Genomic DNA, 72089 nt, shown 5'->3' with positions numbered 1-72089 from the left:
ATAATTAATTTGATTGATTTATGAAATAAATATTAAATAATTAAGTTGAGAATTAGGAGAAAGACGTTTCAATTTTAGTGTAATAAATGTTTATATAAGGATTCAAACTAACAAATCACAATTTGAGTGATATTGAATTTTGTCCCCCTAAATAAAGTATCATGTGATTAATCAAATTTTGCAACATATATTAATCATTAGTGAAGTCAACCATACCAATAATAAAATTATAAAAACAATATAAAAGTTTATATTTATCATTTCTTATTTAAGACACATAAAAGTTCATAAAAATTTAAAAAATATCTAAACCTTAAAAAAATAACCTTAATACTACAAGACTTTTAATAATAAAAATTGAAATCTCAAATCAATACACTCTCTAAAAATCTCAATAAGGATATGCAAAAAAAAAAAAAAAAACTTAATTTACATTAAATTGTTATTAATAATTTTTGCATATTAGTAAAAGAATTAAAATCATTAAAACGTGGTATCTAATATAACAAACAAAAAACTTTAATCATAACATTTGTAACAATTCCAAATAAAATCTAAATTTGTATGTATATATATGGTTAAAAAGCTTTGAGAGAGAGGTAGTGAGTGAGAAGAAGGTTGGTGGCGGTGCTGAGCCAAATACTCGTTTTTATCTGTCTTTATTTAATAATGAAAATGATTCCAATTATTTGTCGTTATGTCCAACGCCAATTTATTTTCTAATTAACCTATGTTGTCATTGTACCAATTAATATATCTCTTTGTCACTATTTTCTTTCAAAATGCCAAGTGTAGTCACGTGTTTGAAATTGACACCTTGCTGGTCCCCACACCACCACACGTATCTAAATTATCACAATCAATTATGTCCACAAGGTTTCGTGTGTTTTCAAGACATAAACGTTTTAAATCCACAATATATAGCTGTTAATTAAAAATTCAACATATATGATTTATAGCTTTATTAATTTTTAACTCTAAAACTTTTACTCTTTTAATTGCTTCTTTATGTTGACTAAAATCTCCATTTTAACATGTTATTATCATATGTAATAAACTCAATTCTTATTTTAAAATTAATAATTATGTTAATTTTAACTTATTATACATAAAATAATCAAGATAAAAATTAACTAGTCATGTAATTTCTTGAATAATGTCACATATTTATTTTTTAATTTTCATTGTTTAAATAAATTTAATGATATATATATATATTCATTATTATTATTTTTCATAATAATATCAAATTTTTATCTGAGTAGTTTGTTCTATACACACATTCTTTATCCATAAAAAAACACAAAACAACAACACTAGTCTTTACATGGGAAGTGCTCTCCAAGCATGAGACCAAAGAACCAAATTAAGATATGAGGACATGGATCATCAAAATATCATTAGTAGAAGTGCCAGACTTAGCCAGCAAATCAGCACAAATGTTTTTCCCTCTTTGTAAACGTGTTGGATGCTGAAGTACCAGATTTTAGCAGCCAAATTTTTGATATGTTTCACAAAAGGGGAGTAATATAATTAGAAGTGAAATATATTAACGATATCTTATGAAATATAATTAAATTAAGTTAAAATAGGTAGGAATAATTAACATTATAAATTATAAAATTAATAACCAAGCAAAAACAATTGTACACCATACTTTAAAGAAATTTTACTAACAGCTAAGCCTCTTGACCCATTTATCGTAAGGCCTGGGACATGTAGAAACTACGATAAAATAATTTTTTAGTAGGATTTAATATGATTTTTAGTGATAATAAAAATTGTTACAAAATTTTTTACCAACATTTTTACATTAATCATTGTATATATGCGGCATTGCTAAAACATTTAGCAGTAATTATTCTGCATGAAAAATGTACAAGTTTTTGTGGCATTTTTTTACTGGCATTTAATATTTTTTTTCTATTGACATTAAAAGTTTAAAAAATGATTCATAATACTCTTTAATTACCTTATCTCTAGTCGATGTTGGACTTGTAAGATGATAGTTGTTCTCTACTTATATATTCTCTAATATCCTTATTTTTTTAATTGTCTTATTTTCTAATTAATTATTTTAGTTATAGTCGATATGGAACTTGCGTTTTTTTTCTTATTTTTTTAATTGTCTTATCTTATCTCCTAAGAGATGTAGGACTAGGGGTGACAAAATGAGCTAGCCCGACCCATTTTGGCCTGGCCTGCTAATGGCCCACCAAAAACGGGCCGGGTCGGCCAGCCCGTCAATGAAAAACGGGTTGAGAATACTGGCCTGCCCCACCTAAGGACGGGTTGGTGGGCCAGCCCGCATACCACAAAAAAAATTGCAAAAAAATTATTTTATGTTCAAATAAAAAACTGCTACAAATAAATAAATATAACTATATAAAATTAAAAATGCATACATATTATACATAATATATGTTCAACAAAAGCAAATTACAAACTTAGATCAAAATCAAATAGAAATTAGTCCACTTACACCAAAATCAAAACCAAATTATAAACTTACAAATTACTAATAATATAAATTTTTTGATAGTCCACAAAACAAGTCCATTACTTATGCAAGCAATTGAAGCCCAATTACATATGCAGGTTGGCGGGTTGTGACGGGTCAGCCTGCTATTTGGCCCGACGGGTTGGCGGGTTGAAATGATGGGCTCAACCCACCAATTTTTGGCAGGTCAACGGGCCGGCCCGCAGGTCACAACTCACTTTGCCATCCCTATGTAGGACATGTAAGGTAAGAATTGTTATCTACTTATATACTCTTTAATTATTTTATCTATAGTTGATGTGAGACTTGAGTTGCTTCTTCATTTTTTTAATTGTCTTATCTCCTAAGAGATGTACGACTTGTAAGATGAGAGTTGTTTTCTATTTACATACTCTTTAATTATTTTATCTATAGTCGATGTGAGACTTAAGTTTTTCCTAATAAATAATTATCGTTCATATTAAATTTTGGTGTGATGTAAATATATTTTTAATGACTATTATATATTAGTCATTAATATTTTTATTAGATAATAAAGTAGAGATAATTAATTTATTATCATTAAATAATTATCAATAATAATACATTTTGTTATAGTAGGATCAACTTGATGTTTCTAATTTTGATTTTCGACTGTGTTAAAATAATGCTTTGTCAGTAGAAGTTATGTTCCATGAACATTTAGTCCTTGATTGTGTCAGCTTTGGGACACTATGAACCATATTCATGAGAAAAAAATACTAACATATATTTAACCTTTTCTATTTAAGATTAACATGTATAATAAAATATTTATAATTTTTTGACTATTATTGCGCTTTATTTGTAATTTTATAATAGAAAATTATAAATAAAAAATGAATGGTTCAAATATTTGAAAAGTCAAGAAATTTTGAAGAAAAAAATCAAAAATAATAAAATAAAGATTATATAAATAAACTTAAGAATATTTTTTAAAGTTAATATTAGTATGTTCTAGTGTAAATCATAGTAACTTTAGCCTGAAATACATTTCCCTATTCTTAGGTACATTATAGTGTTCTTGTGCCTGAGTGGTGAGATAGATCAACATATGGTGTTTTTCTCTCTTGAGTTGAAGTTCCCTATTTAGCAAAGCAAGTCTCAAACCCAATGTGGAATAGTTGGCCCCAGCTTGGCATGTTCCTTATGTGAGCTTGTTACGTTTGTGGCTTGATTTTGAGGTCTTTGCACCTATTTGAAGGGGAAAGGACATATTGGTCAAATAACATTGTAATATTAAGAGGTTTAGCTTAATTAGTTTAGCCGAATGTATGGGTTGGTAAATTAATTTCTTTAATACTGAGTTCAATTTTTATGGATAAAAAATACATTATAATCATTTCTCTTTCTCTTTGTCCATGTTATATCACTCGTATATGACATTTTTTTAATAAGAGATCAATCTTTAAACTAGTTATGATAATTGTGATAATGTTTAATACAACAATCATGACAATTTAAACTCAAGACGATCGAAGATTTGATGGCTCATGGTTTCATTTTGTTTTGATGATTAGTTTTACACTTGATGTGATGACAATTTTGTATTGCATGTTTGTGTGTTTATGACAAAGTGTGGCACATGTCTTAGATATCTCTAAGGCTTAGCTTTGTCTAATTGAGATTAATCTAGTGAGCCATGAAAATTTAATAAAATGAATCTCGCACGTAATAGTTTAACTTAAAATACTTAATTTCAAGGAACGTATTTTTATAGCACGATCTCATTACTATAATTAGTGGCAAATAGAGCACGTTGCTGTGTCTAGAAAAGCAAACCTGTAAATCCTGACCCAAACATATATTATTTTTCTTGTTTTGTGATTGTTCTGTCTTTCTTGATCACCTAAGCTTTACCTTTTGATTTGATACCACGTAGGTACGTCTTTTATTAGCAAAAGTTGGAGTTTTAAATGTTAGGGAAATCTGTAAGATAAGAGAGTTAAGTTGGGAAGTATATTCGTATTTTTTTCCTTCAAAGTAAAATCATATTTTTAATTTGACTCCGTATTTAAATATGAATTTGATAAAGTTCAATATTATCGTAAATATGCAAGTACATTGTCTCTAAATATATGGTATTTTTTTTTTAATTTCTTAAAAGTAATAGTAAGTTTACGAATCAGTTAAGACAAGATGAAAGTTTCAGTAAAAAGAAAAAAAAAACATGAAGTTAGACTTTTTTATATTTTATTTTTAAAATAATATTAAAGAGGAGGGCTCTGTTTACTTCAGGAGTAAGTCTACCTAGATTTATTCTATTCAATAATTCATGTTCTACATCAAATTTCAACAATTCAATCGTTGAATTTAAAGTTCTTAATGTAACGTAGAAGAAAAAAAAATCAGTAGTCAGAACGGGCCGTTCCCAAATTGGAACGGGCCGTTCCAAACTACTGAAGGAGAACGGGTCGTTCCGGAAGGAGAACGGGCCGTTCTCGAGGGAGAACAGGCCGTTCCGGATGAGTCCCGGAATGGGCCGTTCTGATTTCAGAACGGGCCGTTCTGGGCGTGGATTTTGTGCGTGATTTGGGAGTTCGGAACGGGCTGTTCTGAACTCGGTACGGGCCGTTCTGGGGCAATCCAAAAGTCTATAAATAGGGGTTGGGGGCCTTCAGGAAAATGTGAGTTTTTAGAGAGAAGTTTTAGAGAGAAGGTCTCTAGGTCAGTGAGCTCCTTTCTCTCCCAAATTTCTCTGTTTGACTCCTTTTCTCCTCTAGATCACTAATTCCTTCTGACTTTTCTTGAAATTCAGATTAGAAAGCTTGCTTTGGAAGGTTTGGCGTGCCAGGCATGGAAGAGCTTAGGGCTCTCGGGTTGGATGTTGGGCCAGGCATGATTTGGCTGTGTCAGGCGTGGAAACTCTTAGGAGTCTCTGTCTCAAGGACGCCGAGCTTGAGTTGAACGTGCCGGGTGTGGATGAGTTTTAGGACTCTCAGGTTGGGATTAGGCTGGGTGAGCTCAGGCTACGCCAAGCGTGAATATGTTTATAAATAATTGATGCTTATGCATGTTTAAAGTTGAAGATTTGGATCATGTATGTATGATATATGATGTATGGTGAGGTGTGATTCATATGTACGCATAGTGATGATATATATATGAATGTTTGAATATGATATGACATGTGTATATGTTCATATGGTATGTTTATTGATCATGATGGTGGGTAGACCATGTATGATGTATGATGCATTATTGCATGTGATGTCATAAAGTATGATTGTTGATCATTATGGTGGGCAGACCATATATGATGTATGATGCATGATTGCATGTGATGCCTTATGGCATGAGTCTAGCCTAGGACTTGAGGAGAGGAAAAATATTTTTGAACTGGAAGAGCTCACATAGAGTCTCTTGAGAGTGGTGCTTGGATAGGCCACTGATATATGAGAGTGGTGCTCTGGGAGGCCACTAGTTTTGGGAGAGTGGTGCTCAGATAGGCCACTGGGTTGGGTGAGTCTCCTCTAAGTCCTTAGCTAGTATTGGAGCAGGGTATGAGGTCGAGGGTTATTCACTTAACCAAGTACTCGGGAAGGTGCGTGGATCCTTGCGGATAGTCGGTGGGCGAACTCCACAATTGACTTTGTTAATGCATGCCAAGGTCGTGGTAAGCCCGTACCCAGCTGTGCTATACCTGACGGTGGATCTGGACTTCCAATTGTGTAAGTGACATCATCCGAGTAAACCCGAGTGAGGATTATATATCCTGTTTAGCTGTGACCGAGCGGGCGCATTAGGCGTGAAAACGGTTGGGGTGGTTTCGGTAGGATGGAATGTCACTTATACAACTCTATTATTGAGGAGATCTCCTAGGTGTATGCGTGACGACGCATTAGATGATTGATATGCATTGATATCTGTCATGAGATGCATTTATTGCATGATTATTAATACGATGAAGTGTGGTGTTTGACTTCATGATTGGTGAATTGTATTTTATGCATGAGTAGTATTGGATAGAGTGTATTGGTGTGACTCTATGAATATGACTGATGGTTGGATGATTGTGTAGTATAGATTATTGTTCTATACTTGTATGACTGATTTGTGAATTCTAGCTTACCCTTCTATTTTCCATGTGGTGGAATTGCGATGATCATACTTGGTATGGGAGCAGGTCAGGGCTAGCTTGGAGTTGAGGTGTCCGCTGCGAGACGGGGAGTTTTGATCCTCGTGTTAGGGTTACCATTTTAGGTAACGGTTTTGTCTGTGCTTGACCGGCACTAGAAAATATTATTTTTGGGATGACTGTACATATATGGCATTTTATTTTGTATTTAAGAAATTTAGTCATTTTTATTCTTATATATATACTTGTATGTATGAGTTATCCAACTTAATATTTTCTTAGTTCACTAGTAGTAGTGTAATTCCATTAAGTGTAAAAATCATGGCGGGTCGTTACACTTAATGCATAAATCAAATCTACAAATTTTTAAAAATTTTAAAAATCATTTAATTCTTCGTTTCATTAGTTCAAATCAATGTATAAAATGATTTTATGATTATCCGTTAATTTAAATTAATGAAATGAAGTATCAAATGATTTTTAATTTTTTTTAAAAAAATTATATATTCGAATTATGCATTAAGAACTTTAAATTTAACGCTTGGATCATTAAAAATTTGATATAAAACATAAGTTAATAAGTAAAGTAAGTCCAGGTAAATTTATTCTTGAAATAAACGGATCCCTCTCGATATATATTAAATGAGTAATGACGTATACGCTGATACAGCTGAGACATTAACCACACGTAAATGTGCGTCTTATATGGGATTTTGTTGGATTGTAGTGGATCGCAGTTGTTTTCTCCATAACTAGGCACCCTCGTATGCATTGGACCAACTTATATTAATCCTTACATAAATGAACCAACCAACAGTGTCAGACACAACTAAATAAATGGCTTCTTTGTGCGTTACCAAATTTCTATTATTGGTTGTATCAAGAGAAAATATTATTAGAAAGACAAATTTGTTTTAATAATTTTATATTTTGAAAACACTTTTCTTTTTTTTTACTAAATTTGATCTAGGAAGATCAAATCACTTTAATCATGCATATTTATGTTTTAAAGAACTTAATTCTGATTTTCGTTTGAGATATAAAACAAGTAACGGACATAACATAAACCCTTTATATTTATGCATGAAATTTAGGAGGGTATATTGTCCCAATCCAAGGCAAAAAAGTCTATGGACTAAAAATATTCTTATGGAAGTATTTATATTTGCCTCACGTCAAAATGATAAATGCTTCTTGCTATCTAAATAAAATAAAATAAACTTGCGATATATTATATTTTTAATTTTCAATCACATATATGTTCTCTATATTATTCAAAATTTGGATAATCTCTCTCTCTCTGTCTCGAGTGTTAGTTGCATGAATAAATTATCTTCACTATGATGATAAATCAGTGCATCTCCATTTCCACGTAAACAAATATTTTATCTTGGAAGGGAAACAATTATTTTTGTATTTGTTACTATATATTATTATGGTTACCTAATACAGTTTACAAGATATCTCACCTTTCAACAAAAATCATAAAAAACACCTGTGTCAACTATTTTTGGGGCATGAATTAACAGATAATTTTTATTTTATTTTAACTTTGTGTTAATGGAACGAGAAAGAGATTAGCACAAACGACAAGGAAACGAATAGAATAAGAACACATAAAAGTAGACGTCATATTGAGTGTGATCGATACCATAAGAAGCATATAAAACAAACAACTCATCACTCACTCTTATCTGATACCCTAATACACTTTAGCATATAGTGCATTGTGCCCCTTCTCATTACTTGAATCTGCAACACACACAAACACTACAAAAATAAGTAGAAAAATGAAGAAAAAATTATATATAATATGATAGAGAAAGGGAAAATAAAAATAAAAATAGAGAAAGATAATGGGAAAAGGGGGTGAGGAAAGAGTTTGAGCACATGTTCTACGTTCAACAGGGTTATGTAAAAAATTTGTACATATACCATTGATTTTAATAAAATCGATGTTAGTCTTTGATTTATAATTTTTTAAGTACAGGTTCATTAATTAAGAACGGATATTTACTATCATAAAAAATTAAAATTAAAATTGAAACTATCACTTTTATTATCTTAAAATATGTTTAACTTAGTAAGGAAGTTATATCGTCGTAGTTGTAAAAAATAAATATACAACATTTAATTTTATTTCCCTTAAAATTATTTGGGTTTCTATTCTTTTAGTTTTTTTTATTATTAATTTTAATTATTGACATACGCAATCCATTTAGTTTGTTACTTTGTTGCATGTTTTTAGTCATTATAAAATTGAAATTTTTTATATAAGTATTTTTTTTTAGAGAAATTCTATGGTACCCATCTTATTTGAGAGGTGTACCTGCAAAAGGGCACACTCGTAATCTTCAGGTGGGTAGAAGGCCGAACGGGAGCTTCTGGTGGATCTTCCGAAAAAGGGGAAGATACCTGCAAAAGACACTCCGACGCTCAAGTCAGGACAAACACGAATCTCTAGGGTAATAATTGAACAGTGACATACCTCATTACATGTGACTTATTTATAATACCTGACATGGGCCTGAGCATGGTGGGCCTTCTCTGACACTTACCAAATTAGGTAATACGATGTTAATCGGCGGGTTATGCCTTAATCATGCTTTGTCCCTTGTTAATCGTGATCGTCATTCTAATCATTCTGTCTCTGTTGACCTTCAGCCGAGCCGATACGGAACGGTCGAGACGTCGTTCTCGGTGTCTGGCCGGGCCGATAAGGGACGGATGTGGTTCTCGGTCCCTTACCGAGCTGAAGTGATATCTGAACTGCGTCAATATCTGATAGGACATGACGTGCCGGTCCACGTGGCCGATCCACGTGGCCGATAGGACCCTTCCGGTACACAAGCCCCCCAGCCTTAAGGAGTGTAACGACGTAAAGGGTACAAATGACTTTGCGATTGTGACGGTTGGGTTTGAGTGTGGAATTGTAACCGTTACGTATTAATCATGGGGACATGAGGGGTTATAACCGTCGAGTAATGAACGTGGGAACGTGAAGAGTTGTAACCGCTGAGCATTTAAACGTGGAAACGCGAAGAGTTGTAACCGCTGAGCATTTAAACGTGGGAACGCGAAGAGTTGTAACCGCTGAGCATTTAAACATAGGAACGCGAAGGGTTGTAACCGTTTGGGTTCGTAACCGTTGGACATTAATGATGGGGAATCTGAAAAGTTGTGGCTTGTGAGTCATTGGATCAAACTGATCCAACGGTTCGTAGGGGTACGACGGTTGGTTAGCGGCTCCTAAGAGTGCTATAAATAGGGGTGGTGGGGACCCATTCGATGTGTTCACTTGTTCTTGTCTTCATCTGCTCCGAGCCGATACAAGTTGATCCTGGGCATTATCTACTGACCGAAATCGACTCCATTTTAAGGTACGTTTCTATGGCTAATTTAGAAAGAGATGTTGATGATAGGGTTTCCCATACTGGCGCTTCTGGGAGTGGTAGGATTGGATCTGCCGATACGGGTTCGCGTGAGCCTTTGGATCGGCCTGATGGTTCTAGGTCGGCATCGAGTAAATCAGTGAGTGTTGAGGTTGTCAAAGGGTTTGAACGAACGGGCTCGGAGGACGAGGCTTCTTCGCTCGCTGTGTCGGAAGGCTGGCCGAACACGCGTAGAGTCGGCTCGACTACTCGTAGCTTCGGCCCCGTACAAGTCCCTGGTTATAGATGGGTGCACGGGGAAGTAGGTAGCATTTTTTCTCGATATACCGATAAGAGTGCCATCGCTCGGCTGTTCGATGCCGAGGACTTCTTTACCCTTCCGGAGAATGAGGTACCGTCTGGGTTTTTCTTCGAGCCGTGCCGAAATGACGGATCACCGAATTCTGACTTTGTCTTCTTGGGCCGAGAGAGGTCCAAGTACCACTTCTTTTTCGTGTATGACTACCTGTTTCGTGATTTAAGGGTGACTCTTCCCTTTGACAAGTTTTTCATGGGTGTACTTCGGCTGCTTAATGTGGCGCCAACACAGCTTCATCCGAACACTTGGGCTGCTATGCAAGGGTTTCGGCAATTGTGTATAGCTCTTTGCATCGAGCCGACGCCCCATTTGTTCTTGTACTATTACGCCTCTCGACCGACGAGGAAGGCGAAATGGTTATCTTTGTTCCGGACGGAGCATTGTTTGCTACAACCCTTCACCACGTCATACAAAGGGTTTAAAGTGGGGTTTTTTAAGGTGATGATCCGGCCCGAAAATAGAAACAAATATTTCTTTGATTCGGAGGGTAAGGCATTGCTCCCTCTGTATTGGACTCGGGCGCCCAGGAAGTATGATGTGGTGTCTAAGTCTAAAATGTCTCGAGAGGAGCAAGCCGACCTGAGAATATTAGAGAAGTTACCTCAGCCCTTGCCGTGTCAGGAGCTCGTTCGGTTGGCGAAGTCGTCGCAGCCGCTTGATGATTTAATCGGTACAACATCTGTCCTATATTTAAATTCATGCATTATCATTGATTTTGACTAATTTGTGTGCAGGTATCATGACGAGCTGCGGGAGTGATGACTTGGACATCCGCAATCTGATCTGGGGCCGAACTCCGACGCCGATGTCGGCCAGGCATGGGGGAAATCGGACTCCGGCACAAGAGACGTCTCGGCCCCAACCTCAAAAAGATAAGCATGCCCAAGACGCTCACAAGGCGAGGGTTGTGAAGAGGAAGGCCGATGAAGCACGGGCCGAGGCTGAAGCGAGGAAGCAAAAGCAACAGAGGTTGTCGGTGTTGGTGGCTCCTCAGGGACTGGTGAGTCCTAGCTTTTTGGCCTCCAACGTTAGTGCTCAGGAGCATCTGAGCAAAGACCTGACATCGGAATCGGGTCAGGCGATGTTGGGGCATATGAGTGCAGCCAACAAGTGGACTTTTTTCTGCGAGTTCCAAGCTCGATCCTTGGTTTTGGCTCAAAACATCATGATGCAGCCTAGTGCCGAGGCTGAGAGTTTGCGCCGATAGCTTGTTGAGTCGGAAAAGTCGGTGCAGGAAGCCTTGGCGACGCTGTCCGAGGCACATTTGAACGAGAAGAAGTTCGAAGCTGAAATGGTCCGCCGTGGTCGTTAGAATGATGACCTGATGCTCCAAGTGCAATGGCTGGAAAATGCGCTGAAGGCTGAAGCCGAGAAGTCAACGGCGCTGGCCGGTGAGCTGGACGCCGAGATGAAAGCTTACAAGGCGTATCGAGAGAGAGCTAGGCGCAAGGTTTTGTCTTAGTATGAAGCCGATTTCACGCAGGCGACACGGCAAGCTCGGAACTTCAGAAGCCTTCCTTCGGACTTCCAATTTGATATGGCCATGGATTTTTATCGGGGGAAGTTTGTCAATCTAACCCAAATCCCCCCGAATGAGCAGCCAAATGCCGAAGCTCCTGTTCGCCACCAGGTCGGACCAAGTGGTGTAGAACAGGTGCATGTGGAAGTGGCCGAGAAGGAGGCGCCGACCCAAGAGGAGCCTGAAGCACAGGCTTAGGGTTAGTTTTTAATTTTGTATGCAAGGGCCGATAGAGCCCTTTTGACTTTTTGTAATTTTGGGCCGGTAGAGCCCTTTTGACCTTTTGTAATTCCGGGCCGGTAGAGCCCTGTTATTTTTCAATGTAGTCTACTTTGATTTTCGTCAAATATTGTGTATTCTCGAACGAACAGATAACAAATTAAATCATGCCGAGTGTAGTTTTTAGACGAACGTATCGTGTGGACAACGTTAAGTCACGTCCTTAGCCGAGAGGGTTTCTCTGGAGGGGAGACTTGTAATTTGTAATAAAAGCCACATCCTTGGCCGAGAGACATCTCGGGAGGGAAGACTTGTGATTTGGAATGAAAGCCACATCCTTAGCCGAGAGACATATCGGGAGGGAAGACTTGATAAAATTGAAATAAAAGCCACATCCTTGGCCGAGAGACATCTCGGGAGGGAAGACTTGTCATTTGGAATGAAAGCTACATCCTTGGCCGAGAGACATCTCGGGAGGGGAGACTTGATAAAATTGAAATAAAAGCCACATCCTTGGCCGAGAGACATCTCGGGAGGGAAGACTTGATAAAATTGAAATAAAAGCCACATGCTTGGCCAAGAGACATCTCAGGAGGGAAGATGATAAAATTGCAGAAATGTAAAACAAGTCATAGATAGTTGAACTGTCTTGTTATTGATGAGTGGATACCTCGTTAAAAACCTTGCCGGCCAAAAGCCTCTTTTCACAATTTTTTAAGAGGAAAAAAGACCGGTTCAAGGAAAAGAGTGCACCGTAAGACATTTACATTACATAATCAAATTCTAACTGTCATAAGTCTTCAGATGAGTGGAATTCCATGTCCGAGGGATCACCTTGCCGGACAATTCTTCCAATTTGTACGCGTCGTTATTGAGAGCGTGTCAGACTCGGAACGGGCCATCCCAATTTGCCGCCAGCTTTCTTTCAGTTGGGTTGCGTCGGGCCGAACCGGTTGCCCTCCAAACGAGATCACCTTCTTGGAAATTCCGCGGTTTCAACTTGGAGTTAAATCGCCGAGTCATTCGCTGTTTACACGCTTCGGCTACAATTTGGGCTTTCTCTCGGACTTCATCTAAGACGTCCAACTCGGCTCGGATTGCATCATCATTGGACTCTGCGTGAAAGTGCGTCTGTCAGAACGAAGGTTCACCCACTTTGACTGGTATCATGGCATCCGTGCCGTATGCTAATCGGAACGAGGTCTCTTTTGTGGTTGATTGAGGGGTGCATCTATATGCCCAGAGGACTTCAGGGAGCTCTTCGGCCCAGGCTCCTTTAGCTGAGCCGAGCTGTTTCTTAAATTCGGTGAGAATGACTTTGTTGGCTGCTTCGGCCTGTCCGTTGGACTGCGGGTGCTCTACCGACGTGAACCGGTGCTAAATGCCGAGGCTCTCGAGGAAAGTATTAAACTTTTTATCCATAAATTGAAGTCCGTTGCCTGAGATGAGTGCATGTGGGGGGCCGAACCGGGTGATAATGTTCTTCCATACGAACTTCTGGACATTAGTGGCTTTGATGGTAGCAAGCGGCTCGGCCTCTATACAATTAGTGAAATAATCCACTCCCACTATCAGGAACTTCACCTGTCCCTTTGCCATAGGAAACGGTCCGAGTATGTCTATGCCCCACAAAGCAAACGGCCAAGGGGAGCTGATATTGTGCAATTCGGCAGCCGAGGAATGGATGAGAGTCCCATGTTTTTGGCACTGAACACATTTTTTTAACAAATTCGGCGCAATCAGATTTCAGAGTCAGCTAGTAGTAGCCGGCTCTGAGTACCTTGGTGGCGAGTGTTCTTCCTCCCGAGTGGGATCCACAGATACCTTCGTGGATCTCTCTGATGACATAGTCGGCTTGTTGCAAGTTGAGGCATTTCAATAAAGGTGCGGAAAATCCTCTTCTGTATAGTTCTCCACTCACGACGGAGTACCGAGCGGCCTGCATCCTCAGCTTCCTAGATTCGATCGGATCATTTGGCTCTGAGCCGTTCACAATAAAGTTCAAAATGTCATTCATCCAGGATTTCGGAGCTCCGTCCACCGGCATACAATCTTGTAGGACGCTTGGGGTGGGCAACTCCAGATGTATTGTCGACCGAAGTTGTCCCGGCTTGCAACTACTTGCTAGCCGAGCCAACTGGTCGGCTCTCTTGTTACTCCCATGCGGCGTGTGTTTAACTTGTATCTCTTGGAACTGGTTGCTCATCCCCGGAAGAGATGGTAATATTTAAGCAGATTGGCATCCTTAACTTGAAAATTTTCGTTCACCTGTTCCGCGACAACCTTTGAATCGGTCCAGCACGTGATTTTTGTAACCCCCATCTTGGCTGCCAATCTTATTCCGGCCAATAAGGCTTCGTATTCGGCCTGGTTGTTGGATGCTCGGAAGCCGAAATGCAGTGATTGTTCCAAGGTAATGTCGGACGGGCTCTCCAAGATGATCCCGACACCACTGCCTTGGTCATTGGAGGAGCCGTCCACGTGCATTGTCCAAGTGCTATCTTCAAAGTGGCCGAGTGGTGATAGTTCATTGATGAAGTCAGCTAGGCTTTGTGATTTGATGGCTCCTCGGGGTTCGAAACGGATGTCGAACTCGGATAATTCAATTGACCATGCCATCATTCGGCCGACCAATTCTGGTTTTCGTAGTACTTTGACGATTGGACAGTCGGTTCGGACCACCACTGTATGACTCTGGAAGTATTGTCGAAGGCGCCTAGCAACATATATGAGTCCTAACGCTACCTTTTCCAAGAGTTGGTATCGGCGTTCGGCATCTTGAAGCACTCGGCTTATGAAGTATATGGGTTGCTGTTGGCCGTCTTGTTCTTGTATCATACCGGTGCTTATGGCCTCGGCAGAAACTGCCAAGTATAGGACTACTTCTCAGTCGGGGGTTGGCTTGGCCAGCACCAAAGGGGTACCGAGCCGTTCCTTGAAAAGCTGAAAAGATGCTTCGCACTCGTCTGTCCATTGAAATCGGTTCACCTTTTTCAGAAGACCTAGAATCGGCTTGGAAGTCCCGGCCATACATGGTAGGAAGCGAGACAATGATGTTAGTCGACCGGCTAACTTTTGAACCTCTTTCAAGTTTGACGGGCTTCTCATGTCGATAATAGCTTGACACTTGTTCGGGTTGGCCTCAATACCTCGGCTGGATAACATGAAACCCAGGAACTTACCGCCTGAGACACCGAATACACATTTGTCAGGATTGAGTCTCATCTGGTGCCTCCGAAGTGCATGGAAAACTTCAGCAAGGTCGGCTACATGGGAAGGTGTGTCGGCCGACTTGACCACCATATCATCTACATAAACCTCCATGTTTTTCCCAATCTGATCGCCAAAGATCTTGTCCATGAGTCGTTGATACGTGGCCCCAGCATTCTTCAGGTCGAAAGGCATTACTTGGTAGCAGTAATTGGCAGATTCCGTGACGAATGCCGTTTTGTCCTCGTCTCGGGGATGCATTCGGATTTGATTAAAACCCGAGTATGCATCGAGAAATGTCAAGAACTTGTGGCCAGCCGCGCCGTCAACCAATCGGTCTATGTTCGGTAATGGATAGGCATCCTTGGGACAGGCTTTGTTCAAATCTGTGTAGTCAGTGCACATTTGCCACTTCCCATTCGCCTTTTTGACCATGACAACGTTGGCCAACCATGTTGTGTACTGGATTTCTCGGATGAATTCTGCTTCTAAGAGCTTGGATACCTCTGCTTCAACTGCCTTCTTTCTCTCTTCCCCCATTTTTCTTTTTCGCTGGGCAACCGATTTTGCCTCTCGGCACACTGAGAGTTTGTGACATAGGAAATTCGGGTCGATACCTGGCATATCGGCCGACCGCCACGCGAACAGGTCTTTTTTTTTCTAACGACTTGCCCGATTTCGCGCCTTTCTGCCTCGGACAGGTTAGAGCCCAAGTAGGTCACGTGTAGGTCGGTCGGTCCGATAACAATAGGGTGTCGGTCTTCAATCGGCTCGACCCTCTCGTCCTGCTCCATTCGAGGGTCGAAGTCCACAATTGTGTCAGGTTCTTGCGCCACTGTGTGTACACAGTTTACTTCGCGAGGTTCGACCATTTCGAGACGAGGTAGCCGTAGACTGGCGAAATAGCATTCTCTAGCTGCCTTTTGATCGGCATGGATTGTGATGATTCGGCCTGAATCCGATGGGAATTTCATGGCTAAGTGAGTAGTTGACAAAATCGCGCCGAGTTTGTTGAGGGAAGGTCTGCCGAGGAGGATGTTGTACGACGTGTTGGCGTGTACGATGATGTATTTGATCGAAATATCTCTGGCTTCGGCTCCGTCGAAACAAAAACATGTGGATAGCTTGATGTATCCCTTGGTTTGAACGTGCTCACCAGAGAATCTGACCAGGGGCTCGTTATACGGGATCAACTCAGCCTCCGGGATGTCGAGCTGTTTGAACGTGTTCTAGTAAAGGATGTTGGCCGAGCTTCCCTGGTCGACCAACGTCTTCCGAACTATGCAGTTGTGTATCTCGACACTGATGCCGAGCTCGTTATACAGTTCTGATGACTCGCAAGTGTCTCTTTTGTGCCGAGGAGGTTGAGCCTCCGCCTGCGAATCCACCAGCAATGGTATTGATGACCCTTCGGGGTTGGGTTATCGGTTCCTCTTCTTTTTGGTCTCTCGACCGGCTACGTTCCCTGTAGGGGCGCCTGTTGGACCTCTCTCGGTCGGGTTGATCCCGGCGATGTCGGCGGTCGTCGTATCGGGAAGACTGAGGCCGGTCGACAAAGCGCTGGAGTTGGCCTTGTTTGATCAAGTCTTCAATCTTGTCTTTTAAGGCTGCGCACTCCTCAGTCGAGTGGCCCCAGTTTCTGTGGTACTTGCAAGACTTGGTTGTGTCGGCACGCGGAGGGGTCGAGGCTCGCTTCGGCACGGCCATGACCTTTGATACGAGTGCCTGGTCTAAGACAGCTGATCGACTTATGTTCAATGGGGTGTAATGAGAGTATCTCGGTCCGCGGACAGGTTTTTCTCGGGAGACGAGTTCTTTCTGGTGGCTCCGCTAGTTGCTCTCAGTTGGCTTATCGGTTTTGATAGTTATCTCCGCCCTTGCTTGGTAACGAAACTCAGCTAGTTCTTCCATCTGCATGTATTTGTCGGCGCGCCGACGCAAGTCATCCATGTCAGTTGGTGGTTTCTTGCAAATGCTGTTGGCAAAGGGTCCTGGTTTCAGGGTGGTGGTGAGATGGTGGAGAGCCACCGCGGGATTCAGGTCTTGGATTTTGAGTGTTGCCTTGTTGAATCGGCTCATGAATGTTCGAAGGGACTCTTTCTTTTCTTGCCAAATGCTTACCAAAGCCAAAGAAGTGAGCTGGTGTGGTCGGCTCGTAGCAAATTGGATAGTAAATTGAGATGCCAACGTGTTAAAGGAGTCAACTGAGTTAGCCAGGAGCCTTGTGAACCAACTCAGTGCTCGACCTTTCAACGATGTTGGAAAAATTCGGCACAAGGCGGCGTCGTCGGTAGTGCTGAGGGTGACTTGAGTCAGGAAAATGTCAACATGCTCGTCGGGATCGGTGGTTCCGTCATACTTATCTAACGGGAGGGACTTCCAGTGGTCGAGGAGGGAGGATTGCATGATGTTGGGGGTGAAAGGGTGTCGGTGTGCTCCGGTCAGCGTGGCGTACGCAGGTCGGCCGGTTACCTGGGCAGCCGAGGCGTGGTTCCCCGGGGCGACAGTGGAAGCGTGATGGAGAGAAGTATGATGTCCGAGCGAGTGGAACGACCCCTGGGTGTGAGTCGTCTCGGAGGGTTTCCACGTGAGATCTTTGTTTTGATTTTTCAGGGCGGCATTCTCTTCCCTCAAGGCGGCCATCTCGCGAGCGTCTCTCTGTCGTTGCTGCTTCATGGCGGCCATTTCCTCCTTCAATTGTTGTACCATCTCGGCCATGTTGGTCTCGTCAACCGTCTCGGCATTGTTCGCTTCGGATTGGTGCTCGTCTTCGGATCGGTGGTCTTCAGTGTGTGTTCTCCTGGTCTTTGCCATGATGTCTTCGAAATAGTACTCAGTCCATCTTCTTAAAAAGCTATCGGTTCGGCCCCACGGTGGGTGCCAAAATGTGCCTGCAAAAGGGCACACTCGTAATCTTCAGGTGGGTAGAGGGCCGAGCGAGAGCTTCTGGTGGATCTTCCGAAAAGGGAAGAGGTACCTGCAAAAGGCACTCCGACGCTCAAGTCAGGACAAGCACGAATCTCTAAGGTAATAATTGAACAGTCACATACCTCGTTACGTGTGACCTATTTATAATACCTGACATGGGCCTCAGCATGGTGGGCCTTCTCTGACACTTACCAAATTAGGTAATACGATGTTAATCGGCGGGTTATGCCTTAATCGTGCTTTGTCCCTTGTTAATCGTGATCGTCATTCTAATCATCCTGTCTCTATTGACCTTCAGCCGAGCTGATACGGAACGGCCGAGACGTCGTTCTCGGCGTCTGGCCGGGCCGATAAGGGACGAATGTGGTTCTCGGTCCCTTGCCGAGCCGAAGTGATATATGAACTGCGTCAATATCTGATAGGACATGACGTGCCGGTCCACGTGGCCGATCGACGTGGCCGATAGGACCCTTCCGGTACAAGAGGGTACCAGTACAGTTTTTTATATTTATATTTTAATAATTTATTTAAATAATATTTATGATATTTTATTCTTTTAATTTTTAAATTATTTAATCATTTTATTTTTATTTTATATATTCTAATTTATTTGTAATAATATTATAATATATTTAAATAGTTTAATTTTAATAATTTTTTAAGTATATTTTTATCTTTTTATTTAAAATTTTTGAATTTCTATATTTTAATTTTAATACTTTTTTAAGTTTATTTTTTATTTTTTTTGTCTTAAATTTTTGAATTTCTATAGTGTAATTTTAATAATTTTTATTTCTACTATTTATTAATTTTTTCTTTTTTTTTAATATTTTTTAATATTATTGAAATCTTATAATTTTAATTTCTATAATTTTATCTTACTTTTTATTTTATAAGTATAATTTAAATTATTCATTTTATAATTAAATTAATTTTTTAAAAATCTTCTATAAGTTTATATAAAAAAATATATTGAAACCCCTCAATCTTTGAGGGTACGGTAGTAACTCTCTTTTTTTTTTTTTATTGAAAAATTGTTTTTTTAGTTCTTAGTACTTAAATAACATTGGTATTTTAAAATTTTTAAAATAATACTAATATTTTTTTATATTAGTATTTCACTACAAGAAAAATGTAAATTATCGACGGATAATTTTCGAAGGATATAAATCTGTCAGAAAATTTATATTTTCGACAGAAAAAAAATTTGTCAAAAAATTTATATTTCCGACGGATAGATCTATCGGTAATTTTCGACGGATAGAAATCTGTCGAAAAATTTATATTTTCGACAGATATATCTGTCGGTAATTTCCGATGGATACAAATCCGTCAGAAAGTTTATATTTCCAACGGATAATTTTTGACAGATACAAATCCGTCGAAAAATTTATATTTCCGACGGATATATCCTTCACTAATATAAATTAAAAGTTATTAAATTTCATCAATCCAATTATAAATTTTACTAATAATTAATATATAAAAAATTGATTAGCTTTGAAATAAATTATTTGCAAACAATATAGTTGAAAAATTAATTATTTTAAATTATTTAACTAGAATCTTATTGACAATTTACTATATAATCATGATATTTTTGTATAACTAATATCTGATTTTAAATTTGATATGAAAATATTATGATATAATTAGATAAGATTTTAAATTAGTATTTTATTAATGGTCGATAATTAGAAAATAAAACAAGGATAAATATATTTTTTAAATTTTATATCTTAGAATTAAGATGAATAAATTTATTAAGTTAATTAATAATTTATTTAAAATGTTAAAAATTTAATTTATAAAAATAATATTTTAAAAGAGAGGGTTATAATAACACTGGTGTAACTTTTACTAAGTATTACACCGCTCAATAACTTTATATTAAATGTGAATTTTATAAATTCAACCGTTAGATTGAAAGTTTTTTACTCTTAGATCATGTATATAAAATTTTATATTAATTCAAGATGATTTGATACTTCATTCTTGTAAAAAAATTGACCTAATATACATACATATATATATATATATATACATAGATACATATATATATATATATATATATATATATATATATATTTTTTTTTTTTAAAATATACTAAAATATGAACACTTTGATTACCTTCAAGTTGTTATTCAATTTTAACAAAATTTGATATAAACATATAAAGTGATATGAACATTCAATCTGATGGTTGGATTTACAAAATTCACATTTAATATAAAGTTATTGAGCAGTGTAATACTTAGTAAAAGTTACACCTGTGTTCTCCTCATGTCCGGCGTGACTCATCCAGAGACCTCCATCTTAATTTGCACCCGGCGCGACTAACCTCACGCCCAACGTGAATTTGAAATGGTTGCCTCTGATGAATACACGTCCGGCGCCAAGAACTACTCCTGGCGCAAAGAACTACGCCCGACGCAAATTTAAACAGCAGTCTCCAAAACTTTGAAAATTTCCTCCAACACCTGATCAAAATCAGCAAATCCAACCACATGCAAACCAAGAAACACAATGCATAGGCTCCATACAACTTGAAAGCAAACTCAGATTCAACATACACTCATCTGATGCATCAAAATCACCAAAAACCTTTTTTTTCCCAAAACCCCAAAAAGTGAGAATTTCGTCAATCCAACCACGGATTCTCCAAATTCATGCATCAATTGAGTTCCTAAACTCACATGCAGCCAAACAACATACATTTCTAGCTTCCCTCACCTAAGAATTGGCTAAAGATGGCCAAGAACTAAGAAGAAGAAGAATTTCCTCCAAAGCTCGACTCCCAGACTTCAATCCTCCAAAAACAAGCTTCCTAGCCTGAATTTCATGAGAAGATTGCAGAGATTAGTAATCTAGAAGAGAAGAGGAAGCAGACAGAGAAATTTGGGAGAGAAAGAAGCTCACGGACCCAGAGTCATTCTCTCTAAAACTTTTCTCTAAGTTTCTTTGAGAATGAACTTATGAAGTCCCCTTCTCAGAAAAACCCTTATATATTGTCCTTTCTAGAGTCAACTAAACTCTAAAATCTACTCACTACGTCACATTTACTTATACTAACAGATTCACATCCTAGGTTGTTATAAAGTTACTATAGGATTGACATGGTTAGTAGGGGGTAGGTAGTATGTGACCACCATTAGACCATCAATATATATCGAAACTTGTTGATTTGGTGCAAATATGAAGGAAGATAACCCGATGCTTTGGAATGTCATTGAATTTCCAATAGCATCTACTGTCCAACTGGTACCAGGAAATATAGCCGAAGTAACTACAGTGAAAGGTTCATGTATAACTGGTAGATCCATTTCTTTAAGATTTTAAAAGATACGTACATATATTAAGAACAAATAAACAAGAAACACAAAAGAAAGGAGCAAGTGAGAACATTTATCAAATAAAATTAATTAATTAAGAATATATATAAACATTTGCATATCATTATTAATCACCAATTTAGAATTTTACTCCATGGAAGGATTTGAATTGCTTTTGTAGTGATTAATTAGGATAAATGAGTTTAATCATGATACCAAATAATACAAGGATATTTTTCCTTAAATATTTACTCATTTAAATCCCCAAGATTAAACCTCTCACTACAAATTAATTCAAACCTATTGATAATTTATTATAAAGAATTAAAATTTACATTTACTACTATTTAAAGATATATATATATATATATATATATAAAATTAATTAAATAATAGTAATTAGATAATAAAGTTAGAAATATATTTAAACTGAATAAATGATAGTTAAGATTAATAGAAAATAATTAAACAAAATGAATTAGAGACACCTCATTAATTAATTAAAGTTAAAATTAACATACATTATTGAACAAGTAAGATGAGGTTATGACACTTCACCAAATAAATATAGATAAGAATGACTTGAAGTAGACAACTAAAATAATGTAAAAATTTAAAAGAGATAAAAGGTTTCTCCCCATACCTTAATAGAAAAGTAAAATCGAGTAAAAGAAATTTTTCCTTGTTTTTTCTTCCTCTTATTCTTTTTCTCTCTTCTTTCTTAATTCTCTTTCACCCTCTTTCAAGTCCTCTTATACATTCATTCCTTCCCATAATCTAATGGTCCTCCACTCATGCCTATTTATAGCCAATTTTGTAATGATTATCATTAGTTGAATTCTAATAATATATATTTTAGTTACTTCATATTTACATGAACTAGTTACTCTACATTAAATACTTTGGATAAGCATTATCTTATTCTTCTGAAATAATTTTGCAGTATAATTTTTTCTATAGAATTCTATTATTATTATTATTATTATTATTATTATTATATTAACAGTTTCTATCTTAACAGTTATATATATATATATATATATATATATATATATATATATATATATATTATATATTGATATATTTAAAAAACAATATTAATACTTCATAATGATTAATCATTATTAATATTTATTTTATTTATTATTTTTTTACAAATATTTTAAAATAGTTTAATTTTTTTTAATAATATGATTAAATATTATTTAGATATATTTAATCTAATAAAATCTTATATAAAAATAAATTAAAAATATTAAAATTATCTAATAATATAATGAAACATTGTATTGAAAATTTAGAATATTACAACAGGGATCTTTTTAATCTCTTATCTAATTTGATTTTTATTTATCATAATTATTTATAAATTAAATTTGAATATCTTAAAATAAATTATTAGTAAATAAAAAATATTTTTTACAATACAAATTATTTATCATAAATCTAAAATAAAATTTATGTTTAAAAATATTTATGTATATTTATTTTAAATATAATATATATATAATTTATTATAAATTTTAATTATATTATATATGATAAACATACAATGTATATTGTATCCACTAAAATACTATAATAAGAAAAAGGCCAAAACCTTAATTTGGTCCCTTATAATATTAAAAAATTTTAATTTGGTCCCACTTTAATTTTTTGTTTCATTTTAGTCCTAATTTATTTAAAATACTTTAATATGGGACTTCCGTCCAAATTTCACAAACGATATTAAAGGTCTATCAGAATCACGTCTGTGATTCCAAAATCACGACCGTGATTCTCACGCATGGTGTTAAATCTCGTTCTTTGTTCTTCGATCACCACCGACGTCGAAAACCGCCGCACGTTCACCTCCACCTTATCGTACACCTCCCTCCGCCCAGTTATCATCGACCTTCATCGGTGAAACCGCCGCCTCTTTCTCTCCCCGCTCCCCTCCGAAGACGTCGACGCGGTGAACGATGTCCCTGTGGACCACCGTAGCAACGCCTTTGCGACAAAGAAAGTTGGAATAAGGGAATGACGAAACTTTCAAAATGGAAGGATATCTGCATGTAGAAGTCGCGGGTTCGTGCGGCAGAAGCGACGATGCGGGGGAGCCTTCGACACAACTTGGCCCAAGCGAGAAGTTGGTAGTAGCGCGCTATGATTACGACGATGGCTTCCTCTCTCGTGCACACGACTTCTTGGAGCGCGCTCCACCCATTATCATTCTGGAGGGTCTAATCTGCGCCGGCACACATGAGAATCTTGGCAGAAAACCCTAAACCCTGAGACACACCGCGAGGTGGAGAGGCGCCTCCCTTCCAGAACGTCGTGACTGTCGATGAGCGCGAATACCTGATTGGCTTTGAGCTCCGCTGCGAGCGATTCAGCCTGCGAGGCATGGTGGAAACGAGGTGGCGTAGTGCGCGCGACATGGTCTTGCCTGGCCATTGCGATGTGTGATTTAAAGCGTGAGAATCATGGTTGTGATTTGGAATCACAAGCGTGATTCTTACGGACCTTTAACACCGTTTGTAAAATTTAGACGGAAGTCTCACATTGAAGTATTTTAAATAAATTAGGACTAAATTGGAATAAAAAATTAAAGTAGGATCAAATTAAATTTTTTTAATATTATAAGAGACTAAATTAAAATTTTAACCTAATAAAAACTACAAACAAATGATGTTTGAAAGCACTAGAACGAACCAACGTAAGTTTATAAAAACTAATCTTATTTGAGCCAAGTTAAAAAGATGAATCTTGACACGAGTAAATCAAAAGAAAGGAAGAGGATGACTTTTATTATTATTATTTCTTTCAACTTTTATATTAAATATCTTTATTATTTGTTGAATTAAGGTCATTTTTACACAGCAATAATAAATAGGATTGCAAAAATGTTTATATTAAATTTACTGATCGATAAAAATAAAAAAGTTACTGAAAAGGTGCATTAATTTGCTTGTTTGACCCTTTAACACATTATCCAACTTTCCTTTTTAAAATATGAAAGGCTGAAACACCACACTTATCGTCCAATATAGACACTTACATTTTTAAACTTTGAACATGTCTATATAATACTCTAATTAAACTGGAAAATAAATAAGTCCAATTTACAAATTAGAAGAATATATATATATATATATTCACTTATTTTAAAAATAAATATAATTATATTTATCTTATTCAATAACTCATATTTTATATTAAATTTTAACAATTTAATCAATGAATTAAAGTTTATTAATAAATAGATCAAATTTGTAAATTTTTAAAAAATTTGAATATTGTTTAATACTTTGTTTCTTTAAGTTAAATTAATAGATAATTATAAAAATATTTTATATATTAATTTGAATTAACAAAATAAAGTATTAAATAAATTTTAAATTTTTAAAAAAATTATAAACTTTATGAATATATATATATATATATCTTAAATTTTTTTAATTTAATAATTAAATTATTAAAATTTAATTTTAAATAAATTATTAAATAAAGTAAATATAGGTTAAATCTATCTATTAAAACTGACACGTACATCATTATACCATACATTCATAGCAGTGGACTTTCACACAAACGGATTCTAACATATATTGATTCCATGCATGCATCTCGTTTTTCATGATATAGAGACCGTAATATGAGGGTCTATATTAAAAAATGTGCACATTGTGGAAGCATAAATCATCTACTTAGAAACTTTAGAGCATCGATAATGGACACTGATTGTGGTGTATCTCTAATAAATAATTAATGCTTATTATTGACTTTAAGATGATACAAAAAAATTCTTTAAAAATAAATAATGACTTTTAAATAAGTATTATTTTAAATTCTAAATTCTCAAATAAGTAATTTTTTTATGAATTAAAAATAATATTTTTTAGTTTTGATTTGTTTTAATGAATAATAGAGAACACAAATCACTCTCACAAATAAATTAAAAAAGAGTTATGCATCATCAATTCTTCTTTTTTGTTTTTAATATTTAATATTTTTATATGTATTAAATTAATTATGTAAATTAATTATTAATTCTTATATTTAAAATATTATTTATTATACTTAATTAAATTTATTTAATTATAATAATTATATTAATTTTTAAGTTTAATTTGTAACATGTTAATTATATTAATGTAATGCCTCTTAGATTTGACATCTTAGTATTATGTTCTATGACACTTATTCAACTCTTCGTTAATCAAACTCTTCACTAATTAGATACTCTCATGAGTATCCATTTTTGAGATGCTTGACAACATTTATAATTAGTGACTATAACTACAAATTAACACATGATTTTTTAAGGAGTTTTGTTTTCACTCACAAACTTTATAAAAATCTTTTTAGATAGTCACTCATTCTTAAATTATTCAAAGTCAAACACTTAATTATATATATATATTAAACTAGAATATTTCTTAATTGACATTTTCCATAAATGTTTTTTAATACACATAAACTTGAGAATTAAATTCCATCACCACATATTTAAGAAATATGATAATTCACTGACCATGCACTACTTATATGATCACTTGATATATGAGAAATCTTAATTTTCCTCTGTGTATATATCATCGTATATACGGGTTATTGTGATTTTTCCTATTTTCAAAAGAAGAAAAGTGTTCCAAAACGAAGCCCTTGGCCTATCATCCTCCACTTTATGGAGAAGAATTTGTCTAGCCACTCACCCTCTAAGGGCGTCTTGTCTTGGACAAACCTGCATTGCTGATAGGTCACCTCTTTAAGGCTGTCCTACACTTTGTCTGACCTTTATAACGACATGCATCCTACTAATAAATTCATATTTGATGAATTAATTATGAGCACAATTTCAAAAGAAAAATCGAAGAAAAAGAAATTAAGAAGTATAAAAAAGTTGGGCCCATTGAAGCTACTGTTTATACCTTTTTTCAAAGCCCATTTGGCATAATTCATTGGAAGATGAGTTATCACTCCGATCATTGAAATTAAAACGTTGGGCCCATTATAGCTACTATTTAAACACTTTAAAGCCCCATTTAGCATAATGCATTCTAAGAGATACCATTACTAGGCCTGTTAATTGCAGTAAGGCCCATATCAGCAAAATATATATAGTCTATTTAAATAATTCATATTCTAAATCAAATTTTAATGATATAATTATTGAACTAAAAGTTTTTAATTTTGTAAAACTTTGCACATGCATACATAAGGAATGATTAAAATGATTTTAAGAATAACTCTTAGTAAAGTTATTTCACATAATAACTTATAATTTACATTGAATTTCAACGATCAAATCGTTAAATTAGAAGTTCTTAATACAAGGATCAAGTATACAAAATTCTAAAATTTTTGAGAATTATTTGATACTTCGTTTTGTTAATTCAAATTAACAGCTAATCATAAAAATGTTTTATACGTTGATTTGAATCTATATAACAAAGTATCATATAATTTTTAATTTTTAAAAAATTTTGTAAACTTGACTTATAAATTAAGAACTTTTAATTTAACGACATTATCATTAAAATTCAATACACAATATGAGTTATTGAGTGAAGTAATTTTATTAAAAGTTATTCTTAAAATCATTTGATTCCTTTTATATATATATATATATATATATATATATATATATATATATATATATTGAATAATCTATATTATTAGTATAAAGTATTTACCAACTTTACTAATACCAATTTTTATTGATAAGTGGACTAATCACCTTTTAGTGGAGTCTTCCCTTTCAATAATTTTTTATCAACAAAATTTAAATTGAGATAAAATTAAATATAATATTACTCAGAACTAACAACTTAATAGTTTCATAATATTTTAAGTTTTTGTATTATTCTCTTTAATTTTAGGTTTAAATATGTTTTTAATTTATAAAATTTAAAACAAATTTGTTTTTGGTTCCTCAAATTTAAAACTGTTATTTTTAATTCTTATAATTTTTAAAAATCTTATTTTAGTCCCTCAAATCACTAATAACATATATGAAGGTGACAAATTAATACGGTTATGCAATATTAATTGGATTTAATGTGATGTATTCTCTAAATAGATAGATTTTATGCAATAATGTTTGATAAATTTCTTAATAAAATTTGAATATAAAAATTAAAAATAAATTTTTTTGAAATTAGAGAGACTAAAAACAATAATTTTAAATTTAAGATACCAAAAACAAATTTATCCTAACTAAAAACGTATTCAAATCTTAAATTTATATATTTGAATCTATCCTAATTGTTTACTCTCTTTAAATATTTTAACACCTATATCTATATTTTCATACAGTAATTATTATTAATATGTTTTTAATCCACTAACTCAGGTACTTGCACCACCAAAATTACACGTAGGCACCTCGTTCAAATTCCGTCAAGTGAGGCAGCATCTCTTGCTATTCTTAAATCATAATTTTTGCTATCTTTTGGATTTTGCTTAGGTATATATATGTATGATTGGGCTTAATTAGAACTTGTCTTGTTTTAGGGTAGATGAGCATCTTCGGGTGCTGATGTTTAATTATATTGTTTTTTTTTAAATACACTTCTATTAATTAATATTACTTTTTTTATATATTTATTTATTTAATTTAATTTTTTTAAAAGAGAAAATATATATTTTCAAAAAATATGTTAGAAAAAATACATAAATTTACTTTTACAAAAAAATATTTTTCAGAAGTATATATATTTTTTTCATAAAGTACTTTTTCAAAAATATGCTTTAGTACCTCAAGCTTCAAGAATAAAAATATATTTTTGAAAGTACAAAGAAAAAAATATTTTCAAAATAAAATATGTTTTGAAGTATATTTTAAACATACAAAATACAATTTCAGAATGGTATCAATAAAATATTTATTGTTTCTAAAACATATTTTTCACCTTTTAGATCGAATGTTTCGTAACACATTTTTTACATTTTAGATTGGATTTCCCATTGCATTTTTTTTAATGTTTGGGAAGGGGAAAGGAATAATTTAGTGATATTTTTTAAACTTTAGTATTTTAGAACAGTGCAAAAAGCAAATGATATGATTTCAGAAGTAAAAGTCTTTCGCCATCTTGATTCTATAGTTTATAGTTATACTAAATTTTTGTGGGTGGTCTTCCCTTTTTTCAGATAAATAAATAAAATATTTATGCTAAATTTGATGTATAGTTGTACTTTAATATTTGATCCTATTAATCTATATTATTATTTGTATAAAAATATTAGCTTAAAAATATTTAGTTCTTCAAAACTTAAAACTGTGAATCGGAATCTAATTCAATCTTATAAAATCGAGTTGTAAAGTAAATTATTTCTCTCTTATATATATTTTTATAGTTTTATTTCTTGTTAATATGAGATGTGACACCCTCTATCACATATACTAACATATTCATATACTAATAAGAGATAATAAAGAAGTTTGAAAACAACTTCAATAAATAGAAATTAGTTCATAAAACCTCTTGAATAGAGAAAATCACATTCATAAAACATAAACCAAAATTAACAAAATACTAAAACAAGAGGCTAATAAATCCATTATAAGTCAAGGAAAGTAACACAAATCCTAAGCATGGAAAGGACTAGGGGAAATAAGAAATCTAAGCTAATAACCCAAATCTCACATCCTATTAGAGTTCAACCTATCATCACAACATAAGGCCTAAACCTTGTCACTCATCTTTGACATCATTATCATGATAATTCTCATATGAAAACACACATAAAACGCAAGAACATAAGAGAAAGGAGTGAGAAACATCTCACTTTCATTACAAATGTGAGATATGTTTGGATAGCCACACAACAACATAATATATATCACTAAACAATCTTAACAGCATTTACATCATGAAATACTCATATCAACAAGTACATAGATCACACAAATGCTATGCACACATGCATCAGTACTAGTCTACATTCACGTGGCCCTAATAAAACATGCACTTTATCCCTATCTGAAGACACACATAAAGTAGTATAGAAGAATATGTCGGGTTAAACCATCACAACACTCTACACTAGTTAGGAAGAAATATATTAGGGTGCGTTGGGACAACAATGTTAGTCAAGTTTCACCCTATGCATACAAATGCAAAATTAGGGCTCCCAAATCCAATTGTCCCCAAGGTAATGGATCTCCAAGTTCATACAAGGGAGAAATTCCCTCACAGTGTATTCTATATCATACCTTTCACACAAGACACTTTATGCGCATGATCCATGCATGACAAAACCCAATGGATAGTTCATATCACATGCATTCATCACCAACCACATTATTCATATATCATCAATAAACATATCACTCTTAGGCATTCAAGCCTAGACTTCTATCCTTGATATAAGTTTCATCTTAGATTTCATGTCGCATGACTATCACATGATCCACACATATGCATATCAATCGTCAATCAACTTTAAAGGATAAACACAAAAGTCAAGATTTACCCTTAAATGACTATGTAAATTATTACTTAATTGTTCTCTTATTATCCTCATTAACAAAGATTATTCTCTTAGTTAGATACCTCAAAAATACCATAACATTATAATGTATGTAATTATTCACTTGTAGAGTGGTGTCTGATGCAGGTAACACAAAGAACACACATTGCTTTCTAGAGATCCTTTACCCAACGTGTATACTCACACCCAATGAATTTGCAGTAAGGAACACTTGGAGCTCCCACACCTAACGTAGCCTAACCTGTAACACCCAAATTTTTATTATTATTATTTTAATGGAATTTTCGTAATTTTAATAAAGTTATAGGGGTATTTTGGGTTCCGGAACGGGCCGTTCCAAAAGTGAAACGGGCCGTTCCAAATATTAAAAATGTGAGGTTTTTGTAGTCCCAGAACGGGCCTGGAACGGGCCGTTCTGGTATGGAGAACGGGCCGTTCCGGAGGGAGAACGAGCCGTTCTGCTGAGATTGAGAACGGGCCGTTCTGGTTTTAGAACGGGCCGTTCTGCTTTTTGGGAACGGGCCGTTCCGATTTTGGAACGGGCCGTTCCAGTTGAGAAATTTGCACAAATTCGAAGGATCCGGAACGGGCCGTTCCGAATTCAATACGGGCCGTTCCGGGTACACCAGTTTGCCTATAAATAGGGCCAAGGGGGGGTGAAAATTTTATACCGAGCAAGAAGTGATAATCTTAGAGAGAGAAAGAGGAGAGAGAGAGAGAGATAGAGAGAGAGAGAGAGAAAGAAAGAGAGAAAGAGAGGGAAGAAAGAGAGAATCCAGAGGAGGCCCTGCCCAAGTTCCAGCTCCTGCTTATCCAGGTAAGGGGGGGAGTGAGAACCTCGCTCAGGGGTGTGGGGATAATTGTTGGATAGTTGTTTGTCGGATTGGCCCCCAATCCCTTGCCGTTGTTCTGTTTGATTTTCTATTTACTTTACTTTGTTCTTTGTTGAAGGTGCCGTTGTTCTGTTTGATTTTCTATTTACTCTACTTTGTTTTTGTTGAAGGTGTCGTTGTTCTGTCCGATTTTCTATTTATTATACTTTGTTCTTTGTTGAAAGTAATAAATGAGTATGAAATTAATGTTAATAATAAATGAGTTTTAATATGAACAAGAATGCTCTCTGTGAATACCTATGCGGACCTTATGAGGAGTATTGATGACATGACCATGTGAAATATGGACAAATGACATGAGACCTAAGAATTGAATATTGAGACAAACTATGATTATGAGACTATGACAAATGAGGACATGATGTACTAAATGAAATTATGTAACAAGTTAAATATTGAGTCAATGAGATTATGATGGTATGACATGCATCATACGCATATATTATTCCAGGTGTGCCGCTGAGGCCGCATACCAGTGATGTAACTTGCTAACGAGGTGTACCTTGGGGTCACCAGTGATGTAACATGCTAACAAGGTGTACCTTAGGGTCACCAGTGATGTAACTTGTAACCAGGTGTACCTTAGGGTCACCAGTGATGTAACCAGGTGTACCTTAGGGTCACCAGTGATGTAACCAGGTGTACCTTTGGGTCACCAGTGATGATATGTGAAACTTCCGTATGGCGCCACATGCATGCATTTATGAGATGAGTCCATGACATCATTGCATGATAAATGAATGTATTTGTGATATTGATGATGTATGTGTATTATTTATAAGTGACTTATATTTGTTGTGTGTGTGGGTGCTATCTAGCCTTTATTTCTGCACCTGAAACTGAGTGAGATGTTTCTCACTCCCTTGTTGTTTTTGTATATGTTTTAAATTATGTTGCAGATGATCAGCATCATGAGGATGTTGGTGATGAGGCTTAAAGGCTTCAATTGGGCATGCTCTGATAGGATGTGACATCGGGGCATAGTTATTTTTAGTTTAATATGTTATTGTTTTAATAACTTTAGTTTCTCTTCTTTGTAATTTCTAACGAAGAGATAACGTAGATAAAGTTTATAATTCAAGGAAAATGTATGTTAAGAATTGTAATTTGAACGTTCTTGATAAAAGACCAGAATGAATATCTTTGTTATATTTTATTACATGATTTGGAAAATATAAATTGATTCCTAACCAGGAGGCACTGCCACCTTTACTGGAGTTAATTTATATTTCCTTTATTATTATTTGTATATATATGATTTCTTGTTTTTCACTAAATTGTATTGAAAATCTTAACTTCTTTTCTTTTATAATTCTTTTACACTGTAGTTATGATTTATGAGTTACGAATGTGAATCTTCTACCTTGTGATATCTGAAATATTTGTCAACTATGAAAAATTTTATTTAACCAATAAGAAGAAAAGAAATATTTTATTGTTACATTTGTTGTATATTAATAATGGGGTAGAGGGTGTCACATAACCAATGCCCAATGTGTGAGCCATAGAGATGTCGATCTATTGCTTCCATGCCTAACAACCCAACATGGTTCCTAATGTCATGTTAGTTTCAAAGAATCTGCAAAAAAATGTGAAAATCGCACAAGTTCTAAAAAAAATCCAAACTTTGCATTCTAAATGGTAAAAATCACAATTAAAGTCCAATTCTATACAATTAAGTCATCAATTACACCAAACAAATATCTTTATACAAAAAACCCACCAATTTTATCAATCTTTACATACCTTACTTTATAAGTCAAAGAGTTTCTTACAGGAGCCACAAACATCCATAAATACACAAATAATTTAATTCACACAAGTTCTCTACACATTCAACACAATTAGCATTCACAAAGCATATGTGAATCATATGGAACACATTCATAACATATAGGTCAAAATTGAGACTTCACTCTTAAAACACATGAACAAATAAGAGATCGATGACCAATCTCTCTAGTCAGCAGATCATTCACACTCTAGAGTAAGATTTGTAATGTAGCAAGTTATCTTAGTTGGCCCAAAAGCCCAATATGGTTGATTTAGTAGCCCAGAACGGGCCGTTCCAAACTACTAAATTGACCTGAAAAACGTATTTGAGAACGGGCCATTCTGGAGGGAGAACGGGTCGTTCCAAACCCCAAAACGGGTCATTCCAGAAGGAGTACGGGCCGTTCCGGAGGGAGTACGGGTTGTTCTGGATGGAGAACGGGTCGTTCTGGATTCTGGATGATTCCTAGAACGGGCCGTTCTGATTTCAGAACGGGCCATTCTGCATGTAATTTTTGTACTTGGTGAAAGAGTGCAGAACGGGCCGTTTTGGCCACTTCGAAACTTTTATAAATAGGGGTTGGTGGTTGAGGAGAAAGTGAAGTTTTTAAAGAGAAGTTTTAGAGAGAAGGACTCTGGGTTTGTGAGCTCCTTTCTTTCCCAAATTTCTCTGTATGATTCATTTTCTCCTCTAGATCACTAATGCCTTCTGTCTTTTCTTGAAATTCAGATTAGGAAGCTTACTTTGGGAGAATTGAAGTTCTGGGTTGAGCTTCAGAAGGGAATTCTACTTCTTCTCAGTTATTGGCTATTTTGAGCCAATCTTCAGGTGAGGGAAGCTAGAATGTTTTTTGTTTAGGTTGCATGTGAGTTTAGAAACTCAATTGATGCATGAATTTTGAGAATCCATGGATGGATTGAAGAAAATCTCATTTTTTTGGGGTTTTGAGAAAAAGGAGGATTTTGATGCATAGGTTGGATGCATGTGAAATTTAAGTTTATTTTGAGTTGTATGCAACCTATGCATTGTGTTTTGTGTTTGCATGTGGTTGGATGTGTTGGTTTGGATGAGAGTTTTGAAACTCTCTGATTGGGATTAGGCCGGGCCCAGGTTGAGCACGCCAGGCGTGGAAGAGCTTAGAGCTCTTGGGTTGGTGTTAGGCCAGGTGCGAGCTGACTGCGCTGTGCGTGATTATATTTATAAATAATTGATTTAAATTGATGCTTATGCATGTTTAAAGTCAAAGTTTTAGATCATGTATGTATGATATATGATGTATGGTGAGGTATGATTCATATGTATGCTTTGTGATGATACGTATGAATGGTTGAATATGATATGACATGTGTATATGTTCATATGGGTATTTTTATTGATCATAATGGTGGTAGACCATGTATGATGTATGATGCATTATTGCATGTGATGTCTTATGACATGTGTATGATTGTTGATCATGATGGTGGGCAGACCATGTATGATGTATGATGCATGATTGCATGTGATGCCTTATGGCAAAAGTCTAGCCTAGGACTTGAGGAGAGAAAAAATATTTTTGAATTGGAAGAGCTCACATAGAGTCTCTTGAGAGTGGTGCTTGGATAGGCCACTGATATATGAGAGTGGTGCTCAGATAGGCCACTGGATTTGGGAGTGGTGCTCAGGTAGGCCACTAGGTTGGGTGAGTCTCCTCTAAGTCCTTAGTTAGTGTTGGAGCGGGGTATGAGGTCGAGGGTTATTCCCTTAACCAAGTACTCAGGAAGGTGCGTGGATCCTTGCGGATAGTCGGTGGGCGAACTCCACAATTGACTTGGTTATGCATGTCAAGGTCATGGTAAGCCCGTACCCAGCTGTGCTATACCTAACGGTGGAACTGGACTTCCAATTGTGTAAGTGTCATCATCCGAGTAAACCCGAGTGAGGATTATATCCTGTTTAGCTGTGACTGAGCGGGCGCATTGGGTGTGAAAACGGTTGGGGTGGTTTCGGTAGGATGGGATGTCACTTATACAACTATTGTTATGGAGATCTCCTAGGTGTATGCGTGACGACGCATTAGATGATTGATATGCATTGATATCTATCATGAGATGCAATTATTGCATGATTATTAATATGATGAAGTGTGGTGTTTGACTTCATGATTGGTGGATTGTACTTTATGCATGAGTAGTATTGGATAGAGTGTATGGTGTGACTCTATGAATATGATTGATAGTTGGATGATTGTGTAGTATAGATTATTGTTCTATACTTGTATGATTGATTTTTGAACTCTAGGTTACCCTTCTGTTTCCATGTGGATGGACTGCGATGATCATACCTTGTATGGGAGCAGGTCAGGACTAGCTTGAAGTTGAGGTGACCGCTGCGAGACGGAGAGTTTAATACTCGTGCGTTAGAGTTACCATTTTGGGTAACGGTTTTGGTCTGTGCTTGACCGGTACTAGGGTCATATTATTTTTGGGATAACTGTACATATATGGTGTTTTATTTTAAGAAACTTAGTTATTTTTATATATACTTGTATGTATGAGTTATCCAACTTAATATTTCTCGTAGTTCACTAGTAATAGTGCGATTCCACTAAGTATAGAGACCATAACGGGTCGTTACAAGATTACTCACTCCCCTTATCTCGATGAATGTTAGACAAAGTATGTATGTCTCCAGGATGATCGTTAACAATCTCTTGATCTCCGGGCAACTCTTCAGGAGTTTAGAAGAAAGAGCGTAAGGAGAAGCGTAAAGTGAAAATTGTTGTTAACTCTCTTACTTAGGATACACTCTTATATGTCTTAACACCATCTTCATAAGTAGTGGTTTGAAGTATAACTGAACTTTACAAAATCGTCTTGTAATTATTCTCTTATGTATATACACTATTATAACCTTATTTATAGTTGATATGAGATCTTAACCATCAAATTTGGTGTATATATTTTTTGACCCCTCAAATTTAAAACCTATGTTTTTACTCCCTGTAATTTCAAAAGAAAAAATAATTATTTTTTCCTCAAATTTAAAGCTTGAGTTTTTAGTCTCCAAAACATCAAATATAAACCATTTATATAAACAACAAAACTAATAACTCTCTAGTAATTCACTTTTATATACAACTATATCTCTAATAATAATGCTAAATAATATACAAGAAACAAAATATAAACATAATTGGTAATAAATTTATCAGTAAGAAAATTTACGCATAAGTTTGCTTTAGATCAAATTTAATTATTTTTCAAATTAAATATGAAATCGGATCTAATCCAATAAAAAATTCTGTTTTTTTTTCTTCCTTCTATAGTTGTCCGTTTTTAATTTTTAGTTTTTCAAATTATATTTTCCGTTTTAATTAAGTTGAATAGGATATTGCATTTGAACAGTAATGGTCTTAGATTCGTAGACTAAAAATCTAAAACTCCTCCCCATTTCGATTTACTCATATACCCTTTTGAAAAGATGAGTGAAGGTAACTTCACTTTCAGCAATTAAGTTGACAAGTCATAGACTCATAGTGCACACATCAGTTATTAAAATGTCACCATTCTTCATAAAACTGTCGAACTTTATGAGAGCCATTACAATCTTATGTATTGCAAATCAACTAAAAATGCGATGAATAAATTCATCACGTTTTGCCTAACGTATAACCATGCATATATATTCAGTAATTTCTCAACTCATCAATCCACTTCTACTAATTCGAATCTCTCCCGTTAGAATTTTGTGGATAAAAGAAAATTAATTAGAAAGGTGACACTATTAAAAGTAGTCGGTTAAATATTTTGATAAATATTAATTAATGATAAAATGATCAATAAATATTTCATAATAATAACATGATTATAAAAGTAGAAAAACACTTTGAATCATCTTAACTGGTTAACCTCAAGTATGGCATTAAGCTTTACTAGTTTCTTTGCTATATACCTAACTCACGTGTTCAAGATGTGGTGGTCCTTAATTGTAACCCCTAGATCCATATAGCATGCGGCGTTTCTCACCTCAACTTTGAATATAAAGCATATATACATATTTTATATTAATAAAAATTAAAAATAAGTATGTAAAAAATAGTGTTAAATCTAGTAAATAATCATGCTGATTAGCTAAGAAAAAATACCATTCAAAGTTATCATGCGTACAATGCTTTAATTAATGAAGATTTTGACTCATATTCATTTTCTCGTGTCATATTGATAAATAAACAGAAACATAATTAAGTTTAATATAGTTGCACCTTGTACGTACAAATAAAAAATTACAACATATTAATACTATTATTAGTAGATATTTTACATAATTTTTACTAAATAAGAAGCGAGACCTATATGATTAAATAGCCTCTCAATAATAAACAAATTAATATATCTTTAATAACTCTCCTTAATACTAATACTATCGCTAGAAATGAATCTTTATTATAATTATATAAAATAATAAAAAAGGAACATGGCGGTACTAGTAGAATTCAACTTTCACAACCATTACATGTATCTACATCGAATTCTTATCCTTCATTTAAAGCTCTTAATCAATTCTCCACTCCCAACTCCTTCCCAACTAAGAATTTTAAAAAATATTAGTAAAATATATAAAAGAATGAATGAGGGGCTCTTGCAACCAAATGACAACGATGGCCATTCGTTCATTCATCAATATTAATACAACTTGGTATTAATTGGTCCCACCCATGAGCTCACGTGGATACCCTCCTCTCAATCAATCTCTTTTTTCCACCATGGATAGCTTTGCTTACCAATAAAGAAAGGGTTTGGTTTGTCTTCACATGCAGGCATGCTAAATTAATTAGGTCCATGTCCCTTCACACCATATTTGTGTGTCACGAAGGGTGAAAAAAATGAAGAAGACTAAAGGAGTTGTAGTAACAACTTTTTCTTACATTATTTTGATATACCCTTTATTATTTCTTAAAATTTAGTAAAAATTATAACATCATGAATAAAACTTGGTAAGTAAAAAATGAAACTCGTGTATTATTTATTTATTTATTAAATTTTAACTAATAATAAAATATATTTTAAAACATACACAGTATAATATGTGTTGTTGATGTTGTTATTATTCATTCATAATTAGAATTTTATCTTAATAATATATAATAAAGTATTTATAATATTTCTAAAATAGTACATATGATTTTGTCTAAAATATTTTTCTAATATTTCTATAAAAAAAATGAAATGGGATGGATAGAATAGATATTGTGGCCACAAGGAAAAGTTCAAAATGACACACAATATAAACACCCTCAGGGTTAAATGGGGGTCGGTTTGGCATTAAATGTAGCTACCAACAACTAGCTGCACCCATTGATTGCTTCCATATAATGGCTGAAACTTATTGCTTAATACTCTCTAAACATTTCCTTCGAGAATTGAGCTCCCCCAAACAATGAGTGGTATGAAGTTGCAGTAGTAGGATATGTTGTTGTGATCATCCCTTACATCAGTTGATCAGAATTATATAATACCCTTTTCTCCAATCACTTCCTCTTGTTCTTGCCATAAACTAAACCAATCTTTGCAATCACCACCACAAGGCTCTTTTTGCATGAGAGACACACCTCTCTTAAAACCCTCATCTTCCTTCTTCAAGTCAACAAAACACTCCCCAATCATACCATTCCCATTTCACCACTCACACTTTTCTTTCCAATAATACATAACTTCCTCACACACACATATATACACATACCCTAGCTAGCTCCCTCCATAGGTTCATGAATGTTTAACTTTTGAATTTGGTTGTTAGTTCCTTTTTGCTCTTTTGGTAAATCAGATTCATTCAGTAGAATCAGTACTAAAAACTCCTTTGGAGTTTGGACCATATTGTATTGAGCCTCAAAAGGTGAGAGAGAGGTTAACTAGTTATATATATATATATCAGTGATGAGATCAAACTCTGAAGCATCACATGTTGGCATGGAGATAGAAGCAACGACTAGGCCTTCAGGGAATGGGACAACAACCCTACCAGGGTTGAGTCCTCTGAGTGAGACCCTTTGGAGAGAGAAGGCCAACACAGAGATCATTGGAGATGTCTCAGCAAGACTCACATGGAAGGATCTCACTGTGATGGTAACTCTCAGCAATGGTGAGACACAAAATGTTCTGGAGGGTCTAACTGGCTATGCTGAGCCAGGAACCTTCACTGCTCTCATGGGACCCTCAGGCTCAGGAAAATCTACACTTCTTGATGCACTTTCTAGTCGTCTAGCTGCAAATGCCTTCCTCTCAGGCACCATCCTCCTCAATGGACGCAAAGCCAAACTCTCTTTTGGCACTGCAGTGAGTATTTTTCCTTTTTTGCCTTAACATGATGCAGTCTTTGGTAGATGTGTGTTAAAAGCAGAATTTAATATCACGATACATGAGCACTATTTTATACAGAAACCTTTTTTTATACAGATTATAAAAGTAAAACTCTTTATTCTGATGGAAGAACAACAATAAAATTACATATTAGATTTACCTTATTTTATACTATGAGATTAGATATGTTTTCTTTTAAAAAATATATATCTGTGGTCCCTTTAAAATTTAAGAATTTGGGTACTATTGGAAATATCTCTTCTTATTTCTTTCGGTGTACCCAAAATGAATTATTACTTCAAAAAAAATATTTGAACCAAAAAATTCTTAAATTTCTCTTGATAGTTGATACTATAGCGACTCTCACTTTTTCTAAAAAAAAAAGCAGAATAGAACAAAACAAATAATTAAAAACATGATAAATTTTAACTAGAGGACAAGATGTTTCATTTTCTTCTGTCACGTACTAAATGCTACCTGGATATGTGTCTATTTTTCATTGGAAGAATATAGTTAATTGATGATAACACTTTTGTCATATTTGTTTACTTTAGCAAATATCTGTTAAGTTTTAAACTTTTACTAGTTCCTTCCTTCAGTTTGTTTTATATCTAATCTAATAGAATATAATAGATTCACATAGCTTAGGTTAATATTTTCTTTCCTCCATGTTATGTTATGCATGCTATTTTGGCCAGAGGGTTACTTATTGTTCCTAACTTGATGAGTTCAACATTGGAACTTATTTCATAGGCTTATGTGACACAAGATGACAACTTGATTGGAACCCTAACGGTGCGAGAAACGATTTCATATTCAGCTCGTTTGCGTTTGCCTGATAAGATGCCTAGGGAAGATAAGAGGGCATTGGTTGAGAGCACCATAGTGGCAATGGGTTTGCAAGATTGTGCAGACACAGTGATTGGAAATTGGCACTTGCGTGGGATCAGTGGTGGGGAGAAGAGAAGGGTTAGCATTGCCTTGGAAATCTTGATGAGGCCTAGGTTGCTTTTCCTTGATGAACCAACCAGTGGACTTGACAGGTTGTTAGATATCATATCACTTTATGTGCATTTAATTTCCCTGTCCTAAGTGTGCTTGCATCGACATTTGCAGTGATCACACATTCACACGTAGTGTTATATTTAGGTTTAACCAACCACCGAATAAATATGTGTAATTGTGTCACATAATTGTGCCTTTATAGTGACTGATAATTACGTAGCAGAAAAGAAAAGCTTAGTGTAGTAGTGTGGTACGTTTAATCTTAATTAGTTAATATCTCCCCATACCTGCAACTCAATTATTTTATGGGTTATGCTAATTAATGTGACATAAATAATAAAAAAGTAGAAAACATTATTTGTTGATAATAATAATAATGTTTAAATTTTGATGATTAAAAAAATATATAATGATTTACTTTCTCCATTTCATTTTTTTTTGGTTTTAAGATAATGCACATTTCTTTAGAAAATTATTAATTACACAGATTATTATGATGACCTAGTTATATATATATATATATATATATAAATAAATAAAGTTATCCGTATTAAAAGGGTTAGAATGTGGCAATAAATTCATTCATGTATGTAGGTGAGATATCAATAAATGAGGATGGTATTGGAAAAATATAATGAATTTATTTCTTATTTTTTTTTAATATTATTTTGAAACAAATTAAAATAATAAAAAGTATGAGATAGAGATGTTTTAACAGTGTCCTAAAATACACAGTAAGAAAAGATTTTACTTGTTCAGTCGGTAGCTAGGTTAGAAAATTATCTTTTGAAATATTTTGCCTTTTCTGCTGTTACTTCTGGGAGCTAATTAATTGGTACATACTTGTCTTGTAGGCGTTTCTGTCGGCCCATTTCTTGAATAATAAACTTTCTATATATTTACAGAAAAGAAAAAACGTGGTGCAATAAATAACAGGCCACGCATGGTCCCTTTAGACTATTTATCTTAGAAATTCTTATTATCTCTATAAGAAAAAATTAATGTACAAACACATATACAATTTTTTAAAACGAATTTGGAATTTACATGTTCGTCTTTTTGTTGTTTTGCATGGTCACAACATCAATTGGTGTGCACCATCTAAAGGGGCGTTACAAATGTTTGGTTTATATTGATCAAAATTTTGTAAAGTAGAAAAAGTTTATTTTTGCTGAACTCGTGTCTTGTTTTTTTTTTTTTTTTTTTGGATTTTTGTCTTTGTGGCAGTGCTTCAGCTTTCTTTGTGACTCAGACACTACGTGCCTTGGCAAGGGATGGGAGAACAGTTATAGCCTCTATTCATCAGCCAAGTAGTGAAGTGTTTGAGCTGTTTGACCAATTGTACTTGCTTTCTAGTGGCAAAACTGTTTATTTTGGGCAAGCTTCTGAGGCATATGAGGTTAGATTCACTTGTCACTTCTTATTTTCTTCTTTTTGCAAAGTTTCTTGAATGTGCTATGGTTTTAAGGAAATGAAGCTTTTTGGTGATTGTTGCAAGTGATGTTGTCTGCAGTTCTTTGCACAAGCTGGCTTTCCTTGTCCTGCTTTGAGGAACCCTTCAGATCATTTCCTCAGGTGCATCAATTCGGACTTTGACAAAGTCAAGGCCACCCTTAAAGGGTCCATGAAACTCAGGGTATTCACCTTTTCTGTTTTATGATTCTCATTTTTGCTTTTCAAAATTTTATAGCACTATATAAATAGTCATTAATTACAATAGCCTTGTTCTCATCTTGAAAAATGTACCTTTTAATTTTTGTTTTTTTTTTGTTAAGCTCTTTCCAATAATTTTGAAATGTTATCTTTTTGAAAGGAGGGGAGTGTCGTTTTTTATTTTATTTCTAAATTACATTATTAGTATTACGACCTTTGGGATATTTTTTTTTTCATAAATAGGAGAGAAAAATATAAAGAAAAACTAAAATAATTTTTTTCAAAAGTTAAAACTAATTTATGAGTTGAGAATAAGTTTTTAGAGAAACTAATAAAAAAGAGGTTTTACAAAATAGTATATGCATGAAATAATTTTAATTTATGTAGAAGTTTATTTTGTTTTTACTTCCCATTTTATTTTCCTATAAATGCTTTTGAAGAAATTTATCTACACATATTCTTAATTAAGTTATGGAAACATTAGTTTCAACTTTTTAGTTTGTGCTTTTGATCAATTAGTTATAACTACATATCTTTGCTAACATTTATTTTGAAACTTGATTTCTAGTTTGAGGGAAGTGATGATCCTCTGGACAGGATCACTACTGCTGAAGCTATAAGAACTCTTATTGACTTCTACCGCACTTCTCAGCATTCCTATGCAGCAAGACAAAAAGTGGACGATATATCCAAAGTCGTAAGTGCTTTTCCTTGACTACTTATTGATGAAAAATAACCAAAAGCTTTAAAATTGATGCATTTGAGTGTGTATAACTGTATGTGTGTATATATTTATATATATCCTGCTTTTCTTGTTCATTTTGTGGAGTCAATTCTCCAGTGTTGTGATCATAAGAGTGGTGCATTCTGCAGAAGGGAACAGTACTTGAAGCTGGAGGAAGTGAGGCTAGTTTCTTGATGCAGTCTTACACCTTAACCAAGCGTTCTTTCATGAACATGTCAAGGGACTTTGGCTACTATTGGCTTAGGCTTGTTATCTATATTGTGGTCACTATCTGTATTGGAACCATTTATTTGAATGTGGGGACAGGCTACAACTCTATTCTGGTACTTCTATTTGTCATTTGAAAGAAATTCAAAGTTGTTATTTGGATCAGTTTGGCATGAAAAGTTGGATTCCTTGGAATTCATGTGTTTTCTTTGTTTCCAGGCTAGGGGTTCTTGTGCATCTTTTGTCTTTGGTTTTGTCACCTTCATGTCAATTGGTGGATTCCCTTCATTTGTTGAAGACATGAAGGTAAATGTTTTGTGCCTTCCATGCAACCACTAATCACAATCATTATCATACTTAGTACTTTGTCTGTTCCAAATTTATTGTAGTTTTAGCATCTAAGAAATATTCCAAAATGATTGTTGTTATTACTCTTCAATGTAGTATTAATTTTGTTTTCTCATTTTATTCCCTTATAAATTATTTGATCATAACGAAAAATAATATATCTATTGAGAGAATAAATTATTTTAGTATTTACATTTATTGTTATTCTTAATCTGTATATAAATGTAGTAGGAAGTCTTACATTTTCTATTTGAATCACAGGTTTTCCAAAGGGAGAGGCTTAATGGTCACTATGGTGTCACTGCATTTGTCATCAGCAACACATTATCTGCCACGCCCTTCCTGATTTTGATCACTTTTCTCTCTGGAACCATTTGTTACTTCATGGTTCGCCTGCACCCTGGCTTTTGGCATTACCTCTTCTTTGTGCTATGCCTTTATGCCAGTGTCACAGTGGTTGAAAGCTTAATGATGGCAATTGCTAGCATTGTACCCAACTTCCTCATGGGCATCATTATTGGAGCAGGGATCCAGGTATATAAGCATGTTCCTTCCCATAATCCAATCACATGCACATTAAATTACAACCATCCAAAACAATACCATGTTTTCCTTAAATGTAGAAAACTTAAATACTGTTCCATAATTGCCTTTAATATTATTCTTCAATCAAAATCCAAGTTCCACTTTGATAATTTGTATACACATTTTATAAATCCTTAGTTACATGTTTTATGGAGATAAAACTCTAATTCCGATTAAATAATATCACTAAAAGCACTTATAGAGCTGCATATCAGTTTTGGCCTTTACCAAATTTGAGATTACTAATTGCATGCCAATGCCATGTTGTATAAGCAAGAATGGAAATTGTGTAACTATCTCTTTTATAGATATTCACAATTTTTTATATCTCTTTACCTATTTAACAGCTATGAAGAGAAATATACACAATTTTCACATGATAAAATGATAACACGAGAGGATTCATTGTAGATAACCTTTTGAGCTATGTTCAATAATTTTCATAATTTTCACTTGATCATACAATCATATCTTGTTAATTGGCTTCTGTTTTTCTATTTTTTTTTATTTAAATTTCAGGGCATATTCATGTTGGTGTCTGGATACTTTAGGCTCCCACATGATATCCCAAAGCCAGTCTGGCGCTACCCCATGTCATACATCAGTTTCCACTTTTGGGCACTACAGGTAACAGAATTGGCACATTTCAATTTCTGAAAAAGCCATGTGATGTTGCTATTGTAACCAACCTAGTCTGGTGATAAAAACAATTGAAATTGAAAACTCTTTCAGGGTCAGTACCAGAATGATTTGCGAGGCCTGATATTTGACAACCAAACACCAGACCTTCCAAAGATACCAGGCGAATACATATTAGAAAATGTGTTCCAAATTGATGTGAAGAGATCAAAGTGGATAGATTTGAGTGTGATCCTCAGCATGATTATCATCTACCGCATCATTTTCTTCATCATGATCAAAGTCAACGAAGATGTGACACCATGGGTGAGAGGGTACATTGCTAGGAGGAGAATGCAGCAGAAGAGTGGAACCCAGAATACAACTATTGCACCTGATGTTCTCACTCAGTCACCATCTCTCAGAACCTATGTGTCATCACAAACAAAATGAAGTCATCAAAGTTTGACTTGAATAATGAAGTTTTTATTGTTAAGTAGGACTAGATCTCTATATATATAACTTAAAATTCTTATTATTTTTATACATTCTTGGTCTTTAACAAATGTTGACATATACTTTGAGCTTCCCCAAGAATGGGACGAGTGATATGAAATTCTGAGTGTTCTATGATTAAGTCATCAATGTCTTTTGTTTGTAATATTCTTTTGGCCCAATCCGCAATATATATTTCATTTGCCCCAATGTTGGGTTTGATTTGAGATAACTCTAAAGTTAAATTAGTAAAAAATAAAATAAAATTAGGAGAAAATGATTATTCTCTTCTTATGTCTAGAAGCACATCACCATGCATTGGTAATCAATGAGGAAGAGTTTGTTAGTCAAACTTTTAACTTTGTTAGAGAATCATACATAAGAATTTTACACATGTAACTTAAACCCATCTTATTCACTTGTCCATCTCTGTCTAATATGAAACTTATTATATTTACACTCAGAACTATATATCTCACTGAAAGTCCATCGTGGATAGTCAATTAATCATCATCATTATCATGGATATGATCTTTAGCTATGCAAGGTTATATTTTTTGTTGGTACTATAAGGTTATATTCGAAGACGATATTTTATTCTTTAAATCTATTTCATAACAACCTAACAACTAGCTATAATTGCCAGAACTATTAATTAACACTCTAGTGAACATTTTTTAACATGTGATCAATTATATGCAAAGATTGAGAAACATGTTCTTAAAATGTTAAGTAAGGGTATGTTCCATGTGCTTGTGAGTTTTTAACTTTTGGTTTTCAAATGTAATTTTTAAAACAAAATGCGCTTGGCAAAAATTTAAGTGTAGAAATTTTTAATTTAATATCAAAATATTTTTACATTTATTTTTAAAAACTGATTTGTAAATTTGTTTATGTTTTTTTTATTAAATAAACTTTTTTTTTATAAGCAAAATAAATTAAGGGGAGTACAAGGGGTACCCCAACCCATTACAAAATACAAAGTCACCTAAACAAAATCCAACGTACTCCATACAAAAGGTAACCACTAGATTGTAATGTCACCCACCATTACAAAACTAGGACCATAAAATGTATCTAATAATCAAACAAGATCAGTAATTAAAAAACCAGATACAAAACTACACCATGGTGTGTACAGAATCAGAAAGAATCATTATTCCAGAAGTTAAGGCAAACATCAGGGGAAGAAAATCACGTTGAGAATGAGTAAAAAAATGACTTATCTTTGGTCTTAATCCAATTCCAGCTACGTATTTTGATTAATTCCACTAAATCCGTAATTGCCACCACCTTGTCTTTAAAAATGACATTATTTCTAGCAAGCCACAAAGACCAAATTGTGGCTAACCAAACCACAGACCACCTCATCTTATCTCTACCACTGCATCTAGGAATTCCAATAAAATGAGCAAAATTTTCATGACAGGAATTGTGTAAAACTGTTGAAACACCAAACCAATCAAAAATAGATAACCATACAGAATATGCATAATAACATCCGAATAAAAGGTGAGAGGTATTCTCCAGATCTTCACCATACCAAGCACATCCACTAGCAGAAATATCAAGAACCTTCCGCTTAATTAAGTTACAATTACTTGGTATCCTATTCAGCAAGGCCTTCCAAGCAAAACCTGATACTTTAGACGGTACACAACTAGACCAGAGAAATTTATGAAGCAGAAAATTTGCGTAGATACCATCATTAATCACCGCCTTGTATGCTGATTTCACATTATATATCTCATCATTAGAATCCTTCCAACACCACCTATCACAACAATCATTCTTTAAGACAGTTGATCCTAAATCAGCAGCTAATTGTGATAATAAATCTAATTCCCATTGAAATAGACTCCTACGCCAAGACCAAATCCACTCAAAACCTCCATCCCTCCAAAGCACCATGTTTGCGACCGATACATCCTTGTCAGAAGCTATAGAGAACAATCTACTATATCGATTACAAAGAGGTCCCTGACCACTCCAACCATCCTTCCAAAAAAAGGTATTTTGACCATCCCCCACCACCTTGGTACACCTAGAAGAGAACCAATCAAATGATGCGTATGGAGCAAAATCAATGGTCCACAGATCAACCCACCACTTTGAACTTTGTACTTTATCACCAACTCCCTGAAAACAACCCTCCCCATAAATAGAAGTAACAACCTTATGCCAAAACCTACCCTTTTCAACTAATAGATGCCATCTCCACTTTTCAAGGATAGCAAGGTTAAATGCTCTAAGGTCTAAAATTCCCAACCCACCATGTTCCTTTCCCTTACACACCTCTTGCCAAGCCACCCAAGCAATTTTCCTATGATTTTCATCCCCTCCCCAAAGAAAGAGTTTAAAAAGAGATTCAAGTTTAGAAATGATGCCTTGAGGAGCCTTGAAGAAAGAAAGATAGTAGGTCGGAATGGAATTAAGGACTGATTTCAAGAGGGCACTACGCCCACCAAAGGACAAAGTTGAAGACTTCCATTTTGATAACCTCTTCTTCAATTTAGAAATCACGGGCTCCCAAGTTTTGATACAATGTGGATTTTCCCCAAGAGGTAACCCCAAATAGCAAAAAGGTAAAGAACCAACCTTACAGTTTAGAAACTGAGCCATCAAGTTTAACACTTCAATATTAATATTGAACCCAAAGAGCTTACTTTTATGAAAATTAACTTTGAGACCCGCCACCAACTCAAAAATCTGTAAGATGGATTTTATCGCCCAAACATTAAGTGAAGATGCTCCACCAATAATCAAAGTGTCATTTGCATATTGAAGGTGAGACACACTAACTGACTGGTGTCCAACTGAATAGCCACTAAACACATGACATTCCACAGCTTTGCTCATCAATGCATTAAGGCCCTCAACAACTATAAGAAATAGAAATGGAGAAAGTGGATCTCCTTGTCTTAGTCCCTTGCCAACCCCAAACTCATCAGTGGGACTGCCATTTAATAGGATAGAAATTCTTGTAGTGCTCACACATTCAACAATCCACTTCCTCCATTTTAATGGAAAACCAATCCTTTCCATCATGTACTGAAGGAACTCCCAATTAACTGAATCATATGCCTTTTCAAAATAAACTTTAAAAAGCAAACATTTACTTTTCTTCCTTCTAATCTCCTCAATAATCTCATTGGCAACCGAAACTCCATCAAAAATAGATCTTCCTTGTATAAAGGCTGACTAACAATCTGAAATAACGTTACCTATTACTGCCCTCAATCTGTTAGCCAACAATTTTGCCACCACCTTATACTTGCAACCAATTAGGGAAATTGGTCTATAGTCATCAACTCTCTGAGGGCTCTCAATCTTTGGGATTAGAACGATAAAAGAGCTATTGGAACCCTTCACTAATTTTCCATTTGCATGAAACTCATTGATAAAAGCCAAAAATTCTACCTTGACAACCTCCCAAAAGTCTTTAATAAAATTAAAATTAAAACCATCTGGGCCTGGACTTTTGGAACCATCACAATCCCATACAGCTTCTTTCACTTCTTCCTCAGAGAAAGGCAATACCAAAGAAACCACATCCTGTTTCAGACAAAGTCTTGAAATTCACACCATCCAAAGATAGCCTTTAGCTTGACTTTTCCTTGAAGTGCATTTCAAAAAATCCCCGAACTGCCTCCTTGAGAGCTATAGGATCAAAATGACATTGAAAAAATTTCACCGCATTTGACATTGAAAAAATTTATTGTTACTACTATTAACACCAATTTTATTACAGATACTATCATTGTTACCACACTATACCATACTTAACATTACTGTCACTACTATTAACACTAACATATTATTATTAACATTTTCATTTGTCGCCATTATTACTATTATTGTCATTATTATCATCATCACTTGTATTGTTATCATCACCTTTAATATTATTGTTGTCACCACTACATCACTATTACTACACTATCCACATTATCACTACTACTACCATCAATATTGATACCATTAACATCATTGTCATTATACAAAAACATCTTAAATAAATTCTAATAAGATAAGAAATTTTCAAAATGCATTAATTTCAAAATTAAAAAATACAAGAACCAAAAACTAAAAGCTTATAATTTTTTTTAAATCGAACTTAAAACTAAAAATCATATCAAAAGGATCCTTAAATTTTAAAAATTTTATTATTTAGTCAAATAAGTAGATTTTGCACTAGTTTGAGTGAATGCTTTTTTCTTTTTAACTATTTTTAAATAAAAGTATTATAAGTTACTGATTTTTGTTGATCCTTATTTCTTTACTTTTTTACTTCTACTTTATAGGCCCAAAACTTTGTTTTTGGTTTTTCATTTTATTTATTTTTGTGCTTTTCATAATACTATTAGTCCAACATAGAATTAAAATAAAAAGGTTGTACGCTCTCGTATTTATTTACTTTTTTTTTATTCGTGGGCTCCAATTCCATAATGCTAAATTCTAAATTTTAAGAAATTTAATTGTTAAATTAAGAATAAGACTAAGAATAAAATATTCTAGAAGCGTCTCAGAAGCCTCTAGAATTTAGTAACTCATCCACATTTTTCTCCTCTAAATTTTGTTAGAGGAGGGCTAACATCTTTCTATTCACATATACAATAATACAACATCAGAGGGATCATTCTCTTTCAAGTGACCGAATCATCAATTTAATTATTATAATTGTAAGCAGTTGTATTAACCAAATAACATAATGATTTTTAAAAATTGTAAAAAATCATTCATTAATTCAATTCCTCTATTAATTGATGTCATATAACATTGTTAGAGTATTTCTAATGATAATATATAGCTTATGAAAATTTTTAAATTTAAGATCTAATTCTTATATAGTTTTATTAATAGAATAATTTTTTTTGATAAGCTTATTAATAGAATAATTGACTTGACAATTCTTATACAATAATATTTGCTTATATAAATAATTGTTTTTTTTAGCAATTCTTAATATTTATGAGACAATTATAATAAAAACCATTTTAACTTCTTAAAGATTGTATCAATATTTGAGAGAAAATTTAAGATATATTGGACGGTTAAATGTGAGTTTAGATACAGTGTTCTTGGAAAAGCTAGTGGACCAAATTAATGGAAAAGGGGGATGACAATTATGACGAAACTGAGCAGCAATACTATTTTTTTTTTTTGTCTTGAATGAAAACCAATTTGCATTCCCCTTCGACCCAATCTTTGGGTGTAACTTGTTAAAACCACAACTACCATAATAATGCCAGCAACAAACAACCCACGCCACAACCAGAGCCACAACCACCTTAATAATAACAAAGCTGCGCATGTACCCATGTATGTTGTACGTTTCTGATCTCTCGCATTTTTTTTTAAAGAGTAATGATTTATATATACAAACATTAATATAAGGGAGTTGCTACGGTACCTCAAAGATAGAAGGATTTCAATACATTTTCTTATATAAAAACTCATAAAAGATTTAAAAAAGATTAATTGAATTATAAAATGAAGAATTCAAATTATACTTATAAAATGAAAAGTAAAATAAAATTATAGAAATTAAAATTATAAGATTTCAATAATATTATAAAATATTAAAAAAAAGAAAAAATTAATAAATAATAAAAATAAAAAATTATTAAAATTACAATATAGAAATTCAAAAATTTAAGACAAAAAGATAAAAAATATACTTAAAAAATTATTAAAATTAAAATATAAAAATTCAAAAATTTTAAATGAAAAGATAAAAATATACTTAAAAAATTATTATAATTAAACTATTTAAATATATAATAATATTATTACAAATAAATTAGAATATATAAAATAAAGAGTAATATACAAACATTAATTTAATGACATATAAAAACTGTCACTATATATAGAAGTATATATCTATTTGACATATAATTACACACGATTTTAGTGTTGATTTTGAATGAGATTTAACAACATATTTTGTGTGTCACTATAGTCTATACCTACACTTTTTAACAATATACCAACATATATTGTATATATTGTGTGGGTAAACATAAATTTTAGTGATATGTATAATGTCACTATAGGGTATGTGTCACTACATGATAATTTTCTTGTAGTGAAATTCAACAATTATGGATGAATACACAGGTGAATTAATCCGGATTATTCTAGTATTGAGTTTAAATTGTATGAAATTGTGTTAAATATTTAGATATAAAACTTTTGTAACAACACATTATGATCATCACACTTACAGATTATAATCACTAACAGTGGAGCAAATTCATTACGCTTAATATAATTGTATATACGCACTATAACATATATATAAATACAAACAACTAAAACAATTCTATAAATATATATGATACATGTACAATCATCTAGTATAAAATAATATAAATCTCTAATTGTTTGTCAAAAACAACTATATATAACTATTACATAGACCCAAAATATCCAAAAAGTACTGCCATTAACCATATGGCTTCCACTACTCACTTTTACCAACCTATCTCTATCATACTCTCATATAAAGTATGATTATCGTAATCCCATTCACATAAAAAACATATAAAGGTATACTAGATTTCTAAAACATACAAGTATATAAAGAAACATCTATACTACTCACCAACATGTAAACCATAAAAAACCACCACATGGTTTACAACATACAATAGTCGACATGCTTGAAAACTAAGCACCTAAGCAATTCAAACATTTGTCACAACAGTAACGACTTACACCAGTATGTTATATTCAAAAACTTACACCACACCAATATGCATATTCAACAACTATTGTGTCATTACACATCCACCTACAAAGATCTCTTAATACGATTTGATTTCTAATAATCAATTAAGGGTTGTAGCCCTTAACTTCGTACTTTACTCTACATTAACTAAGAGTTTAGAGTAGACTCAACAAAATCCACTCTAAGAATTTTATACCTACTCAATAAAGGTTTTCAACAATTGGCCTCCTAGGGCACCAAAACAAGATTCTTTACGTGAGATCCACTTCTCTAATTCTAAGTTAGTCAACATGTTTTAATGCCCGCAACATTCTTAGCATCAATACCTCAACATACATCTTCTATATGCATTATCCTAGGTCAATAATAATGTATATAGAGATCAAATCACACTAATAATGTATAACATACCAATGTTTAACACCTCAACCAAAAATCGTATACCAATATATAAATCAATTACAACATACAAATGCTTACTAATTCATCCAAGTATAATATATCAATCATACATAGTATATCAATACTCATCAGTATTTCAACTAGACAAATATAGCATACTAATGGTTATTGTCATCATGCTACATCACACAACATGCAATAGGCTTAAGCATTCTATTAATGTTCACCATACATCATGTACTCATCAACAATTAAATGATCATCATACATTATCCCATATCAATGTACAATTATCATAACAGGTGTTAACTTAAACCTTCATTCTACTTCATACAAACATCTAACTCATACTACAAAGAAGGAACTTGACACTTCAAACATTGGAGATTCTTGCTCTGAGTGACACAATTTCGCTATGAGCATCAAGAAACTGGCTTGGAGCGAGCCTAATAACAAAGAGCACCCTTGGGATCTCATTTGGTCACTTCAAGCGTATTAGCCTCGCTTTGAGCGATCGAACTCGCTTAAAGCACTCTTTAATTTGCTTTAAGTGAGTAGAGTCAGGGACTATCCTTGAACTTTCACCTCCACTCGCTTTAAGCTATAGTTAGTCCTTTCTTTGAGCAATCACAATTTTCTTTGAGCGAGCCAAGTTAGAAACCATTCCTAATCTAGTCACCTGCTCACTCCGAGTGACCCCTATGGGTGCTCTAAGAGAGAAAACCCAAAATCCTGCATATTTGAAGCTCAAGAACATCAACCTAGCAAAACACTCCAATGATCCAAAATTTCACTCAACCCATACATCAATTCATGCATGCAACTCAATCATTCATACATATATTATCGGCAAAACACCTAATTTGGTCCCTTATAATAATTAATAGTTTCAATTTCGTCCCTCTATAATTTTTTGTTTCAATTTGGTCCCCAATAATTTTAAAAATGTCAATTTGAGACTTTCCGTCCAAATTTCACAAACGATGTTAAATGTGATGATGTGGATGCCACGTAGATGCATAAGTGGCATGCCTTCTCACCCTTTTTTTTAATGATATGGAACAGCCCGTTCTGAAACCAGAATGGGCCGTTCCGCTTGCATTATTTGTGTGTTAATTAAAGAATGCAAGCAGAATGGGCTATTCTGGTTTCAGAACGGGCCGTTCCAGATCCAAGGATTGTTCTTGATTTCTTAGTTCTCTCCCTATTGAAATTTTGACCGGGACAAATTGTGAACAAGGATTGATTTTCTTTAGACTTTTTAATATATAGTATCGTCTCAATTTGGAGAAATTCAATGGTATCTTTGGATTTCAAACCATAGGGGAAAAACAACCCAAGATCATTTAATCCATACATGTTTTGGGGATTGTAACAAGTCATACACAATGGGGGGCTCGTAAATGTAATTCATCTACATTTTGTTACTCTGTCATTAGAGTTATGTAGAAGTTTATTGCATCTACTATTCTAGGTTGTGGCGACTCAGACAGTAAATTACGCCTAACTAATTTATTATTTATATGAGCAATGATGAAAAATAGGGATAAGAAGATCAACTCTGGTGCATATTTTAATATTTGAATTTGTTATGTTATGCATTTTTGTTTTCAATCTTTGAACCACATTGCTACATTTTGTTGAAATGTAACACTTAAATTTAAACATCAATCAATGCTCCTTTAATGTAACACTTAAATTTAAATTTAAATATAAATCTTGGTTGGCGTCCTGAACGGCTTGTTCTGAAATCAGAACTGCTCGTTCCAAAACCAGAACGGGCCGTTCTGAAACTAGAACGATCCATTCTGATGCACTCGTTGTGTGTAACATTTGCACCTGGAACGACCTGTTTCAAATACAAAACTAACATACAACGAGTGGGATCAGAACGGCCCGTTCTGATTTCAGAACAGCCCGTTCCAGCTACATTAAAGAAGGAGTATGGGAAATGAGTCTTTTATACTATATTGTATATGCATAGGTGGCATGCCTTCTCACCCCCTTTTTTAATGTTCTGGAACAACCATTTTAAAAGACTCCTTATATTTGGCATATCAATTGCTACACTCCACAATATTTCATACAATAATATAAGGAGTCATTGAAAATGGTTGTTCCAGAACATATTTAATATTTTGAATTGGGTATTTCCAAACACATTGTTAATTATCCGATTTGAGTGTTTCGGATTGGGAAAGGTTGGAGTAAAGGTAGTTTAGGAACTTCCAAAAAAATAACGACTGTAGAAAGCATATGCCTTGGATCAGGCTTCCCTCGTGTGTTCTTAGGTCCAAATAAGTAACCCAGTTTTTGCTTGCATTCGCATTTCGCACTTTTCCTTTTCATTTTACAATATCAAATTAGTTTCCGGAATTGATTTTTGTATTTTAAAAATTAATTTCTGGAATATGAAGAAAAAAATACCGTGAAGAGGCGATGAGAAAAAAGAGATGCAAAAAGAATTATCGTTGTTTTGTTGTTGCTGGGCCTCAACGTTTTTTTTTCTTTTTTTTTTATAATAATTTTTATGTTCTGCTTTCATTATTGTTGAAGGGCCTGGGACCTTTAATGCAAATGAGCACTTGTTCCAAAAAATTTTATGGGTGATGATAAACACACCTTCGTTTTCGTATAAACACATTCTTTTTTATTAAAAAATATATAAAATCTCTAAATTGTTCTTTTTTTTTTCTCTTTTTTTTTTTAATAAAAAATATATAAAATTCTTAAATTTGTACTTCACACCCCTCTTCTTTCTCTTTCCCGCACTCCTCTTCTTCTTTCTTTTTCCCCCACCCCCTTCTTCTTTCTTTTCCCGCACCCCCTTTTTGGAATAGTAAAATTTTTGTTCTAAAAATTACTTTCCGGAATAATAAAATTTTTATTCCAGAAAATATTTTCCATAATAGTAAATTCTTATTCCGGAAAGTATTTTCCGAAAAAAGTTTTGTTACATAATTCCAGAAAGTACTTTCCAGAATACTAAAATTACTGTTCCGGAAAGTTCTTTCCAAAATTATATCAGAAACACACTTCTAAAAACTATTTTTTGGAACAATAATTTTACTATTCTGAAAAGTACTTTCCGAAATGCTAAAATTAAATTTTGAATCTTATTTTTCGGTATGACAAATTTAACGTGTTTCTTTATTTCCTCATCCACCATCGTCGTCTACGATCCTGTTGTCCATAAGTAATGTTAAATAAGTTAAAAAAAATATAAATATAAAATATAATTTAATATATTAATTTGTACCTTGTATTGAATGTAGAGAATAATGAAGATTGAATGAAAAATTAGGGTTTAAGAAAGAATAGAGTAGAAAGTGAAAAAATAGAATTTAAAAGATATAAAGATAAAATATGATTATGTTGATTGTAAAAGAAGAAAAATCAAAAATGAAAAATGGACAAGAATAAAATCATCAAAGAATGACTAGAGTGATAAAGAAGAATATGAAAAAGAAGAATGATAAAAAAAGGGTGAATAAAAAAAATTAAAAAATATAACTTAAAATAAAAATTTAGTTAGAAGGATATTTTAGAAATTTTATTTTAAAAAAAGAGATTTGAGGTCTACCTATAAAAGATAGAAGGTGTATATATCATCAGCCAATTTTTAATTAATAAAAATCCAAGTAAAATTAACTCCTAAAACCCATTCTTGCAAAAATAAAATTAGCCTTGGTCACAATCTCATGTTCATCGCAGATCAGTTAACTGTCAATTAAAAACTATTATGAAAGACATGTTTGGATAAATTTATTTAGAAATATTTTTGAAAAAAATTAAAATAAAATTTTTCATAAGTTAAAATTAATTTTGCATGAGTTAAAAATAAAATTTTAGATAAACTAATAGGATAAATCTTCTACAATTTAACTTATGCACAAGTTAACTTTAACTAATGAAGAAACTCATTTTATATTTTCTATTATTTTTTTTCTTAAAAGTATTTATAGAGAAATTTACCCAAACTAATATTAAGATATCTAAATTATTGTTATTTTAAGAAAAGTATATTAATTGAGATGTTGTATTTTGTTAATATATCCAAAAGAGCATTTGAGTCTTGACAATTTGAAACTCTTAACTTTTATTTTAAAATTATTATTATTATTATTATTATTTAAATTTAGGCTTAAATATATTTTTAGTCCTTAAAATTAGTAAGTTTTGATTTTAGTCCCTATAAAATTTTCTTTTTATTTTTTTTATCTTTATAAAATTAAAACTATTGTTTTTAATCCCTATTTTTATGTGATCATTTTTTAACTACTTTGTATTTATTAAAAAGTTAAGTAATCATCTTACATATTACTTACAACTATTATTGATATCATATATATTGATATTTAACAATTCTTAAAAAAATTATAGGTTCTTAAAATAAATATTATTTATCCACCTTAAAATGATCGTTAAGGATTATAAATAGTTAATTTAGATTTTAGAGGGATGAATACCAAAGAAAAATATTTTAATAGGGATCAAAATTAAAATTTACTCATTTTATAAGGATAAAAACAATGTTTATAAATTTTAGAAGGATGAAAAATAAAGAAATTTTTTTAGAAAGATCAAAATAAATAATTAATTTTATTGGAACTAAAAATATATTTAAATATAAATTTTATAATAGAAAAGTTTAATTGAGACATCCACCTAATTAATTTTACATTTTAATTAAAGATACTTAAACACTACAATAAAATAAACTTTAGTGACATTTAATATGATTTTTAGTGGCAATAAAAATTGTTATAAAATATTTTACCGGCATTTTTACATTAGTTATTGTATGCAGTGTCGCTAAAATATTTAGTGACAATTATTCTAAATGTAGGTAAAAACCCTTATAATGTTCGAAAAAGGTGTATAACTTTTTGTGACAATTTTTACGTTCTAGTCGATGTGAGACTTGTAAGATGAGGGTTATCTTCTACTTATATATTCTTTTCAAATTTTTTATTTTTTTTAATTATCTTATTTCTAGTTGATGTGAGACTTGTAAGATGAGTAGAGTTGTCTTCTACTTATATATGTTTCTTAATTTTTCTTATTTTTTTTAAGTATCTTATCAATAGGAGTTTTTTTACTCAAATAATACTATTTAAAATTTTTTTTACCCAAATAGTAACTGTGCAAATTTATTTTCCCAACTAACACCATTTACTGTTCACGTTTCGGAACGGGCTATTCTGAAATCAGAACGGGCCGTTCTGGATTAAAAAATAACACATGGAAAACAAATCAGAACGGGCCGTTCCAAAATCAAAATTAGCACATAAAAAGTGGAACCAGAACAGTCTGTTCTGCTTTCAGAATGGGCCGTTCTGACTTACAAATAAATTTATTTTTTTTCGATTTTCACTTATCAAATACCAAAACTTAGAAACTAACATCAAATAATTAAATTTATTAATATTAACATTATAAATATATATAAATAAATTTATTAGAATTCAATACAACAATAAAGATCAATGGTGGCAGAAAATGATTATGATGTTCTCTAATGTCCATCTCTGTTTTAATCCTGCTAGACTTTGGCCGACCCTTGAAAGTTCGCTTGAGTTCTGGATTTAGCCACAAAGTTAGACTAGTGTAAGTAGGCTGATGAGGTTTTTGCAAACACTCCACTTGGAAAGCGGACCAAGTTTCGTTGTAGAAATACAGTATCGTCCTCAGGGATTTAGGAGTTCAGTAATTCCTACTCTAATGATTAATAAAAGAGACGTTGATAAGATTGGTATTGAACTAATGTGAAGTAAAATTGGAATGATTATGTGAAAATTATAAAAACAATTATATGAAGCAAGGATTAGATCCAGGAGCACTTGCTAACTCTCAAATTTTCTTAAAATAAATATGATTTCAATTTCATTACCTCCACGTTCATTTAGTAATCCAACAAGATTCCTCAAAGCTGAATCCTAAAGTGATTAATCTAAAACATGATTCCTCAATGTTTTGAGTTTAACACCTTGCATTAAGAACAATGTCTTGAACAAAAGTGACTAACCATATCAAGTCTATCCCTAGAACAAGAGATGGTTAGGTGTAAGATAAAATTCGGGTTTTCAAAAACGTTTTCCAACAAGATTCAAAAACCAAAGATTCATACAACGGTTGATCAAGCTGATATAAGCATTAAAAATAGAATCAAGCACAAGTAATGAAAATGAAATGCATATATGGATTCAAGAAATAGAAGAGTTAATAGTTACACCAGGACCAATCCTCAATGAGTTCAGCCACACATGGCCATTACAAGACAAGAAAAGTGAAAGATGAAGACAAGGGGTTGGGCTTCGTTCCCAAATGACCCAGCTGCCCAAATCTTCGTTCTTGCTCTATTCTCCCTTCTCTGTAGTCTCAATCTTGTTTTTCTCCTTAATTTCGTGATGCCCCCTGTTTTTTAGATTTTCCCCTTTTATATGAGCTTTAAAACATGGGCAAAAAGTGATTTTTCCTCCCACAGCTGCAGCTGTAAATCCACAGCTATGGCTATGGAGGGTCCTTTAGGGTGAAGAAACCTCCAACGTTGCAGCTACAGATCCACAACTATAGCTGTGGCAAATCCTTCATGGTGAAGTAAGTCCCAGCGCTACAGCGGTGAAACCACAGCTATGGTTGTGAATTTCTGGAACTTTTACTAGATCCTGGGTGCTCCATGGCTTTAGCTGTGAGTCTACAGCTTTAGCTTCAAGTCTCTAGAACTTCAAAATTGCAATCTAGATTTCCACAGCTATACCTGCAGAACCACATCTATAGCTGCAAGTTTCTGACCTCCTAATTCCTTCCCGGATTTCCACAGCTCGAGCTCCAGATCCACAGCTATGGCTGTGGATCTCTGCCTTCTCAATTTTTTTGCAAAAATGGAGGAAATTCCTTAAGATTTTGCTACTACTCTTCTACCCTTTTAGTATAACTTGATTCTTCCAATTTAAGGGGTAAAATAACATATATAAATATCTACAATTACCAAAAAGAGTACCAAAAGTTGAGTGTAAATGAAGAACAAAAGACACTCAACATAGGCCAATAATCTTCATGTAGGAGCTCTCCAAATTGTTATTCGTATACCTTTTTAGAACTTGCCGCAATCATACCGCATTTCATTTAGCCTTACTATAAATCTCCTAGCGGGTTAAACTTTTCTCGGATGTAATCTTTATGTCGAAGCTCTCCAAACTGTCCTTCGTATACCTTTCTGGAACTTGCCGCAATCATACCACATTTCATTTAGCCTTATTGTAAATCTCCTAGTGGGTCAAACTTTTCTCGGATGTAATCTTCATGTCGAAGCTTTCCAAACTGTCCTTCGTATACCTTTATGGAACTTGCCACAATCATACCACATTTCATTTAGCCTTACTGTAAATCTCCCAGCGGGTCAAACTTTTCTCGGATGTAATCTTCCTGTCGGAGCTCTTCAAACTATTCTTCGTATACCTTTCTAGAACTTGTCGCAATCATACCACATTTCATTTAGCCTTACTGTAAATCTCCCAGTGGGTCAAAAATTTCATTTGGAGAGTTCTGACATGAAGATTATTGGCCTACTTACACTGGTCCAACTTTGTGGCCAAATCTAGAACTCAAGCGAACTTTCAAGGGTCGGCCAAAGTCCAGCAGGATTAAAACAGAAATGGACATTAGAGAACAACATAATCAGTTTCTGCCACTATTGATCTTTATTGTTGTATTGAATTTTAACAAATTTATTTAGATATATTTATAATATTAATATTCAATAAATTTAATTATTTGATGTTAGTTTCTGAGTTTTGATATTTGATAAGTGAAAATCGAAAAAAAAAATTATTTGTAGGTCAGAACGGCCCATTCTGAAAGCAGAACGAGCCGTTCTGGTTTCACTTTTTATGTATTAGTTTTGATTTTGGAACGGTCCGTTCTGATTTATTTTCCATGTGTTTTTTTTAATCCGGAACGACCCGTTCTAATTTCAAAATAGCCCGTTTCGAACGTGAACAGTAATTGGTGCTAGTTGGGAAAATAAATTTGGACCGTTGCTATTTGGGTAATTTTTTTTTAAATAGTATTATTTGAGTAAAAAACTCTATCAATAGTCGGTCCCCTGAAGTTTAGAAACTATTGAGTTTGATAATGATGAGTAATCTCATATCAACTTAGAATAATAAGTTATAGGTTTAACTCAACCCTACACAAAACAAACTTATAAGGTGAGAGTTATCATCCATTTATATACTATTTAATTATCTTATTTCTAGTCGATGTGAGACTAAAATTTTTCTTAATAAATAATTGTCGCTAATAGTAAATTTTGGTGTGATGTAATACATTTTTAATAATCATTATATTAGTCATTAATAATTTTATTAAGTAATAAAATAAAAATAATTAATTTATTATCGTTAAATAATTGTCAATAATAATAAATTTTATCGTAATGAAATTACAATCACTCGATAGTTGATACTCATGATTTATTTTGAATAATACATTATTATTATTATTAGAAATGCAAGTGGATAAAATCTAAATTATCTATTCAATCCAATTACGTACATTTTTTAGAATTTGGTTGGATCATCTTTTCAGGTTAAGTAATTTTTTATGCTACCCAATTTTAATCAAGTTAGAAATTAAATAAAGAGATTTTTAACTCTATTAATCCAACCAAACGTATCGCTTTGACTAACTTATTTTATTAATACTATTACTTTTAAGTTACTTAATATTCTTTTATTGAAACTTAAATTAGATTAACAAGAGTTACACTCCCATACAACTCTCACGAAACAAAACGTGAAAAAAAAGTTATGAAGTTAATGTTGGATTGTCAAATTCATTTATGATTATTGATTGTAATTTGTATCATGTATTAAATTTTCATTAAATATGTATTTTTTTCTTTTCTGTTTGTATATTTTTCAAAATTTTAGAATATAATAATTTTTAATTATTCAACTTGATTAGTCAACTTAATTGCAGTTGGGTGGGATTGGATCGCCTAAAAAATAAAACATAAAAATCTAACTTAATTCAATTGATTAAGTTTAATTAAATTGAGTTATGAAATAATTTGAATTCAATTTAATCCGAGACGTTTACACCCTTAATTATTACTATTATTAAAAATATCTTAATTGACGTGTGATAGTTAATTGTCCCAGTAAATTAATTTGGAATATCTAAATTGTGTCCGCTTAATGAACTTGATCATGTTTTAAAAATAATTTATTATTATTATTATTATTATTATTATTATTATTATTACTTATTTCTTTAAGAAAAAGATTACTAGTGTAATGTCCTATTAATTTTAGTTTTAATCATTAAAAAAAAATTGTCTTGCGCTGAAGCATATCTTATAATAATATAATATTTATTATTAAAAATTACTTTTACTTATATTACAAATATAATGTATGTTGATATGTTGTTAACAAATATAATATATGTTGATATATTATTACAATAAATTCTATCATAATTGTGAATATCAAATTACCATTAATTTTTTAATTATTATCTTTCAAACACTCACTTGAATCCATAATATGTTTTTCACACCTTCAACATGTGATTGACGACCTTTTGAAATTTTAGAATGAGGTTATATTAGAATATAGGTTATAAATCTAACTCAACCTACAAAATTAACTTATAAGGTAACTATTGTCTCTACTTATATACTCTTTAATTGTCTTATGTTTAATCAATGTGAGACTTAAGATTTTCTTTAAAAAATAATTAAATCATGTCCTTAGAAATAAAACTAATTCAATCATATTGAACCACAAAATTATATTATTATAAATTATATTAACTCTTAAAATATTCAATATTCTAAAAAATAGTTTTTTTAATTAAATTTTATTTAAAAAATTATCATTAAATTAAAACTCATTATCATAAATTTATACATTTAATTAAAATAAATGTTTAATTTATTAATAATTTAAATTAAAATTAATTTTCATGAAATATTTATAAATAATTTTGTAAAATAATATTTTTTTAATAGATACTTTTAATTTTATAATTTTATAAATTATCATTCAATTAAAACTCATTATCATTAATTTATCATATTTAAAAAAATTTATATATTTAATTTAATTTTAAAATTAAAATTAATTATAATGATACATTTATAAATAATTTAGTAAAATAATATTTTTTAATTAAAACTATTAATGATTAAACTTATAAATTAAATTTCTTTCTAATTTTTCATACAGATTAAAATTGGTAGAAAAATTCACAGAAAAAATTATCTGCAAAATTTTTCTATAATTTATTATAATACTGATATTACTTGCAAATTTATTTTCACAAGAAAATTCACAAGCAAAAGAAAATTGTTACCACATTTTCTGTGAATTTTTACCATGAAAAAAATTCTATGATCATCAAAATTGTAGTAAAATTTTCAAAAAATTATTATAGATTATTTTCCATAAAAAAAACTTGTAACAAATTTCTAAAAATTATTTTTCGTAAATAAATTAACAAAAAGATTATATAGATTTATTATTATAAAAAATTAAAGAAATTACTATAAATTTTATAAATAAATTTTCAACTTTCAAATGCTCACAATGAATTCATCCGAAACATTTGTTTCCATGCCTCCAACATGTGATACATAAAATTTTTAATTCTAAGATTGTAGATTATAACTCTAACACTCAACCATACAAATCAACTTGTAAGGTAAGTGTTGCCCCAACTTATATACTCTTTAATTGTTTTATTTTTAATCGATGTGGGACTTCAAGTTGTTTTAAAATATTAAACTTATAAATTTAAATATTTTTTATTTTTCAAAATTTTTCTACCATTTAGTAAATATTACTTGTGAATTTATTTTTGCAAGAAAATCTGCAAGAAACAAAATAAAGTTCTTACAATATTTTCTGCAAATCTTTACCATGGAAAAAAATTTCTATGATTATTAAAATTGTAGCAAAATTTGTAAGAAATATCTGTATATTATTTTTCGCAAATAAATTTGTAAAAAATTTCTGCGAATATTTTTTTGCAAGAAAATTTGTAAAAAAATTTTGCGAATATTTTTTTGCAGGAAAATTCGCAAGAAAATGACACTTTTCTAGTAGTGATTATTTTGGATATTAATTTAGGAAAGACAGCCCATTTAGGAGCTGGATTATGAAAATAAATCATCCTTCTTCTACGATTATACGTACGCACCTTGATATTAATATGATAAAGGTGCTAATCTATGATGCACCGATACGATACGCGTATCGGATATGACACGTATCTGATACGGTGATACGATTATTTAAAAATATATAGGATACGATACTTATAAGATACGTGTTATCATATGTATTAATATTCATACAATATAATAAATGTGTATAAAATTTTGATCAAAATTCATAAATATTAAATATATAATTGCTATTTTACAAATCCAAATTAAAAAATACTTATTGTACACTACTAAAAGTAAATAAATTATAAATCATTTCATCATAAATTACCTTTTATTTTTTACAAATAGAAATAATATTACCAATTTCATTCCTTTCTTAAAATTATAAAAGACAATTTTCATTTACAGTTTATCAATGACCAATAGTTCTATGTTTTTATATTAAACATGTTTATAACTGTAATGGATATTTCATAATTTTTTTAAAATTTGAATACTTTATTAATATATATTACTATTAAGTATGGGTGAAGTATTTGAAAGTATCAAAATTGAATAAAATTTTTATAATATTTTTGAAGGCTAGGATCGATACTTCATTGACACGTATCGGTGAAGTATCCAAAAGTATCGTGTCGGATACGGGTACGGATACGTGAAACAAATTGAAGTATCCATGCTTCATAGGTGCTAATAGAAGATGTATAAATAATTTGAATCGAAAAATGCTTGATTAGTTTTTTGTTGGATATATATGGACTTATCACTATTTATTACATAGAAATTAAACAAGTTCATGAATGAGAAAATGAATCTAGAGATCAAACTTTTTATTATTATTGAAAATCCATGCAAGAGATTCAAAACTCACAAACCAATCCATAAATATACCAAGATTTATTTAAAAGACTCTTAACTCATGTTCTTCCATAAAAACAAGATCAAACTCATACTTAATTATTTGTTAACAACATTGCACCATGTTGGTTGAGATTTAACACTTAAGATTGTGAAAACAAACCGAAAATTGGATTAATAGTTGTAAAGCCTCCATCCACAGCTAGATTATGGCCACTAATGTACTTAGACTCATCACTAGCCAAAAAGAGTGCAGCTTGTGCAACATCTTCTTCTTTCAAAGCAACCCCTTTAAGATTTGAATAAACTCTTGAGCACCCATCATCATCTAGTTTGAAGAGCTCTTTTGCAGCTGTATTACTGATGAAGTAGCATGACAAACAATTCACTCTAATGCCATATTTTCCAAGCTCAGCAGCTGTATTCTTTGCGAGTCCCACAATGGCATGCTTAGAGCTTGTGTATGCATGAGTTGCAACCCCTCCAACGCTTGAACTAACACTTCCTATTGTTATTATGCTACCCCTTTTGGCTGGGATCATCACTCTTGCTGCATGCTTTGTTCCCAAGAAGGGACCTACCAGATTCACACTAACAACACGTTCAAATTCAGTCACATCATTGTCAAGAATGCTGGGTTTAGCAGCATCTGCTGTTGCGGCATTGTTCACCATTATGTCTAGCTTTCCATACTTGGATATAGTTGCGTTAACCGCATTTTCAACATGAGTTTCTTTGGACACGTCACAATGTACATAAGTTGCATGTTGAGTTCCAATTTCTTCTTGTACGGCTTGTCCTAGTTGATCTTGAATGTCTGCAATCACCACCTTTGCTCCATGTTTGCAGAAGAGCTTTGCCATGCTCTCACCAACACCCCTTGCCCCACCAGTGATCAAAGCCACCTTTCCTTCTAGTCTGCACAAAAATTTAATGTAATTAAGTGAAAACTACCTTCACAGTCGCGTGAAATGTACGTATTTTCGGATGGCAAAATTGATTACTGCAACATTAATTATGGAATCAATTGCCTTTTGTAATTCTTGATTCTTGTTTTGATTAATTGATTAAATTTACGTTAGACCCCGTATATCATTTGTTATAAGGTAAGGTTTATCTTCTAGTTATATATTAATTTGATTATATTATCGGTTGTCGTGAGATAAATAATACAATAAAAGTAATATATATTTTCTTAATGAAGTTCGCACCTGCAGTTTGAATGGAGACACTGACTCGTTTTGAATTCAACATCAAACTTGTTTGAAAAAAAAAGTACGTGCAAAAATAAAAGACCTTATGATCAACATCAAACCATCAATATGCACGTAGGAGTTTGAAACCCAAAAACCCTTGCATCAGTTCCATGGTTGGAAAGTGATTGATTTGTCATCTTAATGTATATATGACTAAAATAAAACAGAAGAGCAAATATTAATATACGCTTAGTCATTAAAAGGTCGAAATTGATGTAATGTAATGTGGTATGTGATTTTTTTTTTTTTTATATCCATAAAAATGATGGATAGAGGATTAGACACCCATGACTGCAAAACAAAGAACTAATAAAATACTGGATATTCTCGTACTAATCCCCACTCACTCTAAAATTAATAATATAAAAAATGGACTAATTTTGATAGTAATTTGTGTTTGTTTATCCAGAATCTGAAATGAGCCCATATAAATTATTGATTGGATTATAAATTCAAGTCCAAATAGAAATATATGGAGTTTTGGAGTTCAGCCAAATTAACATGTACATTGATATGTTCATACCTGTTTGCCGGAAGCTCCAATTGTGGAGTGCTCATCATATTAACAAGATCACTGTAAAACAATTGCTATAAAGATTAAAAACAGATCGAAATATATACACTTAAATGTTATCTAAAACAGATTGGGTTGAAGTTGTATAAGCGCAACCTCCTTAAATAGATAAACAATACGACCAAAGGATAAGCCTCAAACTAATTGTCAACACAACCTAATCTAAATATAATACATGTAAATTAGACTCGAATTTTCTTATGATAGTTTTGAAAATCAGCCAAGTGGGACGGTCGAAATGGAAATTAATTTTCAACTAATTTAGTTGGTTTAGAAAATTATCTTGTATGAAATTGGTGAAAAATTGATAAAATTGGTTTAGAATCGGTCGAAATTGGTATAAGAACTGGTTCAATTAAAATATTATTTTTAAAATTTTTAAAATTTATTAAAATATTTTAATAAAAATAATATTTAATAAAATTATAAATTAGAATAACTTATTTTAATATTTGTCTCATAAATATAATTTAATTATTTATGTTAATTTATAATTTTTAATATATTTTTATAGTTTATATCATATTAATTTGATACATTTTATTTTATATGTAAACTTGTTATTATTAATAAAAATTGTTATATTTTATCAAAACTTAAAGTTATATTATATTATATAGTTTAGAATTTTAAATATACATTAAATGTTAAGAATCTATAAATAATGCTTTATTTTAATTTTTAGTGTTATTAAATTATTATATTTATTTAATATTATTTTTTGATAATAATAATGATTAGTTTATTAATATTGATTTGATGACAGGTTCAACTACGACCATTAAACCTTAAATCTAGAGTTTAGATCAGTTAAATATTGATCCAATTTTGAAAATATAGCATCTTATAGCCATTCATAGGGTGATTTAATTTGAACTAAATAAATTTATTGGATCTAGGGTTTGTTAATTTGTACAAACAACTTATTTAATAAACTCCTATGTAATAAAAAATTTATGCTATAAGTGCTTAAAATTTAATAAGTTATTGCATTTAGATATGTTGGATTTTGGGTTCCCTTCCTATGTGGAAAATATGTCCAAATGTATAAGTCCAATATGTTTCACCTAATTATGTTGAGATGGGACAAGTTAGGGTAAAGACAGTGACTCATTTTTAGAGGAAACTAAAGCAAAATACAAAGAGAAGAGAAGAAAGAAAGTTCAATTATTCAATTCGCATATTCACCAAATAACATTTGTTGAATTGTAACTAGAGATTTGTTCATTGTTGAATCAAGATGAATTTTGGACAACAGGTTCATATGATATGGCAATTTGTATTTAACAATTGGATCATCGAAAGAAAGTCTAGAGCATGAGAAAAATGTTTCGCAGTAACAAATCTATATTGGGGCTTTTCATCTTCCTATGAATTTCTCATTTGTAAGCAATTGTGCTTAGTTTGCTTTGAATGATTGTAAGCACTTTTTGGTGCATTCTTTGGAGACTCTTTTATATCCTTTGTTGATCATAGTGGAGCTTTTTTCTTTGGTTTGGATGACTCGTGATTTTTACCTTACATTAAGAGATTTTTCACATTAAAAATATTTATGTCTCTTGTGCATTTGAGTTATTTATTTTTGCTCTATTTGTTGGTGCTACTCGCTGATTTGCATAGGGGGATTTAATTTTTGCTAGATTATTGCTCTTTTATTGAGTTGTTATTATGTTAGACTTTCTCCCACTAGAGCGACATCATAGCTCTTTGGTTAAGGGACTATTTGACTTGCTTGAATAATAGAGGCACATACGAAGATGATTTCTTTGAATGGATAAAATTATCACTTATGGAAGAGCAAAATAAAGGACTTGCTCTTTGCAAAGAATTTGCATCTTCTTGTATTTACTTCTAATAAGCCAAAATCCAAGTCTGATGAAGAATGAGATTTTGAGCATTAACAGATGTGTGGATTTATCAGACAATTTGTTGATGATAATGTCTACAATTTTATTGCTAATGAGACACATGGGAGAACCCTATGGGATAAGCTTGGGTCCCTGTATGCTAAATTAGGGACTAATGAATTGTACTCGTTAAAGAGTTTTGTGGAGTTGAAGTACAAAGAAGAAGTCCCATTACAGATTACTTGAGTGAATTTTGAGGACATTTTGATCAGCTATCCGAAGTAGGTATAAAATTTGATGAAGATTTATTAGAATTATTCTTATTGAATTCTCTACCTGATTCGTGGGAGACATTGCATATTTTCATTATTAGTGTTGCTCCTAATTAATGGTGATATTTCTTTACAAATGGAAAAAAAAAGTGGTACGCATAATGAGGAGATGAGAAGGAAGACACGTGGTACTTCATCTCATTCAGAGGTGCTTGTTACTAAGAACAAGGGGAAATGTCAAAAGAAAAAAAAAATAAAAGGGTGGTAAATACAAAAGAAGGAGTAAGTCTAGGTCTCGATACAAGAATGTGGAGTGTCACTTTATTGTCACAAAACAATATGTATACAAAGGACTGTTTTCTATGGAAAAAAGGGTAAAAAAGGCAAGAAGGGTAAGTAGAGAAAGAGATCGTGATGATGGTGATTGTGTTATTAGTGATGATCTTGTTATTCTTTGTGATCTTGATGTAATTAATCTTGTATCCGATAAGAGTATGTGGATAATAGATAGTGGTGCTACATTGCATGTTACAACTAGGAAGGAGTTTTTCACATCTTATACTCTAGGTGATTTTGGAGTCTTGAAGATGGGTAATGATGATGTGTCCAAGGTGTTTGATGTTGGTGATGTTTACTTGCAAACCAACATGAGGATGCAGTTATTGCTTAAAGGAGTTAAGCATGCTCCAAATGTTCATTTTAATTTGATTTTTGTGCAGGTGCTTGGTGATGGTGGTTATGATAATCACTTTGGTCCTAGAAAATGAAAACTCACCAAAGGTAACTTGATTGTGGCCAAATGAGAGAGAAATTCTAAGGATTACTGGACAAAAGTTTTGTCTGCTAAAGACAATGTGAATGCCATGTATATGGAGACATCTTTATGGCACTGAAGGCTTGGTTATTATATCAATGAGAAAGAATTGAATTGTTTAGCCAAAAAAATGTGCTTCAGGGGTTGAAGAATGTAGAGTTAGAGAAATGTTCTCATTGCATGGTTGGTAAGTAGATTAGAATATCCTTTAAGAAGTATCCTCCTTCTAGGAAATCTGACTTGCTTGAATAGGTATATTCAGATGTTTGTGGTCCTTTGAAGGTAAAATCTTTTGGTGGTTCACTTTATTTTATTATCTTTATTGATGACTGTTCCATGAAACTATGGGTCTATGCTTTGAAGAAAAAAGGCCAAATGTTGGTGAAGTTCAAAGTGTTTCATGCCTTAGTTGAGAAGTAGTCAGGCAAGAAGCTGAAAAACACATTCGTACTAATAATGTTGATGAGTATTGTGGACTGTTTGATATCTACTATAGGCATCATCGTATTGCACATGAGAAAACTCCTCCTAAAACTCCATAGCTAAATAGTTTAGCAAAGAAGACAAACAGGACATTGATTGAGAGACTAAGATGTATACTTTTTGAAGTTGTTATCCAAGCATTTTTGGGGTGAAGTACTATACACAGAAGTGCATGTTATCAATCTTAGTCATGTTGTTTCTTTGAAAAGTGAGGTGCCAAATAAAATTTGGTCTAACAAAAATATCAAGTATGATCACTTGAGAGTTTTTGGTCATAATGCATTTTTGTGCATATTCCAAAGGATGAGATATCGAAGTTGGATAGAAAATTGAGGCAATGTATCTTTATTGGCTTTCGTGAGGATTAATTTGGTTATAGGTTCTATGATTCTGCTGAGAAGAAGCTTCTTAGAAGTTATGATATGAAGTTCATGGAAGACTAAAGCATTGAAGACATTGATAAGGTGGAGAAGTTTACACTCAAGGAAGATAGTGGCATGGTTGATGTTGATCTAGTTTAGTTGTCTATTCATAATCTAGATATTGATGTTCAAAATGGTGAGCAATACGACTATGTTGGTAAGTAATGATTTAGATATGAGGTAGATATTTTTATTGATGATGTTGGTGAAAATAAAATTATTATTAAATATGAGAAATCACACACACACACACACACACACACACACACACACACACACACACACACACACACACACACACACACACACACACACACACACACACACACACACACACACACACACACACACACACACACACACACACACACACACACACACACACACACACACACACACACACACACACACACACACACACACACACACACACACACACACACACACACACACACACACACACACACACACACACACACACACACACACACACACACACACACACACACACACACACACACACACACACACACACACACACACACACACACACACACACACACACACACACACACACACACACACACACACACACACACACACACACACACACACACACACACACACACACACACACACACACACACACACACACACACACACACACACACATATATATATATATATATATATAATCATTATTAAAAATTAAGAACCATAAATTTTAAAAATTAAAAATCAATTCTATATATTTAATAAAATCATGATAAATTTTTTTATATAATTATTAACAACAAAATTATTGCAGAATGTGTTATTTTATAGAAAAAAAGTTCCTAGTTTCTTTATTTATAACAATTGATAAAAGAATTTTTTTTCCCACATTTATCTAGACTGTTTTGTCCCTGAAATTTATTATAACACTAATTTTTTATTCAGTTTGTTTAAGGATAAAATAGTAAGAAAATTACAAAAACATATAAGAAAGTTAAACTTTTATTTTTTAATAAAGAAAATTAAACTGTTGTCTAATTTTTTTAAAAATTAATTTCACCTTCTCTCCCACAAAACAAAGTAACAGGTTATTTCAACAAATTTTAACTACTTTTTTCTCTTTTGCAATTTGGTTGTCACTACATATAACTACACCACACTCTTCAAAGTTTCAAACTTGGTCATTCAACTTTTTTCATTTTTACCAACATGAATTAATCATATTTATAATTACTACTATGCATCACATATATTACTTCCTTTCTTTTTATTTATTATTATTATTATTATTATTATTATTATTATTATTTTTATATTTCTGTTTTCTAGCTTACATTCTCTTCTATCTTTTTCTCTTTTCATAAATTTTTTGGTAATAGTAGTGGTTATTAATATAAATTTTGATTCTAATTATTTGCATCTTGTTGGTCCTATCAGCAATGTCTTTCTTACACAAGTCCCTAGACTTTCATAGACCCCAAAGGAAATGATCAATTGACACCTTCGACTATCCAAGGTGTTGAAGAGAGTGGTCAATTGATACCTTTGGCTATCGAGATGCCGAAAAGTGGTCAATTATGCCTTCTACTATGAGGGTCCGAAAGGTGGTCGATTATGTCTTCTACTATCGAGGGTGTCAAAAAAAATGGTCAATTGATACTTTTGAGGGTGCAAAAGGGAGTCACCAAATGACACCTTCGACTATTGAGTGTTGAAGGGAGTGCTTAGTTGACACCTTCAACTACCGAAGGTTCCGAAGAGAGCATCGGAAAGGTTTTCATACAATTCCTAGGCCGAATATCCCATCTTGTATAGCATGTAATTGTCTTATTGCATAAAAAATTAAATAACCATCATATTTTTAATTTTCATAATATTTATTTATTTATTTATTATTTTTTAAATAGTCATTTAAAATTGTTATACACGTAAATGTAATCAATTTTTTAAAAAATGATTTAATTTTTTATTATTATTTTCTATACTGGATGGTAGCCGATGAGGCCAAATACCCGACCTGACCGAACCAATCAACCTCACCGAGAACACCGACCACCTCTTACTCGAGTCGAATAGGTCGGTGCGCTCGGCCAAGTTACGGAGTTATGCCAAGACGATTAAGGAGAGATTAATTTACCTAATACACTGGTTTAACCCCTAATTCTCCGGGGCCCATTCCCTAATCGCCCAATAACAACCACTATAAATAGACCCCCAACGAGGTACGTAACTAACTTTTCAACTACCGCATTTAATACGCCGAGCACTTACTTGAGTGTTGGAGTGTCTTTGTAGGCACTCCCCTCACTTCGGACTACCCACAAAAGAATGAGAAGACCTAGGCCAAGGATCAGACCCGCAATAGCAAGGATAAGTAAAGTGTGTATCCTAAGACAGTAACATTTGGTGCCCACCGTAGGGCCGAAGAGACGTTTTCATCCCTTTTGAACTCTATTTGACCAAGACCGAGACATGGTAGTTACACGTAAAGGACCATCAACATCGACTTAACCGATCCCTAACCCCGAGAACAATCCTGGCATGATCGGCCAAGA

General features: G+C 32.8%; 3 protein-coding genes across 4 annotated transcripts; 1 reads left to right on the top strand and 2 right to left on the bottom strand.

Annotated features, from left to right (window-relative positions):
- Nucleotides 1-13840: 13840 nt before the first annotated feature.
- LOC145957328 (uncharacterized) lies at nt 13841-14290 on the bottom strand. The gene has a single exon (XM_083073577.1). The coding sequence runs from the start codon at nt 14288-14290 to the stop codon at nt 13841-13843; it is 450 nt and encodes a 149-aa protein (XP_082929703.1).
- A 23740-nt stretch (nt 14291-38030) lies between these two features.
- ABCG11 (white-brown complex-like protein) lies at nt 38031-44836 on the top strand. The gene is made up of 10 exons (XM_020365760.3): nt 38031-39014; nt 39792-40081; nt 41271-41442; nt 41557-41679; nt 42265-42393; nt 42570-42764; nt 42868-42954; nt 43258-43530; nt 44101-44208; nt 44314-44836. The coding sequence occupies exons 1-10, from the start codon at nt 38616-38618 to the stop codon at nt 44650-44652; spliced, it is 2115 nt and encodes a 704-aa protein (XP_020221349.1). The 5' UTR covers nt 38031-38615; the 3' UTR covers nt 44653-44836.
- An 18993-nt stretch (nt 44837-63829) lies between these two features.
- LOC109804429 (secoisolariciresinol dehydrogenase) lies at nt 63830-65937 on the bottom strand. Of its 2 annotated transcripts, XM_020366254.3 has the most exons (3): nt 65799-65937; nt 65652-65702; nt 63830-64790 (listed from the first exon to the last, which is right to left on the bottom strand). In XM_020366254.3, exons 2-3 carry the CDS (start codon nt 65687-65689, stop codon nt 64016-64018), a joined length of 813 nt encoding a protein of 270 aa, XP_020221843.1. In that variant the 5' UTR covers nt 65690-65702; nt 65799-65937; the 3' UTR covers nt 63830-64015. The 2 variants fall into 2 exon arrangements, with proteins under 2 accessions (XP_020221843.1, XP_020221842.1); XM_020366253.3 differs by lacking the exon at nt 65799-65937 and having other exon boundaries at nt 65652-65791.
- Between the last annotated feature and the right edge of the window lie 6152 nt (nt 65938-72089).

Source organism: Cajanus cajan, chromosome 1 (assembly GCF_000230855.2).
Source record: "Cajanus cajan strain Asha chromosome 1, NIPB_CcT2T_4, whole genome shotgun sequence".
In the NCBI taxonomy this organism is placed as follows: domain Eukaryota; kingdom Viridiplantae; phylum Streptophyta; class Magnoliopsida; order Fabales; family Fabaceae; genus Cajanus; species Cajanus cajan.
This window is presented reverse-complemented; position numbering and strand designations above follow the sequence as displayed.

What these genes read in the sequence shown, in the direction of transcription:
- LOC145957328 (XM_083073577.1), bottom strand. Translation starts at nt 14,290, where the DNA reads ATGAGCAACCAGTTCCAAGAGATACAAGTTAAACACACGCCGCATGGG.
- ABCG11 (XM_020365760.3), top strand. Translation starts at nt 38,616, where the DNA reads ATGAGATCAAACTCTGAAGCATCACATGTTGGCATGGAGATAGAAGCA. An exon ending in CCAACCAGTGGACTTGACAG is followed by an intron (nt 40,082 to 41,270) that starts GTTGTTAGATAT and finishes TCTTTGTGGCAG; the next exon opens with TGCTTCAGCTTTCTTTGTGA. An exon ending in TTATTGGAGCAGGGATCCAG is followed by an intron (nt 43,531 to 44,100) that starts GTATATAAGCAT and finishes TTTAAATTTCAG; the next exon opens with GGCATATTCATGTTGGTGTC.
- LOC109804429 (XM_020366254.3), bottom strand. Translation starts at nt 65,689, where the DNA reads ATGATGAGCACTCCACAATTGGAGCTTCCGGCAAACAG. An exon ending in TTGGAGCTTCCGGCAAACAG is followed by an intron (nt 64,791 to 65,651) that starts GTATGAACATAT and finishes ATTTTTGTGCAG; the next exon opens with ACTAGAAGGAAAGGTGGCTT.